Source organism: Macaca thibetana, chromosome 10, assembly GCF_024542745.1.
Source record: "Macaca thibetana thibetana isolate TM-01 chromosome 10, ASM2454274v1, whole genome shotgun sequence".
NCBI classification, from domain to species: Eukaryota; Metazoa; Chordata; class Mammalia; order Primates; family Cercopithecidae; genus Macaca; species Macaca thibetana.
Genome location: NC_065587.1, coordinates 36818611 through 36889003, shown reverse-complemented (window position 1 = coordinate 36889003; position 70393 = coordinate 36818611). Strand labels below are relative to the sequence as shown.

Below are 70393 nucleotides of genomic sequence, written 5' to 3'. Positions count from 1 at the left end.
GATCCGCCCACCTCAGCCTCCCAAAGTGCTGGGATTACAGGCGTGGGCCACTGCACTCGGCCTTTCCGTCTTTTCTTTAAATCAGGATCTTTAATGGCAGCTTAATAGCCATCATTAGTATGTTAATAACCCCTCCTCCGCTCTGGGCTGTCTGTCCTCCCATTTCCGGGCCATTGTCCTTCATTTGTGGGACAGCAATACCTGGAGGTCTCCGCTTGCCCCCTTGGGGACCCTGGACATTCATCCCCCTGGATGGGGACACCGAGCTGGGACGATGCCTGGGGACGCCCTCTTGGGAAGACCTCTCAGGAGCCCTCCAGCCGCGGTCTGCCTGTCGGCAGTGGGTACCGCCGGGCTGCCCGGCCCCTCCCCTCCACCGGGTCCTGCCAAGTCGGTCAGAAGGAAAGATGGGCAGCGGTTGGAAATACACTTTTGACGGGAATTTACTTTATTGTGTTTAATTGAAAAGCGTGGAAGTCGAGGCATGAATATTCAGTGTTGCCGGCTGCTGGCTTGGAGCTGAAGTCTGTCTTCTAACACATCCAGCACGGGGCCTGTCCGAGGGGGAGCGGCGGTGGGGAAGCTATTAATTGAAATAGCTTCATTAATTAGTAATTAACAGCAGGGTAATGACTATGTCACGCATCGTATTTCAGTGGATGCCCTTCATGTGTTATGAGGCCTTTAATTAAAGGACGTGCATTTTAATTAAAGGCGTGCTTGGCCCTTTGGCCTTTGCAATACAAAAGACGCTCCCAACTTTCAAAGAAGCTGACAGGGAGGCTGTGCTCATGCAAGAGAGTGGGGGCTGCCGGGGCCGTCCACCCTCAGGGCACCCCTCGCCTTCCAGACCAGCTCTGGCTGGTCCTCCTTGGAGTCCATTGGACAACCTGGTGGCCGTGTGGGGTACAGGAGGGGCCCTGGGCCAGAGAGCCATGGATGGGGAGGCCAAGGCCCCTGTGACCCCCCTTGGGGTCCAAACACTCTTCTCTGCCCCCGCTCCCCCGCCAACTTATCTATCTGCTGGTTGGAAGTATAATGTCTGAGGGGCACCCAGGGACACTTGTCTCCTACACTGGTTTGCAGAAATTCTAGGGTCTTCCCATCTCAGCACTGCCTGGGCACCTTTGTGCCCATCGTGGGAGGGTGCCCTGCTAAGGCTGTTTTAAAACTGGCGCCCACATTCTTTCCCTCAAGAGATGGAGCCTGTGTCCCCTCCCCTTGAATCTGGGGGTGGGGGCTTGTGACTGCTTCTGAAGTTAAATGTGACTTCTGCAGCTTCTGCCTATATCTCCTGGGCACTCACTCTCAGGACCTGGCCACCATGTTGTGAGGAAGCTGAATCACGCCACACAGGAGCCACCGGGAGAGGCCGGACATGCACCTAGGGTGGGGGTGGGGGTGTCTGAGCTGGTTGGAGGAGGGAAGGCTGTTGACTAAGAGAACAGTCCCAGGATCCCTGGTGGCAGAAGGGGGCTGGCAGGGAGTGCTGGGCAGGGAATGCCTGCGTGCTGGCCCGAGTGCCAGTGCCAGCCAGCTGCTGCCCGGAGAGCCCTAGCCCTCTGTGGCTATCTGGCCTCTGCTCATGGCTATTTGTTGCTCAGAGAGAATCTGACCAGCACTGACTTCACCTCCACCCCACCCCTGAGGTGGGCAGCTGGACCTCAGAGTTGCTTCAGGAAAAAGTCCTCAGCCAATGGTGTCTGTGCCAAGGACAAACCTGAGAGGCCACTAAAAATGCCAGAGACATGCGGGATAAAATACAGCCTGTCCCATTAAATTATTGAATGCCTTTAACATTAATTACCATCCTCCAAACCTGCAGTGGCTCACATCTTCCCTCTTTCCTCCGGCTTGGAGAACCTTCAGCTAGAACTCAGGCTGGAAATGTATTTTACTGTTTTCCCTGTGCCCCTGTGATGCGGGGGTCTTGGGGGCACGCTCCCACCCCAGCACAGGAGCCGCAGGACTGCCTCTGGTGCCCCAGACCCACCCACATCTGCCCCCAGCCTTCCCCCAGCAGGCACAGGACTGCCTCTGGTGCCCCAGACCCACCTACACCAGCCCCACACCCATACCTCCCCCCAACCTTCCCCCAGCAGGGAGGCTCTGGGTCTTTCTGCCCCCTTCACCCCTTGCCATCTATTTTTAGAGCTGCCTGTAGGAACGTTTTCCGTGAACAGAATCCGGAACTCTCACACAGACAGGCTGGTGCTGGGGTGGATCTGACGGTGTGGTGTGAGTTAACCTCCGCTGCCCTAGCAGGGCCCTGTGACAGGGCAGCCTAAACAATAAGAATGAGTTTTCTCAGCAGGGCACAGTGGCTAGAATCCCAGCACTTTGGGAGGCCAAGGCAGGAGCATTGCTTGAACCCAGGAGTTTGAGACTAGCCTGGGCAACATGGCAAGACCCCGTCTCTACAAAAAAGAAGAAATATTAGGCAGGTGTGGGTGTGCGAGCCTGTAGTCCCAGCTACTCCAGAGGCCGAGGTGGAAGGATGGCTTAAACCCAGGAGGTCAAGGCTGCCATGAGCTATGGTTGTTTCACTGCACTCCAGCCTGGGCGACACAGCAAGACCCTGTCTCAAAAAGCAAAAACAAACAAAAGAAATGAGCTCTCTCCCAGTGTGCCCGCCTTACCTCTTTAAAGACCCTAACTCCGAATGAGACTGCACCTGAGGTGGGAGTTAGGCCTTCTGCACAGGAACGGGAGGCACACGGTTCAGCCCAGCACAGCAAGGCTTCATTCCTGCCTGTCCTGGACCCAGGGCCTGCCAAGCAGTGAGGCTGCCCGAGAGCGTACAACAGCCTGGCGTTGCCCTGGCGTTGCCCCGACCTCCTTGGGGACTGAGGGGTTGTGGCAACAGACGGCTCACAGCTGAGCCCCTCTCCTGGGTCTCACGCTGGCAAGTTGACGACTGATCAGCACGGGGGATCAACCCCGAAGCCGAAGCCGCGGAGGCTCCAGAGCACCTGTGGGCCGCAGAAGCTTCTGTCGGGGCTGCATCGCACCCTAACTTCTCCCCCGCCCCGCCTTGCCCCCCCGCCCCAGAACTCTCCCTTGGCAAATCTCCATCTCCATCAAGTTTGTGGGGGCCCGGCCTAAGGCAAGACCCCAAGCCCCTTGCTGGGAGGGCTCCCAGCAGACCCTCCATATTAATAAGAAAAGAAACACTAAACCAGGTTGAGAGGACCACAGCAGATGACATGTTCAGCCACAATCCCACAGGACTCAGTCCAGCCAGGAGGAAGCTGGGGACAGATGGAGCCCTGGGGATGGGTCCAGGCAGGCGGTGCTGCCACAGGGGACGTGGCTCTGTGGTGAGCGGGGTGACACAAGCTCCAGAGCCGGGAAAGCTGGGCTTGGAGTGTCTGTCAGCCCCACAGAACCCGCCCAAGGCGTGGAGATGCCAGCTGCGCTGTTCCAATGGCTGTGCCCTGTGTGCAACGGGACGCTGTGCCTGCAACATGCACTGTTATTACGTGTCATCGTAAACAAAATAGAAACCCCCACCAGATGCCGCGCGCACTAGAATGGCTGGAACTGTGATCCACGGGAGGATCAGGAGGGGCTGAGGCCGTAGAGGGTCCCGAGAGCCCACCTGGTGTCGGGGAGCTGCTGATACCCCTGTGAAGGCGGAGCACGTGGACGTGGCCCCGAACCGTCCCCACCACCCTGCTGGGGCGGCCAGTCCCTGAGAGGGTACGAGGCCAGGGTGGGGTCTCACAGCTCCCGTGGGCTGTCTCCCCTCCTGGTGCACTTCCTTTTTCTGGTTTCAGGATGTCACCTTGATGGACGTCACAGAAACCGCATACTGTTGTCTGAGAAGGTGAAACACACGAGTGAACGGAGGGAAGAAACGCTGCCCGGTCATCCTCTGGGGTTTGGTCAGTATCCTTCGAGATGCTGGATGTCTGTGCACCGTGGTCCCCCTGTGCCCCCTGCTGGGAAGCGTTCTCCTGCCGGGTCGTAGGGTCTCTTGTCCAGGGCAGCGGCTGTCCCACCCCCCTCTCCCTCTGCTGAGACACCCCTGCTCAGCAACCCCCTCCCTGGGCCTCACCAGGGACACACACCAGGGGGCTGTGAGCCCCAGAGGCCAAGAAAACTGCTCCCTGCTTCCAACCCCGGACACCACCTCAACTGTCCCAGGTGGCTGAGAGTGGGATCTGGGATTGGCTACTTCCTTTGGGCATCTCTCTGCCATTTATACCCAGGCCGTCCTCCTTCCTTCCTCCCCCAGAGCCAGGATAGTGCCCAGGCAAGGATGAGAGGATTGCTCACCTGAGTAAGGCCCAGAGCCTTTCCTGAAGCTCATTTGGGCAACTGGGGGCTGGAGTTCCCCCTGCTCAGCCCAGGAAGACTCAGCCTCCACCCCTCCATGGTCTCTGAGTCTCGGTTCTGCTTCTGCAGCTCCTCCTGTCCCCAAGCGTCCTCTGTTCCCTCGGCCTGAGCCAGCGTGGGGAAGCTGGAGACAAGCCCTGAGCAGCCAGGCCCCTCCTCTTCAGGGCACGAGCTGGGCACGGGCAGCACTTCCTCACCCCATTGTCCTGGGGGGCGGAGCTTGGTGGATGACGGTGCCACCCAGGGACGGGGGGACCCTCGGAGGCCGGGGTGTTTCCTGTGGACACTCAGTCACCTTTGGGATTTCTCACGGGGCCCGAGGGGTTTTCTCACGGGGCCCAAGGAGCTGCCTCCGCCCTTTAGGCAGTTTATGTGCTCCCTGCGCCGCCATTTTTTCCCCCAAATAGACAACCTGGACGCAGGCTCGGGAAGGCACCACGCGACCGACCGCTGCCCCCACGCTGCCCCCAGGACAACCTGTCTCTGTGTTTCTGCCAGCATCCCATGGAGAAGATGGTTTTAGGAGGGACTTTCCAGGACATTCCCTTGCTAAGCCAAGGGAACTCAAGGATCCCCAGTCACGTACCCAGTTTTCAAACATTTTCCATTTCCATGTTTAATTGGAGGAAATGATTTTACCAACATTAATTTTTTTATGTGGAAAACTTAGAATAAGGCTTGGCCACTGTCAAAATTTGCCAATCATCATGTCCCATCTCTCTTGGGCACCTGCATTTTCCTGGCCAGGTTTGAAGCTCTAGCTGACGTCAAGTGGAGGTTGTTCTCCCATCGGCCTTTAGTGGGTAACAAACATGACCCTGAGCTCAACAGCACTGCACAGGCCCCAGGAAAAAGCAGTTGAAAACCTGGATCACAAGTGTTTGGGGCCCAAACAGCTGAGCCAGGGCCTCCCAATAAGAGCTGAGAACACATACTGGCTCCTGTGCCTGACCAGAGCTCGGTGCCCTGGCTGGTCCTCCCCTCATCCAGCGAGGGCCAAGGACGCGGCTCTGTCTGGCTGGGCCCTCTCTGCCCCCTCTGCCAGGAAGGCTGAGGTGACAGCAGCTCTGCCCATAATGGAGCTTTCTGTGCCTCCCACTGCAATACAAAGCTCGTGATGGTCTTGGATTTTCCATATAGATCAGTCCATACGGAGTAGTGACCATGGACAGCAAGCAGCTCAGGCCCGCCCTGTCCCTGGGCAAGTTGGGGCCTGGGAGAGGACAGACAGATGCTCAACACTGCAGCATGGAGAGCCCCTCAGCATGGCTCAGGCTGCTCCAGCTCCTTCATTAGCGTCCCTGCCTGCGGTGCAGACCCGCTCTGGGCCACAGGCTCCTGTCCCCAGTCATCTCCAGGATTGCCCTAATTGGCGGCTTCTCCGCAGCTCTCAGAGAGAAGAGTGAGGGGCAGCGGCCATCCCCCTGTGGGCGGAGAGCTGCCGTCTCAGCCAGTGTGCAGGGGACCCTGCAGGGGAGGCGAGGAGACAGGACTGCCTGCCAGCCCTGCCCAACCCCGCTGGCTGGATGCTGTCTAGAGCTGGCAAGGAAACTTGGTTTGTTTGCAGAAAAACGAAGAGAGGAGAATGGCCTCTGAACGAATGCAGCCCACAGTTGCCAGATCTGACTGGGTCCTTTCATTCCAGCGGCCCCAGGCAGGGACGGGGGCTTCCCTGCCAGTTCTGGTCTGAACCCCACGGGCGAGGGTCCTGCAGTCCTAACCCTGCAACTCAGGCTCAAGTGCACCCCCCATCGCTGCCCAGCCCGGCAGCGGTGCCTGCTCAGGGGGAGGCCCTCTCTGCGCTCAAACCATGGGTGTCTGTCCCGGACAAAATCAGTCCCATCTTCCTTTGCTCACCAGCACCATTCAAAGGGGGTTGAAGTATAAATGTTTTCCTAAGTTTTAGCTGACATTCAATTTTAATGACTTTTTAAACAAAGTAGCTGTTAAACGTGCAATGTTTTACGGTTTCCTGATGTCTGACAGGTGTTTTTGCCCATGTGGGAAGCAGATGCTAATCGCATTCTCCCTAATAGCTCATAAATAATAAGCACTGCGCGTTCCCTTTGTGCGTCGTGCTGCCAGTGGCCAATTTGCTCTTCAGAAGTGGCCAGGCTGCCTGTCAATCAGCTCTCGCCGGAGGCACTTTTTGGTGATTAGAAGCCCCTTGGAGAGCGAGAACTCCAAATTAGTTTTAAATAAAAAATAAGAATATTCATGCTGCTGAACATCTAAAGGTAAAGGAGACAACACAGTCCAAACCTGCGGCCTGGGTCCGGCGTCGCTGGTGGAGGGGCCGCGCGCCCAGACCCCCCGGGGCCCCCGGGGACGGGGTGCAGACGGCACCGCACAGCGCGGCACGGGGCGCACAGAGAGGCAGGGGCGGGGGTGACCGGCGCGGAGCCGCTCGGCGGGAGGGGCTCAGCAGCCTCCTGTCGCTGAAACGCGGGTCACACGAGAGCTCGGCCGCGTTCCGGGACCGGCGTAATTGGCAGGCTCCAGGCAAGAGCGCTCATGCTGACTGGCGCCTTTGCCGGGACTTGAAAGCAGGGGAGGGGACGTGCCTGTCTCCTTGAGAGGAGAACAAATGTTGCCTTTGAAGAAGTTTGCGGCGAGCGGGGCCGGTGTCAGAGGAGAGGCTTCTGGAGTGGCGGGCGGTGGCGGCGGGTGGCGGCGGGTGGCTGGCCCTGCCCCTCCCCCGCCCCCCTCCCCCCTTTCCGCCCTTTCCCCCTCCCCCCAGCAACCTCCGTGGGTCTCTCCTCTGGGGCAGGCTCAGCTGGGCGGGCGCCGCTGCCACCCCCGTCCTCAAAGTCACTTCGTGCTGTTGTCCCTTCTGTGCATCACGATGGGGCCGTGTGCACCCTTCTGGGGTTCCCACGGGGCTCCCCTCGGCCCCAGGCTCTGTCCATGGTGCTGGGAAGTCCCGCCATCTTCCCAGGTTCGGAAAACTGCATGAATCCGCTCATGCAGTGGGAAAGTGGGACTCTGGGCTAGGGGAAGCCAGGCGCGGTGTCCTCAGGGCAGAGAGGCCATGAAGAGCTGGGGAGGGCAGGCGGGGCTTCGGGACCAGTATGGGCAAAGGCTGGGTGGGTTTGCGGGCGGCGGTTTAACGTCTCTTTGTGAGAATCCAGGACAGACGAGGGCTCCAAGGGTGAGTTGGCTGCACGGAACCCTCCGGAATCTTCTGACCCTCAGTGTGCTCCTTCCGATGCTGAGGGTGACCCACTCTGAGGCCTCGGGGCTGTCTCTCTCCTCGCCAGCGTGAAGCCTGTGGACCGTGGGTGCAGGTGTGAGGCCTCAGGGTCCAGTGGGCCAGGGAGCGGCCACACCAAGACCTGCTGGGGAGCAGTAAGCAGGCCCTTGGTGGGACAGAGACTGGGGGACCAGGACTCCACTTGGGCTGGGGACAGCAGAGGGCCCTGGGCATCAGGAGAAGGGGACAAGCTGAGAGAGGGGCAGCAGGAGGCAGCAGGAGCAGGCCGGGCCTGTCTGAGGCTGGTGAGGCCTTGAGTGCAGGGACCCTGGAAGGCAACCAGCAGTGCCCAGCTCTGGCCTCCTCCAGAAGGGCCCCAACAGCAGAGATGCCCCAACCCCTCCCCACCTCTCTCCACTTCCTCCCAGAGGTTTCCTTCCAGTGACCACAGCTGCCAGGCCATAAGCTTGGGGAGGACCCTCATCTCTCCAGACCCCACCCAGTTCTCCACACTGAGGGTGCCCTGCCCTGTGTCTTCCCTGTGCTCAGAGGCTCTGGGGCTCCCTGACAGCCCTAGAGCTGGGTGTCCTTCTCTGCTGGACACCAGAGCTGTGAGCCCAAGGGGCCAGGAGTGCAGCCTGCCCTCAGGATCTGGCATGAGAAGCCTTCAGGTTCTCAGGCCTGGGGGCAAGTCCTGGGGCTGAGCACCATCTCCCCTGTCCCAATCCTGTGGGCAGTGGGGAGGGAACATGGAGGAGGTCACAGGTTTAAGCCTGAAAACAAATGATGCCCTCCCACCTCACCCTGCCTGGCCCACGGCCACTGCCCCTGGGACCATTTCACGGCTGTAACTCTTGTCCTTCCTGGCTTTCCAACTAATGCTTTGTGATTGGGCTAATGCATTGTTAATTAATAGGCAAAGACAAATCCATTTCATGGCCTGTGCATTCTGGGGCTTCCAGAGGCTCTGCAGGCGGGACTGAGACCCGGCCGGGGCGGTGCTGGTGGCTGAGCCCTCTCCAAGTGGATGGCGGAGGAGCCGGCTGCACCTCGATGGCTCACACGGGCGGGAACCCGGGTAGTTCCTGGAATGGGGAATAGGGAAGCTGTGGAACCCATGGGTGGCCTTAAAGGTGGCTGAGAAGAGGGTGGGGGATGGTGGTGCCTCCTTACCTGCCCTCACAGAGGACTGAGGGCCCTGCCCCAAAACTGCAGGCCCGTGGCCTCCCCGGCGGGCACACAGAATGGGGGTTTCCATCACAGATATTTGAACTACCCTCATCATCCCCACCCCCTTCCTACAGTGGCAACCCCTGCGCTCAGGGCAAAGAGCAGACCCCTCCCTGTCCCCAGTACAGGCCCCGACCTCCATTCCAACCAGGGCACCAGGCCCCGACCTCCATTCCAACCAGGGCACCAGGCCCCGACCTCCATTCCAACCAGGGCACCAGGCCCCGACCTCCATTCCAACCAGGCACCAGGCCCCGACCTCCATTCCAACCAGGCACCAGGCCCCGACCTCCATTCCAACCAGGGCACCAGGCCCCGACCTCCATTCCAACCAGGGCACCAGGCCCCGACCTCCATTCCAACCAGGGCACCAGGCCCCGACCTCCATTCCAACCAGGGCACCAGGCCCTGACCTCCATTCCAACCAGGGCACCAGGCCCTGACCTCCATTCCAACCAGGGCACCAGGCCCTGACCTCCATTCCAACCAGGCACCTGGCACCGCCCTCCCCAGTCTTAGTCCCCCTCCCCCACCCACACACCCTTTCCCCTTCCCTGAGCACCCTCATTGCTGCCTCAGGGCCCTGCATGTGCTGTTCCCCTGCCTGGATGCCCACCCCAAGGGTCACCTCCTCCAGGAAGTCTTCCTTCTTCTCAGGCTGAGTGGGCTAGTTACTGCTGTGCCTGCTCTTGACTGGGGATTCTACTGAGGTGAGGCCAGGCCGCTCTTGTCCATTGTCATGTCCTCAGCAGGCACGCAGAGGCCTGTGACCATCAGTCAGTGTTGACAGGGTTAAGGCCGAGACCATCGACACCGGCGCCATCTCTTCTTTGTGATTATCTTTGTAAAGAATGTGCCAGGCCGGGCGCCGCGGCTCACGCCTGTAATCCCAGCACTTTGGGAGGCCGAGGCAGGCGGATCATGGGGTCAGGAAATCGAGACCATCCTGGCCAACACGGTGAAACCCCATCTCTACTGAAAATACAAAAAATTAGCCAGGTGTGTGGCGGGCGCCTGTAATCCCAGCTGCTCGGGGGGCTGAGGCGGGAGAATGGCGTGAATCCAAGAGGCGGAGCTTGCAGTGAGCTGAGATCGCGCCACTGCACTCCAGCCTGGGCAAGAGAGCGAGACTCTGTCTCAAAAAAAAAGGTGCCAAAATACACATAACAGAAAACTTACCATTTCAGCCATTGTTTTTTTGTTTTGTTTTGTTTTGTTTGTTTGTTTGTTTTTTGAGGCAAGCCCAGGCTGGACTACAGTGGTGCAATCACAGCTCACCATAGCCTTGACCTCCCAGGCTTAAGCAATTCTCCCGCCTCAGCCTCCTGAGCAGCTGAACTACAGGCCCGCACCACCACTCCCAGCAAATTCAGCCATTGTTAAGTGTGCTTTTCAGTGGCATTAAGGACATTCACAACGTTGTGCAACCATCACCACCATCTACTTCCAGAATCTTTTCAGTTTGTCAAAACACACCTTGTACCTGTAAGCCATCACTCCCAACCCCCTGCCCCCAGCCCCTGGCAACCACCAATCTCCTTATTGTCTCCGTGCCTTTGCCATTTCTGACATTTCATGAAAGTGGAATCATAAGTACCCTTTGTGTCTGGCCTCTTCCACGGAACGTCGAGTTTTCAAGGTTCGCCCTGTTGTAGCAGGAATCCGTGCTTCACTTATACTGCAAGGGCGGACCGTGGCATGGAGGTGCCGGGGTGGACGGCGTTTCACTGATCTGTCCTTGGCCTTGGCTGAGGGCACTGGGCCGGACACCCCCGCGTGGCTCCTGTGTCCTGTTGAAGACGTGTTGAATTCTGCCGTTCTCGAGATGCACGTGTACAGCTTTGGCCGATCCCCTGTTTTCAGCTGCAACTGTCTCCTGAGGTTGCAGATTCCCCTTTGGTCTTTGGTGTGTGGGGAGGGCTACAAATCCTCCCCAAGAGTGCCCACCCTGCCCCCGACTGGGGCAGATTCTGGTTATCCATAGGAGGCCCCTCCTGCCAGGACAGAGCTCATCCTCTCCAATTCCTGACCTCCCTCCCCCATCCTGGGCTGGAGCAGCCAAGCCCCGAGCTGGCGAAGCAACTTGAGCTCTTTGCAGGAGTGTCTGGGTGTGAGCATATGCGTGGCCGCCCACGTCTCCAGCTAGCCCCCCTGCCACACTACTAAATATTTTAGTGAATAAAAATTTTTTAAACGTGCGGCCAGATGTCCAGGTTGACAAAGTGCTTAAGGCGTTTGACTGATAAAAAGCTGGAACCCTTGGTAAATGGGGATTTAAAACAAGCCCTGAGGCAAGTGTGTGATATTAAAAACATCCTGGGCTCTTTTGTGCCGGGCCCAGGCGCACAGAGGCTTGAAGGCGAGCGTCCATCTGTCGCCGCCGTGTGTCCTGACACTCAACAAAGCCGGATCGATCTTCGAGGGGTGGCTGCTCTGCATCAGGCCCGGGTGGCTGGGCACGCACTCACCACAAAGGAGGCACCATCAATATTCATAAGCTGGGCCTTCGTGGCTGGGTTTACAGAGAGCACAAGGCAGCCAAAGGCCGGACACCTCTCCGTGGCACTGACTCTGGGCCTTGGCTGGCAGGGAGGAACAAGTTCTGCCTCCAGAGTCCCTATGAGCCTCTGAGAAACGGGCCAGGACTGTACAGAGGCCACAGTTCTCGAATGGATGAGGGGTAGAGGTCAGCCCAGGCTCCATGCGAAGCCAGAGGCTCCCCAGACTGGGAAGCGAGGGAGAGAGAAGGCCCTGGAAGGATGGGAGGCCCTGGGAGGGAGGCCCAGGACCACACAGGCACCCTTTGCAAAAAAACAAAAAAACAAAAAACAAAAAACCAAAAAAACAAAAAAGCTGAGAACGACCAGGGAGAACACCTGTCTGAATCCACGGACAGCCTGACCTCGGCTGTTTTCAAATGCAGAGGTTGATTTTCACACGATGCTCGCCAAGTGGATGGAGGCCCCAGGGGACTGACGTGAGTCCAGGACAGGGGACATCACTGACACGCAGAGACGCCGGTCCTTTGTGGTCTGACCTGTCCATCCATCACACTCTGATTTGTTGATTTCAGCCAGTATCACAGGGGCTTTGCTCAGGGTCTACGGTGCTCTCCTGAGGCCCTCTCCAATCATCTTGCTCCATCCTGACACGGACCACACGGAGAACTGGTGTCTTAAGAGGCAGGGCCTGGGCAGGCTGGGGAGGACTCCAGCATCTGGAAAAGGCCTGGCCTCAAGGGAGTGCTGGCCCCAGATTCCCCGGCATCGGAGCATCTGAGAAAGGCCACTGCACGTGGTTCTCAGGCAAGGACTCCAGGGACACGTTTAGCTCCAGGGCCTGGCGCCTGAGCCAGGGTCCAGTCTGGACCTGGGAGCTGGCCGACGTGGGTGAGGCCACCCTGGTTCCTCGCCCGTCTTGGTCCCAGCGTCCTTCTGAGAGGGAAGTGCCCCCTGCCCACACTTGCCTGGGGTGTAAGGATGCAAGCGTCTCCTTCCTGATGTTAGAACACAAAACCTGATAGGCGCTTGGACCTGGGGGTGAGGTGGCCCCTGTTTAGGTGAGGTTCTCAGGAGAGGCGGGCACGGGCACCAGGCAGCCCCTGGGGGCCCCAGAACCACAATCTTTCATGCAAACATGTTGGTCTTGACACCTGCTTGGCCCAGCTCTGTCAGACAAAGTCCCTCGCCCTGGTTACTGCCCAGGCAGGCTGGGGGACACCACAGTCATCTCCTCACAGGAGCTGGCGCTGTGGGAGGAGAGACCTTCCAGCCTGTGTCCAGCCCTCCTCAGGACTTTGTCAGGCCTGAGGACACCTCTCCTAAGCCTAGAAATGACCAACAGTGAGGAAACCTGGGGAGGAGGGCCCGGAAGCAGGAGCAGGCACTTCAGGCTCTGAGGATGAGGCTGGGATGGAGGAGAGCCTGGGGCTGCTCGGTGGTGCAAGTGGCATTGTGCAGGTGGGCAGTGGGACAGGATAGGTGGACTGGGGTGCAGGTGGACTGGGGTACAGGTGGGCAGAGGGTACAGGTGGGCAGTGGGACAGGATAGGTGGACTGGGGTGCAGGTGGACTGGGGTACAGGTGAGTGGGGGTACAGATGGGCAGGGGGTACAGGTGGGCAGGGGGTACAGGTGGTTAGTGGTGCAGGCGGGCACTGTTCAGGTGGGCAGAGAGTGCTGGTGGGTAGGGGTGCAGGTGTGCAGGGGCACAGGTGGGTGGGGATGCAGATAGGTGGGAGTGTAGATGGGCAGGGGTGTAGATGGGTGGGGTACAGGTGGGAAAAGGGCGATGGGGCCAGAGGGTGTAGGTGGGCAGAGGGTGCAGGCGGGGGGGTTGCAGGCGGGTGTGGGTGTAGGCGGGCGTGGGTGCAGGTGGGTGGGGGTGCAGGTGGCTGGAGGCTGACATGGGGGTGATGTAGGCATGGGTGTACGGTTGCCTGTAGGTGTAATTCTCCGCTCTGCCCTTAATTCAAATGCAAATGTCCAGCCCTGCGACTTCAGAGCCTTGGAGTTAGGAAACTGATTTTAACAGGGGAAAATGTGTCCCTAGAACAGGATTATCCTCCTGAAAACGGTGCCAGTTGGTGTCTGCGAACTCCGTCCTGTTGTGCATTCTCACTTTTAAGAGGGTGTCCACCCCTCCTAGGTGTCTGTGGGCCTCGTCTGCTGAGCCCAAGGGTGGCAGGAGCCATGTCATTTCACAGACCAGGACACGGAGGCTCACGGTGGCCAGCGGCTTGCCCAGTCTCTCGGGCATTGGTTCAGGCTCTGGCCCCTGCCTTGTGGGGATGCCCCAGTCTCCTATCGCAGCCTGCACCCTCCTGTGGGCCAGGCCAGCATGGTGGGCGAGAGGGTTCTGCAGAGAGAGCCGGGGGGCACGTTTGGGATTTTAGCACTCCAGTGTGCTTCCATTTTCTATTGGGGCAAGCAGTGTGGCTCCAGCGTCCCCTCCAGAACGTTCCTGTGGAAGCTCCGCTTTGTTTCAGAACAATAGAAGCTTAACGTAAACATGCAGAGGAAATGTAATGATGTCACAGTTTTTACTGAGACCTGGAATTCTCCTGTGATTGAGTCATGACCTGGGTTAAGCTCGTTAAGTTAATTAACGTGAGCATTATTACTGCTGATAAAAGATAGTCTCAGGGGATTGATGGAGCCAGTGTAGCTGCAGGGGTGGGCACATGGCGGGTGGGGATGGGGGACTCAGCAGAGACAGCTGGGGGGCCCGGAGAGGCCCTGCTAAAGCTGCAAAACAATCACATTCTCACACCCAGCTGCTCCCGCCCTGAGGACGCGGTGAACACAGAGCTTGGGGGACACACCCATCCAGCCTCGGGAAAGCCAGGCGTGTGAGGCGACTACTTGTACCTGCCGGACAGGAGCAGTGAGGATGAAGTGACACGCACAGACTTCGCCCTGAGGACAGAGGTCACTGTCACCAAAGACCCCCGAGAGAGGACGGTGATTGGTCTTGAAGGGTCAATGACGGACATTCCTTCGTACGTGGCCCCTCTTTTGGGATGCTAACTCCAGAGGCTGGAGACTCATCTGAAGGTTGAATTTAGACCCCATCATTATTTTTATATGTGTGGAGGGATCTTTGGGTGGTTTTCTTTATATTTTATATTATTTTATTTTGTTCTATTTTATTTTTTTGAGACAGAGTCTCCTTTTGTTGCTCAGGCTGGAGTGCAGTGACACCATCTCATCTCACTGCAACCTCCACCTCTCAGGTTCAAGCGATTCTCCTGCCTCAGTCTCCTGAGTAGCTGGGATTACAGGCGCGCACCACCATGCCTGGCTGATTTTTGTATTTTTTAGTAGAAACGGGGTTTCACCATTGTTGGCCAGGCTGGTCTCCAACTCCTGGTCTCAAGTTATCCTCCCACCTGGGCCTCCCAAAGTGTTGGGATTACAGCAACCTCCTGTGAAAACCGCCCAGCTAAGCCACACCCCAATTCCTGTTCCTCCGATACTGTGGTCAGAGGGGTTCAAAGCAGAGCGAGTCCATCTTGAGTAGGGACTGGGTAAAATGAGGCTCAGACCTGCTGGGCTGCACTCCCAGGGGTGAGGCGTTCTGAGTCACAGGATGAGACAGGAGGTTGGCAGGACGCTGGTATCACAGGATGCAGGTCGTAAAGATCCTGCTGAAAAACAGGATGTGGTAAAGATGCCAGCCAAAATGACCAAAACCAAGATGGTGAGAAGATTGGCCTCTGCTCACCCGCCCTGCTCATTACCCACTAATTATAATACGTTGGCGGCTAAAAGACACTCCCGCCAGGGCCATGACAGTTTACAGATGCCATGGCAACATCAGGAAGTTATGCTATATGGTCCAAAAAGGAGAGGAACCCTCAGTTCCTGGAATTGCCCACCTCTTTCCCAGAGAACTCACCAATAATCCACCCCTCGCTTAGCATATAATCAAGAAGTAACCGTAAGTGCCCTTAGTCAGCAGGCCATGCGGTGGCTCTGCCTACGAAGTCCCCCTTCTTGTATTCTTTTACTTTGTTAATTTACTTTCACTTTGTGGACTCGCCCCAAATTCTTTCTTGCATGAGACCCAAAAACCCTTTCTTGGGGTCTGGATCAGGACCCCTTTCCCTGCTCGTCTCCTCTCCGTCAGCCCAGGCCCCACACCTGTTTCCTGGTGTGGACACGGAGGACTGAAGCCATCCTCCCAGCCACTGGCACATGCCCCTCTGGGTGATCCGGCTGGCATCGCCTTCTCCTAACGTTCCTGGGGTGGCCCCCAAGGTGCTCACGACTCTCAGGAGAGCCCGGCAAGCCCACCCTCTGTGCTCCTTGGTCTGAGCATCCTGAGGTGGACGGTGCATGACCTTTTGCTCAAGAACGCAAATGCCTGGACCACGAGAGCGTGTGTGTGTGCCAGAGAGCTGCCTCCCCGCACACATTCCACCCCAGGCAGGGGCTGCCTCTGTGGGGCCAGCAGGGAGACGCGCCTGCGGCTGCCTTGGACCCTGGGTTCCGGCTCCTCCGAAAGCAGCGGGAGGCCCTGGGTCTCCTTCACCTGCCACCGCCCCATCTGCAAGAGGGGAAGGGGAGCCTGGCTTCGTGGCTTGCACTGCAGAGCGCTTAGGACCTGACCCACCCAATCTCCACAGCTCTTCAGAGCCTGTGAATGTGGTAATGCGTGATTAGGTCCCAGCTGGGAGTGTGCCGGCTGGTGGGCACTTAGTACCTGAGCCCACCCCATCTCCAACAACTCCACACGGCGGCTCCTGAGCTGGGCTATAGAGCAATTAGTACCTCACCCACCTCATCTCCAACACCTCCACAGTGGGGGCTGCTGAGCCTAGTACCTGACCCACCTCATCTCCACAGTGGGGGCTCCTGCCCTGGGCTCCTGAGTGCCCAGTACCTGACCCACCCAATATCCAACACCTCCACAGTGGGAGCTCCCGGGCTGGGCTGCAGAGGCCCACAGCACCACACAAGGGTCTCTGTGCCCAATTTCTGGGCACCCTGGCTGACCTGACATATGGGGTGGGAGCAGCTTTGCTGTCATGCACACTTGGTGGACTTTCATACTGACAGTTTGCCCACCCTCTCCTCTCATTCCTCTGGGAGAAAAAACGTACAGGGAAGATGTGAACAGGCCCAAGTGGAAAGGAAAGCTGCCACCCCAGGAGGATGCCAAAGGGCGTGGGGCGCAGGTCCACACTGCGGCTCAGGTTTAGGAGATCTCACAGCAGGTGCTGCTTTTGTCTTCTGGGGCTGCCACCATGAAGCACCACAAACTGGGCAGCTTAACCAAGAGAAACGGATCCCCTCATGGTCCTGGAGGCCAAAAGTCCTAGATCAAGGTGTGGGCGGGGCGTAAGTCCTCCTAGGGGGACTCTCTTTGCCTCTGTCTACATCTGGTGGTGGCCGTCAGTCCTGGCTTGCAGCACTACAAGCCATTGGCAAAGGCCAGGAAGTCAGAGATGGAACCCTGGGCTGCTGCTCAGAGGAGCCGGGCTCCGTCACACACACGATGCACACAGTTCCCAGGTCGACTAAGGAAGCAGCCAGAAGCCCTGTTTGCAACAGGCTGTCATTCTGCTTCTAGGGAAGGGATATTTACTCAGATACACGGTGTCTCTGCAGGCAGATGAGAAACCAGCCACTGCGCACCTTCTGAGGAAGGCGCTCGTCCCGGCAGGAGGACAGGGAGGCCTGATTCCTGGAGCTGTGTCTCATTTGAAACTGTCCTCCGCCACTGGGAACATTCTTAACAGAAGAAAATATCCATAGTGGCCTAAGTGGTAGCCCTGAGAAGGCAGGTCCACACCCGAATCTTCAGAGCCTGTGAATGTGGCAAAACACGTAATTAGGTTAAGGGTTCCAAGAAGAGGGGCTTATCCTGGGTCCCCAGAGGGCCCCCTGATGCCATTACCTGTGACATGGTCTGGCTCTGTGTCCCCACTCAAATCTCATGTTGAATTGTGATCCCGAGAGTTGGAGGCGGGGCCTGGTGGGAGGTGGTTAGGCCATGGGAGTGGCTTCTAATGGTTTAGAACCATCCTTGCGTGCTGTCTCGTGATAGAATTCTCACGAGAGCTGGTGGTCTAAAAGTGCGTAGTGCCCCCACACCCCACTCTCTCTTCCTCCTGCTCAGCCATGTAGGATGCCCTGGCTTCCCCTTTGCCTTCCACCGTAGACTGTAAGTTTCCTGAGGCTTCCCCAGCCACACTTCCTGTACAGCCTAGGGAACCAGAGCCAATTAAACTTCTTTTCTTTATAAACTACCCAGCCTCAGGTAGTTCTTCATAGCAATGTGAGAATGACTAATACAACATACATGCTTTTTCCCTTTTCTTTCTTTTTTTTTTTTTGAGACAGGGTCTTGCTCTATTGCCCTGACTGGAGTGCAATGGCACCATCGCAGCTCACCGCTGCGGCCGAAACCCCCCGGGCTCAAGTGATCCTCCTACCTCAGTCTCCTGAGTAGCTGGGACCACAGGTGTGTACCACCACACCTGGCCTGCATGCATCCTTAGAAGAGAGAGGCAGGGGAGTTTGGGGACGAATGCACAAAGAGGAGAAGGTGATGTGAAGACAGATGGGGCCATGTCACCTGTGTGACCAGCAATGCTCTGATTCATGCTCTGCCCTGCCTATGCTGAGGGACAGATCCCACAGGGAAACCCGAGCCTCTCCCATGAGATAGGAACTGCCCGTCTCCTCTCCAAATGGAGATTGAACAGACGCTGTTCCACGGATGGGAGCGAGGGCAGCAGCAGCTAGACCAGGCCTGTCTCTACCTCCCACACAGGCAGCAGTGTCCAGATGGAAGTGTGGAAGTGTGTGCCCCAGGGTGTGTGTGCAGACGTGTGCACACATATATGGATGTGACCGTTGGGTACTGGGATGAAGGGGCTGAGAGGGATGGAGGAAGAGGAGGGTGGTAAGAAGTGGGTTTTTCATGGGCCCAGCTTGCTGTGCAGGCTGACTGGGGTTCGAGGTACACCCCTCTCCTCCCCAGGCATGGCTGGCTTCACCGTGCATGCCCTGAGCAGCTGCCCAGGGCCCTGTGATGAGCAGGGACCTGTGCTTGGTTTAATTCTCCGAAGTCGCCATATTGAAATCCTTGACAGCTTTGGAACAAGGTCCCCATATTTTCATTTTGTGCCGGGACTGCAAATTCTGTAGCCAGTCCTGCCCCCAGGAAACTCACTGGAAAGGTGTTTACATCATCCTTTGGAGGAAGGGGCAGCAGGGCAAGGTCACTCCTGGAATTTTGGTTGCATTTAATAACTGCAACAGCATCTAAGGTGCTGGCAGCTGCAGGAGTTTACCTGGTTAGTGTGGCAGGGGAGGCTGGGAGCAGGGGAGGCTGGGAGGCAGGCAGAGGGTGGGAGCAGGGGAGGCTGGGAGGCAGGCAGAGGGTGGGAGCAGGGGAGGCTGGGAGACAGGGGAGGCTGGGAGCAGGGGAGGCTGGGATGCAGGGAAGGCTGGGAGGCAGGCAGAGGCTGGGAGCAGGGGAGGCTAGGAGCAGAGGAGGCTGGAAGCAGAGGAGGCTGGGAGCAGGAGAAGTTGGAGGCAGGGGAGGCTGGGAGCAGGGGAGGCTGGGAGGCAGGGGAGGCTGGGAGCAGGGGAGGCTGGGAGGCAGGGGAGGCTGGGAGCAGGGGAGGCTGGGAGGCAGGGGAGGCTGGGAGCAGGGGAGCTGGGAGGCAGGGGAGGCTGGGAGCAGGGGACGGCTGGGAGGCAGGGGGAGGCTGGGAGCAGGGGACGCTGGGAGGCAGGGGAGGCTGGGAGCAGGGGACGCTGGGAGGCAGGGGAGGCTGGGAGCAGGGGAGGCTGGGAGCAGGGGAGGCTGGGAGGCAGGGGAGGCTGGGAGCAGGGGACGCTGGGAGGCAGGGGAGGCTGGGAGCAGGGGACGCTGGGAGGCAGGGGAGGCTGGGAGCAGGGGAGGCTGGGAGCAGGGGAGGCTGGGAGGCAGGGGAGGCTGGGAGCAGGGGAGGCTGGGAGGCAGGGGAGCAGGGGAGGCTGGGAGGCAGGGGAGGCTGGGAGCAGGGGAGCAGGGGAGCAGGGGAGGCTGCTGGGAGGCAGGGGGAGCAGGGGACGCTGGGAGGCAGGGGAGGCTGGGAGCAGGGGACGCTGGGAGGCAGGGGAGGCTGGGAGCAGGGGAGGCTGGGAGCAGGACAAGCTGGAGGCAGGGGAGGCTGGGAGCAGGGGAGGGAGACCAGATGTAGCAAGTAAAAACACGGGATGCCCCCAGTTAACTTCGAGTTTCAGATGACTATAAATACATTTGTAGGGTAAATATGCCCCATGCAATACTTGGGACCTAGTTACTGTTTCTGAATCTGGCACCCCAGCTGGGGGTGTTCAGCCAGGTGGGCAGGGAATCCCAGCGGTTTCCAGGCGGGCTTTATCCGTGGGTACCGAGTCGGGGGCCTTTGCCTGTAGCAGACCCTGGGGCCGGACAGCCGCTTCTGTGCAGACCTGCCTGTCCTCCTCCCATTGAGGTTCTGAGGCAGGAGTGCAGCCCCAGGCAGGCTCCTGGTCCAGAGGCATCCAGGGACCACGTCATCCCTGGAATTTTGGTTGCATTTAATAACCGTAATGTGCAGAGAAGCGGGTCAGCGTTTCAGATTAGCGCCCAGCACGTAACGAGGGCAGCTGCTTCTGTCCATCTGGAACTTGCTCTGGTCTCTCTTGGCCAAGGCTCAGCCCACAGGCCTCACCCACCGACGCCTGCTGGTCTCCATTTAATGAGCGATTTTGGATTAAAATGGGAGTCAACAACAGGGCACAATCTACATTAAATCTCGGCAAAATGAAAATTGCGAAGATTGACTTAGGGTGTTACGGGGGAAATATAATCAGAGCTTATCCATAACATCCCACAGTGCCCGACAGATAACTGAGCTGCCTAGAGGGGGATTAGGAACGTGGGCTTGTGGAGACAGCCCCGCTGTGTCTGGGCCCGGCCTGGGAGGTGGCTGGGAGCAATGCACCAGGCTCCGTTTGGGGTGCTGATGTCTTGACATCGTGACTTCCCCTGGTGGGAGCACCCTAAACCTGCTTTGTCTATTAAAGGCCTGTCCATCAAGACATACAAGAGAAAAATTTGAGACAAGATCCGAGTAGGAAAACCCACCCGCCGTGTTGCACCTTCTAGAGACAAAGAACTGTAAAACGTGTCTCTGGCTGGGCCCATTCCACATCAGGAGCTGCTAGTCTGGTCCTTTCTCATTTGCTGGTTTATTGCAAGATCGCATAGCCGTTTCGTGACTGGTTTATATTCTGCAGTGTTTGCAGTCAGGGCTGGGGACGTCTCCAGGTTAATGCCAAGTGACAGGCAGCTTAGCAGCAGCCCTGGGGGCTGAGCTCACAGGGGCCTCCCTGGCGTCCCCTCCAGACCATTGCTGCTGTTTCAATCTGTCAGTCCTGCAAGGGCCTCAGCCCCCAGCACCCCAGGCCTTTCCACGCCACGCAGCCTTCCCTTCGCCCGTGCGTGCCTGACCCACTCACTCCCCTTGCCTGTCTCCACCCGTCAACCCGGCGCTCGGTGTGCTGTGCTGCGGCTGGAATCTGGAGAAGTGTTTCTGGAAATGTGGGAGACAGCCGGGCTGCTTCCGAAGGGCTGCCAAGCACGCATCGCACTGTGGATTCTCCGTGTGCCGTGCTCAGTGGCCCAGAACTGCAGGCAGGTCCGTGGATCTTTCCAGCAAGATTAAGGCCAGGCCAATCACTTCATTCCCCAAACGTCTCTTTCACGTCACAGAGGCTCATGCAGGGCTCCTCCTGCAAAAATCAAGGCAGTATATGACTTTCAGAGCTTCAGTGAGAGCCCCAGTGGGGTAGCAGAATAAGAATGACAGCAACTCCTGGCCTGGCCGCGCCGGGGTTCACGGAAGCACCTCCTGCAGCTCCTCAACTCCCCAGAGCAGCCACGTTAACGCGGATTGTCAGTCCGGGTCACGGGGAGGGAAGGAAGACAGACGCGAAGGCCCCAGTCCCGTGACTCCGTTTATATGACATTCTGGAAAAGGCAGAACTCGGGACAGAACACAAGCCAGGGATCCCAGGGGCTGGGACTGGGGCCACAGCAGGACCTTTGGGGTGATGCAGTGTTCTTTGTCTCGACTGGTGGGGGCCACGCGGCCGTGCTGTCTCAGAAGGGTGAATGCTACTGTACATAAATTATACCTCAATATACAAATGATCAAATCATAGCAAAGTCCTGGACATGGAGCGTGACGCTGGCTGTGCCACACTGCGTGTCCTTCATGCCACCGAACCATACACTTAAAAACGGTTACCACAGTGAGCTCCAGGTGATGCATATTTCACCACAACAGGAGAAAGAAAACAATCGCCTTCGAGGGAATTCACTGCCGCCCGGAGGAGCTGCCCCACGTTTCCTCCACTGCAGACTCTTCAAGCGAGAACTTGCTGCACCTGCCCCTTCCGGCGGCTGCTCTTTAGTGAAGGGCTGTGGTGCCTGCATCACGACCATACGCGTGGAGCCGCGTGACTCTGGTCCGGTTGGAGGCTGCTGCGTCTGTGGGACTGCAGCTGACGCTGATGCAGTGCCCATGTGGGCCTGGAGTGGGGAGGTCCCCCCTTAACCCTCAGGATGCGGTTCAATGACGGTCATTCCCCAGCAGAGAAGGTGGCCAGACGGGTGAGGGGAGCCAGGGCCAGCCTGCAGGTGCAGCCCTCAGCCGCCACCTGGCATGGAGTTTGCCAAGGACAGGGGCACAATGCCAAGGCTGGAGCCCAGGTGGAGACCTTACCCTCAGCCTGCCAGGCAGTGTGTCTGGACAGCAGCAGGGCCCTGGACACGCCCCTCCCTCCCCAGCACGCCAGCCTCTGAGTGCGTCTGTTAATTTGTAATTATTTTGGAAACACCTGTTCAGCTACATGATTGGGGCAAGGTGTGGGGAGCGTCCTCTTTCCACAACACAGTTTGCTGCTGCAGGCTGTATAGAGGCTGCTTAGTGACACTGCCTCCTGGAGAGTCCATCTGTCCCCGTCCCCTCCTCTGTCCGCACAGCTGCATTCCCACACAATATCAATTAGCCACAGCATCACCACCACCTGTGCCGGAGACGCGTCCCTCACTGATAACCAGCAGGTTTGGGGGAGCCATGTCCCCTCAAAGTTACCTTTTAAGCCTCATTAAGCAGAAAATCAGAGCCGACTTGCCACACCCATGCTCACTGAAAGGTGCCGACCCCCCCCATGCCCCACCTCGGACTCCCGGCCCTTGCAGGAAGGCCCCCTTCTTCCTCTTGTCAAATCTGATGGCCCAGGAGGCCCAGCTGCTGGCTGAGCAGGGCGGGTCAGGTGGAGGCTTCCAGGGGTAAAATATTGGGACCCAGGAAGTGACTGAGGCTCAGGGGATGGAACCCCCGCCCCACCAACCTAGTTCTTAATCCCTTTCTGCAGAGCCAATATTCGCCATATTCCGCCATTCCCATCCTGTCTAGGTGGCTGCCACCTCATGCACCGGCCCTTCCTCCGCCTCCGGTCTGCACTGAACGCTCTCGCCCACCTTCCGGAACAGCCATGAGGCAGAGGTGACCCCACCCTGTGTGAGGCTCAGGCGTTTCTCCCGGGCTGACACCCCATTTCCTCCAGGCCACAGCCACGAGATGCTCTTTGGTCTCGGGCCACATCTCTACACTGTGTGTCTTGGGGCGATGCTGCAGTGGGCACAGCTGTGGCCTCGGGGACTGACAGTAAAGTTTAATTTTATTTTTAATATTTTTTGAGATGAAGTCTTGCTTTGTCGCCCAGGCTGGAGTGCAATGGCCACGATCTCGGCTCACTGCAACCTCCGCCTCCCCAGTTCAAGCGATTCTCCTGCCTCAGCCTCCAGAGTAGCTGGGACTATGGGTGCACACCATGCCCGGCTAATTTTTTTCTTGTATTTTCAGTAGAGACTGGTTTTGCCATGTTGGCCAGGCCGGTCTTGAACTCCTGACCTCAGGTGATCTGTCTGCCTTGGCCTCCCAAAGTGTTGGGATTACAGGTGTGAGCCACCGCGCCCAGCCTGACAGTCAAGTTTTAAATCTGAGCTTTGGTGCTTTGGAAAGAGTAACCTTCTCTCCCAGCCTAAGGTTTCTCCTGAAAAAATGGTCAATGGAATCCCACAGGCCTGTTGTCTCCAGTCCACAGCTTCCATTTCAAAAGGCTCTGAAAACGGAAATGTTAAAAAAAACACTCGTTTGATAGCAAAGCCTGCCCTGGAGTGACCCGAGGCCGGATGTGGTGTTCGCCCCAGTTTCCCTTCTGGGGGGGAGAAAGCCTGAAGGGAGCCATGGCCGAAGGACCCCCACACCGAGGACAGGCCGCCATCCTCCCTTTTCCTCGCCCTCCTCTGTGTCTGGGTTCAGGGAGGCTCCATGTGCCTCTGGCTGTGACATCTGCGAGTGGGGTGTGCCCTGGGTGCCACGCAGCCTTCCTGCTGGGCAATGAGGACACACTGGCCTGCTCCCATCTTCCCTTCCCTCTCTATGCTCACCCCTTCGATGGGCACACTCATCGGTGGGGACAGCCCGGGAACCTCCAAAGCTCTGACTCTCTCTTCTCCTTCCAGAAAGGGTTACAGGACCTGACCTCTGGGGCACCCAACTCATTCTATTTGCCAGGGCTTTCCAGGTTTTAAGACTGAAAGGGCTGTGTCCTGGGAATTAGAATGGTGGCTCCCATCTCACCTCGGTGAAACACACAAGGCAAACTTGACAGAAAGGGAAGGAGGGCCCCAGAGATCTCTCTGGGCTGGGGGCGGAGGGAAGTGGGGGCAGCAGGGCTGTCCTGGCAGGTCAGGGTTGTGCTGTAAGAGGATGAAGGCGAGGGGGCTGGAAACCCACACAGAAAGAGAGCTGTATGCAACACCACACCACAAACATGCTTATATATGCACGCACGTGCACACACCCCACATGCATGCACACACATGAAAGCACCCGACATGCATGCACACACCTCACACATGCATACACACCCCCACATGTATGCACACATGCCACACACATGTGCACACTCCCTCATGCATGCACACACACCACACACATACGCACACATACACACACCCCACATGCATGCACACACACCTCATGCATGCACACACACCTCACACATGCACACACACTGCATATACATGCAGACATACCACACATATGCACACACACCCCACATGCAAGTACACATCCCCACACATATGCACACCCCCCCATGCATGCACACACCACACATATGCACACCCCCACATGCATGCACACACACCACACATACGCACACACATACACCCTGCATGCATGCACACACACCTCACACATGCACACACACCTCACGCATGCACACACACTGCACATGCATGAAGACACACCACACATATGCACACCCCCCACATGCATGCACACACCGCACATATGCACACCCCACATGCATGCACACACATCACACACATGCACACACATGCACACCACCACATGCATGCACACACATCACACACGTGCACACACGTGCACACCACCACATGCACACACATCACACACGTGCACACACGTGCACACCACCACATGCATGCACACATATCACACACGTGCACACACGTGCACACCACCACACGCATGCACACACATCACACACCCGTGCACACACGTGCACACCACCACATGCATGCACACACATCACACACGTGCACACATATGCACACCACCAGATGCACGCACACACACCACCCATATGCAGACACACACACACCACATATGGACGCATGCACACACACATCATATATTCACACGTGTCCACACAGGCACACCACATGGACACACACATACAGCACACACAGACACACATACACAGACACAAACACAAGTTTGGGTAACACACTTGGGCAGAGATAATTTTTGCCCCATCTGATGTCTGCCTGTCTCGAGACTAGGCTGACGACAGGCGGTCAGTTGCCCCACCAAAGCCAGTCTTTTCTTTCCAGACCCGCCAGGCCTCCCACAAGCCAGATGAAACCAGTGACCAGGGGCTTGAGACTCACTATACATTTGGGATATTTTTAAAAGCATGGGTTGATGGTTAGGGGAGCAGAGCTACTCAGACAAGAGGGGGTGCACTGCACAAGCACCCCATCTTCTGCAGAGAACATTGAGAGAGGAGGAGGAGGCGGCGGGAGGGGAAGGGGAGGGGGAACAGGGGAGAACAAGCCCAATGCTTTTCCTTCTGTTAGCGCTCTGGAAGCTGCTAAGGTAGAGGGCAGGAGAGCAGATGGCTTTGGATGCATCTGCTCATTCTGGACACACCGCTGAGGCCACCACCCTGAGGGTGGATCCAGAGTAAAAGCAGGGGCGTGCTTTTCTCCTCCTGGCAGTAGGTGAAGATGCTTATTTTGGAAACCCAGATTCCTGAATGTGAAATGAACACCTTCCCGTTTGTCTGTAGTGCTTGAAATGAAAGCGAAGGCTTCACCAACTTCTCAGCTGAGGGCCATGGGGACACTCTCTGGCAGGTGGGATGGTTCTGCCCAGGGGCTTGGTTAGTGTGGGGTCTGGAGAACGAGTTTCTCCCCTCTGTTTCTTCCACCAGCAGCCTGGGCCTGTTGGCACTCACTGGCTCATGGTCGGTGGGTTTCGGAATCCCAGCCCCTAAAGCTGTGGGTGTGTTCATGGACGGAACACCCTTGCGACGAGTCTCCCACCAGTTTGCATTACGCGGACCCACCGGGACGCAATGCCCCAGGAGTCTGCTGGCTGTGGACGATGGTTTTGTTTCCGTGCATGAAACGCAGAGACCGTTTGACCCTGTAACTTTGGTAGCTTTGGTGTTATCTGTGGTCGGAAAGCAGGAAGTGCTGGGGGCCGGAAGCAGCTCCAGATGCCAAGAGCGCGTAGAGGCTCTGGACAACGGCGACAAAAATGCGTCCTGTCAGATGCCTTGTGGCCATCAGAGAGCACCGTGGGTCCTGTCTGTGTCTCGGGGTTTGCGGCCACAGATCCGGACTGGTGGAGGCCTCATTAGGACAGCAAGGGCCACCCACGTGCATGGGGAGATTGGCCTCACGTCAGGGCGAATCAGGGGGTCCCAGGGGAGCAACTGACTGTGGGCTCATTACTTTTGACAAAACCCAGCTTGGAGGCAAAACGAGGCTGGCTAGGAAGAGGTGTAGACATTCTCTGAGGCGCACTTTAGCCAAGATCATGGTCCCGTGTCCTGGGGTCCCAGGTGGGGCAGGCACGCGTGCTGGCCGTGTGTGTCTAGGGCAACAGAGACCATTGGCAGGCCCGTGTGCCGCTCTGCGCTGTTTCTGACCACCGTGGCCCCCAGAAACGCACGCAGAGGCAGCTTGCCTGCGAGGGCGGCTCTCAGAGGATGCCCACGGATGCCTGGGCAAAGACACACCCGGGAAAGACAGAGACAGGAGAGGGCACACTGGTGTGCTCAGAGACCCCCTTCCATCCATGCCCCTCAGAGGGGCTCCTCCTCTTAGGTTAACTTCGAGGATAATTCTGACTGTCTTCCCAATCAGCTACTACACAACAGCTTTTATACATTTATGTGAGTAAATGTGCCTCAGGCACGTCAGATTGGAAATAATACAGCATAAATCACTTTTTACAACAAGTAAAACAGTTGAATCAAAGGTGACTTTGCTAATTGTTTGAACCTTTTCTGCATTCGGGGTAGCACAGGTTTTGTCCCTTTGGGATTAAATTTGCAAACGCACATCAACTTTCTAATTTTACGAAACAGACTTTGGTTGGAGTATTGGAACACAGGATCCAGGGTTATGAGTTCAAAGAGGTAATTGTTGGAGAAATAATTTAATACATCACAAATCCCTCTATTTCCATCTCTTCAAATGGGATGCCAAAAGCGATTAAAGACTAAAAACATATCACAAGCAAATTCACATTAGAAAATTGCTGTAATCACTCTGCTGGATTAACCAGGGTTGAGGAGCCTCTGGCGGCTGGTTCCAACAGGAGGTCTTCGGAGAGCGATGGGGAAGCCAGAGTGGCTTTGGGGCTGGAGACCGTTTGTGCATTTCACCCATCCTTTCAGGAGAACGGTGTTTGTCCTTCACGAAGAGGTGCCTCTTCTCATGTTCCCCTCCTGCAAGGGAAACAGACACGTGCATTTGGTAACGTAAGCGTCTGTAAAGCAGGCGGCTGGTCATTGGCTTAACCATAAGGTAAAACAAAGTTCCCCAACGAGTCTAGTGACAGCTGCGCTCATGAAAAAAAAATCCCATCGTTGGGATGAAATGATCAGCTAAAGGAAGCTGTTGGAAGCCAGCGTGCCTGGTCGACCAGGGTCTGTGCATGAACTTCTGTGGGCTGGATGGACCCAGTGGCACCGGACAGGTCCTAGGGTGGAGCTGGAGCTGGGGCAGTTCTGCCCTGAGATACGAGGCCAATTGCCTGTTACTGAAAACCAGGGATGCAGTTTCAGGTGAGTGAATTTCTTAACTGGGGGAAGCAAAGCTCTTTGTAACACACTGGGCACCATCGGAACCAAAAGTGCTAGGGCCACGGTGCCTCACCCAGGAGGTGGCAAAGTCCAGGGCACCTTGGTTTCAGGCAGGAAACTGCATTTAAAGGGCTGCCTTGTCTGAGGTATACTGACCACGGGGCATCCAAACGTGCGGAAATGCAGGAGAAGCGTCTGTCTCTTTAAGAAATGAAAAAAGGAGAGGCCCTGTGAACCCCTTGTTTGTTTTTTAACCTGCTGGGCCCTCTATTTTTACCCAGCAAGCTAGAGAGTCCTTGGGGAGCAAGGGAGCAGGCATGGCCATCAGTGCATGAAGACACAAGTGGGACCTAGTCAGGCAATCTGCGTCTCCTGACCCCAGCGAGGGACTCTTACAGAGCCACTGGGCTCGGAGAAGCCTGTCCCAAGCTTCCACAAACTAGGCTTCACAAAAGGACCCCTTTCCAAAGAGAGGCCAAGCCATCAAGAGAATGGGTCTTGGCCAGGTGCGGTGGCTCATGCCTGTAATCCCAGCACTTTGGGAGGCTGAGGCAGGTGGATCACTTGAGGTCAGGACTTTAAGACCAGCCTGGGCAACATGGCAAAATGACGCCTCTACTAAAAACACACAAATTAGCCAAGTGTGGTGGCACTCGTCTATAATCTCAGTTACTCAGGAGGTGAAGCAGAAGAATAGCTTGAACCCAGGAGGCAGAGGTTGCAGTGAGCAGAGATCACATCACTGCAGTTCAGCCTGGGCAACAGAGTGAGACTCCGTCTCAAAAAAAAAAAAAAAAAAAAAAAAAAATTCTGTGAGTCGCTCAAGCAGCAGCCAGCAGGGCCCATACCTTTACTCTGTGGCTACAGGAGGACGAAGGCAGCATGGCTCCCAGACAAACCCCTTGGCAGGGCTGGAGGACCCGAGGCAGTCACCACAGTGGACTGACTTTGGGGAGTTCGCCTTGTAATCTGCTGTCTCCTGTTTCCTAGGCTTGGGTGTGGTTGGCATGTGTGAGGCTGGAGGGGCGTGTGGACCCAGTGACTCAGTGGGTACAGCCTCTGCCTTTCCTGCCGCCGGCCCGTGCCCCAGCCCCAGCCCCAGCCCCAGCCTGTACTTTGGAGAAAGGCTCGGTGAATTAGGATTGGAAGAAAAATAAGGATGGGGCATTTCCTATTTGCCCAGTTCTAGAATGGACTCCCTGAGTCCATGGCATTTCCTGGTTATTATTAAACAGAGAAAGAAGCAAGGAGCACTTTGTATGCTTGGCATTTTCACAGCCGAGAGCTGCAAAACCCGAGGCTGCCAAACCACACGTGATCACTGAACACTGAAACGCATTGAAACATGGCTGGTATGAACAGAGCTGGGCTTTAAGGGCAAAACGCATGCTGGAACTTGAAGACTTAGTGCCAAGAAAGTAAAACATTGAATAATTTTAAATACTGATGACACACTGACATTGTATTTTGGATGTGTTGGGATAAGTATTAAGTTATCAATAAAAATAATTTCACCTGCTTCTATTTTCTTTTTTAATATGGCCACTTGAAAATGTAAAATTCTACACACGACCACATTCTCTATGTGCAGCAACACTGGTCACGGGGGTGGTGTGAACATCTCGGTTCTGGGGACGTGGCCTTCCACCTCCCACGGTCTGCACATCTCCAACTAGGAGGAATCTAAAGGTAAGCATCTTAGCCAGACCTGATGGCTCAGCCTATAATCCCAGCACTTACTTGGGAGGCCGAGGCAGGCAGACCACTTGAGGTCAGGAGTTCAAGACCAGCCTGGCCAACATGGTGAAGCCCCATCTCTACGAAAAAATACAAAAATTAGCCAGGCGTGGTGGCACACATCTGTAGTCCCACCTACTAGGGAGGCTGAGGCAGGAGAATCACGTGAACCTGGGAGGCAGAGGCTGCAGTGAGCCAAGCCAAGATTGTGCCACTGCACTCCGGTCTCCGTGATGGAGCGAAACTCTGTCTTAAAAACAAAACAAAACAAAACAAAAACAGGGTGAGTGTCTTGAAAAGCTCCTTCGTGTTCGATTCTTCCCTGAGTGTTGGGGGAAGGGTGGCTCCTGGTGGGTGGTGATGGTGAAGTTCTTTCTGGGTGATCCCTAGCCATTCTCAACACAACTGCAGGAGCACAGCCGTCAGAGAAAAGACGAGCAGACCCCCACGTTTCTCGGGAGCCACGGGCTTGCACAGGCACCCGCGTGGGTTCTATTTTGCTGTGTGCCAGATGTGGGCACACGGGCTGTGGAGGGCTGTCTTGGAATGAGAAGATCCTTGGGCAAACCTGAGAAAGGCCAAATGGCACCGAGATAGCCCAGGTGGCTTCACGAGCAGCCACTGCAGAGAAGGCGAGCTAATTCTTCTCTGAAACACTATTCTCTGCTCAGGCCAAGTGAGACGCATGCAGACTTTTGTAGAACAGTAGAAAAACAGCTTTGTCATGTACATAAAAGTTTAAATGTAACTTGAATTTTTATTTAAATTAAGTTATCGGAATAATTTTTGATTAGTGAAGTGGTTCTTTCATAAACTTATTCTCCACCCAAAGAGGGAAAGAGAGATTTTTTTTCCTCTGCCCTTTTCCTTATGATTTCACATATTTGCTATAATAAGTGGTTGCTTTTGGATCAGTTTTAGCATCTCAGAGACTCTTCAGGCTCTGGTTTAGAGTGGACACAATTCTCTGAAAAATGAAATTATGGTGAATTCAGCTACAAATGAACACTATTTCACTTGATATTAAAATTTAACCATATTATTTTTATAAAATAAATGGAAATAAAATGCTTTACTCTGAATATAAATGACGTACCAATGTCTCTGATTTTAACCAGAATAAATACCCCTGTTTCGAATTCTGATAAGCAGGTAATTTATTTAAGATCACGTTGAAATGTCCTAGAAGTGAATGACATTTGAGTTTCCAGCTTTCCCACTTTATCTAAAAGGGGAAAAACGTTGTCTGGCACTCAGCTTTTCGAATGTGCAAAACTGATATTAGTCCGTTAGAGGGGGGAAAAAAGACAATGAAATAAAAGTGGAAATTAGCAGAAACCAGTATTAGGCATATGTCTTTATGAATAAGACTTAACCATACACTTCATTTTACAAGTACAGAAGGCCTTCTGGAATGCATTAATTAAAGTTAAACGCTGTAGACAGGCGCGTTGCAGGGCGCCGGCCCTCTCCCCTTGGCATTACCGACAGCCTAGGAAATTGGGTTAATAAAGCCGGATACTGCGGCGCGCGCGGCCGCAAACAAGCGCGGACAGCTGGGTCCCCGGGGGCGCCCTGCCCGGCTCCCTGGACCCCGGATGGTGGCAGAGCCGGGAGTTGCGCAGCGCATCTCCGTTCGCATCCGGGGGGCGCGGGGCCCGCAGCAGCGTACTCACCCGTAGCCCGGCCTCCTCCCTCCGAAGCGCGAGGGGATCGATGGGGAGGGGGCTTTGCTGGACACCAGGGCTAGACGACGGGGCCCTCCCCTGACCGTCCAGGGTTAAGTAGGGCGCGGGCTGTTAGGACCCTCCTCCACGCAGCCCTCCGAGGCAGAGGGCCCGCAAGGCGGTCTCCATCCGACTCCACCGCGCGGACGTCCCGGGCAGGGGACGGCGGCGGTGCGGGAGGCCAGGGGACGTTTAGGGGACAAATCCCGCAGACTTCGAGGCAGCCAGCGCCGATGTCCACTTCCCAAATAAATAGAACAAACTCCTACTTGGAAAAGGCCGAAAGCTCTTCGCCCGGGGTCTTCCTGCGCCCGCGGTCCAGCTCCTCTGCAAACGGCCATCGTGGGCTCTCCTCAGGGCTGCGGAGTCGCGGAGTCACCGAGGTGGGAGGTGCCGGCCACGCGCGTCCTCGGGAACAGAGCACTGCCCTGCAGTTTAGCACGAAGGGCCGACTGGAGCGGGAGCGCGAGGCCCACGGCGAGAGGATCACGAGCCACTAAGTCCGACTTTGCTTAGTCTCCACCCTCCGTGCGCCTCAGGTCAGGACCTCCTGTCCGGAATCTGACAAGTGCCGGTCCTCGCCGCGGCCCTGGGACGCTGCGGTGGTCTTCTTTTAGGGGCGAACGGCAGTGCCCGAAGAATGCTGTACCCACCCCGTTCCTAGACTTGCTGGGTCCCGACAATGCCCAGTGGGTGCCACGAGTTCCGGGGCGCAGAGCACAGCGTCCGGCTCCGGAGTTCAATCACGCGTCCCGATGGCTTTGGCGCTTCCCGCTGCGCCAAACTGTTCGCCGCGCACAGGCTGGAAGCGAGGTCGGGCCGCCTCCTCCCTGTCTGCAGGGTCCCTCCAGGCCTTTCCTGTCCGGGCAGAGCGACAGTCACAGGGGAGATCGGAGGACGCGTGCGGGAGGGGCGCGGGCCCGCGCGGTCACGGCTTCTCGTGACAGTGTTTGCAAAGGGCGGAGGGCGTCCCGGAGAAGGCGGCGCACTTGTCAGGGCAGGGCCCCAGCGCAGCGCCCGCCGAGAAGGGACACACGGTGGCCTGGCCGAAGGGCGTCAAGGGCGCGGCGGCCACGGGCGCAGCCAGGCCCTGGCCCTGGTTGAGGAAGGCCACCAGGCGCCGCATCTCGTCCAGAGCCTGCGCCTGCATGAGGATGTAGTTCTTGGCGAGCAGCAGCGTGGCGATCTTGGAGAGCTTGCGCACCGACGGGCTGTGCGCATAGGGGATGACTGCCCGCAGCCCGTCCAGCGCGTCGTTTAGGTCGTGCATGCGCCGCCGCTCGCGAGCGTTGATGCTGAGCCGCAGGGACCGCTGCTCTCGCGGCCGCCGCCGCCCGTCCCCAGCGCCCCCCGGCCCGCGCCGCCGCCGCCGCTGCTCGAAGGCGTCGTCCTCGTCGCCGCTCTGTTCGCCGCTGCTCTCCGCCGCCGGAGCTGGGGCGCCAGGTGCGGGCGCCGCTGGTAGATCGCCGCCCGGGCCCGGAGCGCCGTAGCCGCGGGCCGCTTCGGGACCTCGCGCCGCCCCGTAGGCGAGACCCGCAGCTGCCGCCGCGTAGCCGTGGCTCAGTGCCAGGTACGCGTCCCCCGACAGCGACTTGAGCTCGGCCATGGCCGCGCCGCCTGGGCTCGGAGGCTCGCCGGGTGGGCGGATGCTCATGCGGGTGAACCACCCCCGAGGCTCGCCCGAGCCCGCCGCTGCAGCTGCGATGCGGCTCCCGGCTCTGCGCGTCGGTCCGGCCTGCCTGCGAGTCCCAGAGCCTCGGAGCCCGCTGCCTCCTCCGCCTCTTCCTTCTCTCCCACCTCCTCTGCCTCCCAGCCGCGGTGCGCAGGGGGCGGGCTCTACCGCCCACTCCCCCCGTTTCGCTTTTAAGCCGCGGAGGCGCCCGGTGGGACTTCGCTGCTGTCCAATCAGGGGGGACCGGGTGAGCGCCTCTTCCCGGAGCTGGGCTCCACCAGCGCTGCAGGCTGATAGGCCGGGGGTAGAGGCTCTGGAGAGGGGCGGCGCGGGGCGGCGGGGTCCTGGAGCGTTCCTACTTGCTTCTCCACGCCCCGGCTGCCACCTCCGGCCGCCCTGGGGATTCCGCACCAAACGCACGCGTCCCACGTGGGCACCTGCCTTGGTCAGTCTTTGAGTCCGACCCTAGCGCAAGAGTTCCCGGCGACACGCAGGGGCCAGAGCAGGGGGCGGGCAGCAATAGCACCAGCACCAGCGCCAACACCCTGTCCCGCTGAGGGGCCGCTTCGGGTCGGGGTCGGGGTCGTGGGCGCTGTAGTCCAGCCGCGGCGCAGCGTGTACCCGGAGCCTGCGCACTCCCCACTCGGGGCGCCCTGTGGCCAGGCTTGAGGGGCGGAGTAAGAGGGAGTTTCTAGAACCTGTTGAAAAACGCCACGAGCGTTGCAGGCAGGGGAGGGCAGGAAGGTGGAGGGCAGCGCGGCCTAGAGCTTCCCGGGCGGCGGGGTGGGGTGGGGGGGCTCTGTGAGCTGCAGGACGGCCTCCTCCCTGCCAGTCGCTTCCTGGGCATCTATCAGTGAAACGCGTGGGGCTTGGTGGGCTTTCCCGGAGCTTCCAATCCCCTGGGGTCCAACCACAATGCATGGGAATGTGGCCAGCCTCGGAGTCGCCTTTTCAGTCCTCTTCCAACCCCACATGAAGACGAGGACCCCAGCGCTCCTCCCAGGTGGGAACCTGCCTGCAGGCCCGGCCAAGTGCTGAGGCTAGAGTGTGCTGAGGGATAATGGTTTCTCCGCTCTTCGCTTGGGTGGGAGACTGGGCCACCCTGGCCTCTGGCACGAGGTGGAGCGGCCCGTCGGGCCCTTCTGTGTGACCTGGGCAGAGCCGCATACCCTCTCTGTTCTCCAGGTTCCGCCCCAGGAGGAGCCACAGAGATGGGGCTGTGTGTGCAGCCCCGGGAGGGGAGTGGGCGCTGCACGTGTGTGGGGTGGATGTGCTGTCTGGAAGGCTCTGGGAACGCAGCAGTGACCGGCCTGCCCCGTGGTTCCCTGCCGGGTTCGGGGTGTGAGGAGACAGATGCATGGATAAGTCGCTGTGGGAAACTCAGGCCTTTGTCCTGGCGGAGGGGATTGGGCCTGAGGCAGCCTCTGCGGGGCTGGCGGCCTGTCTGGCTGCGCGTCCTGTGGCACCGGCCTCACCCCCGGCACACGCCGGCCAGGAGCGCAGGGGCCCCGAGGACGGAAGCGTCTGTCTGAGGCCCTCTCCTGGGCCCCACACCGCCTTCGGGGCTGATGCATAGACCAGGAATTGGGGAGACCTGGTGTGGAGGAGGCCGCTGTGTTTGGGCCTGGGTCTGAAGGGTGAGTGGGTGTCATTGTGGCCACGGGCTGGGGTCCAGGGAGCATTCAGGTGGCCAGAGGCGGCCTGGCACAGGGGAGGGCAGTGAGGGGCCCAGGTGGGGCCGGGACCAGGCCTGTGGGAGCGTTTGAATCACTGGGGAGTTTGGTCTTTATGGGAAGAAAGGCGCCCTGGCCATTCGGAGAGCCACTCTGGCGCTGCTGCCGGTGCCCGTCCGGGGCTGCGGGGCCTCCTCCTGGGCCTGAACTGCAGGGCTGGTGGGGGCCGTGGGGGAAGGTGGCTGCACAGGTCCCCGGAGCTGGAGGAGCGGGAGGATGGGGTTGACCAGGAGGGGAAGCTATGGACCCGGGGAATGTCGGAGGCCCCCGAGGGGAGGTGCAGGCAGCGCTGGTGGGAGGCCTCGGAGGGGTATGCGGTAATTGGCATCACGAGTGTGGTGAGAGTAGCTTTTAAAGCATCGGCTGGAGCAGGGTCCTCATTAAAGCCAGAGACGCTGACGCCGTGGGGCTGGGGCTGGGGCTGGGCCGGGGCTTTGGGAGGTCCGAGCTCCCCAGCAGGGAGCAGGGCTCTGGGCCAGTTCCCAGGCCCAGTTAATCAGGAACCTTCAATAGGATCGGCCTTGGCTCAGAAGGTTGGAGGCAGGGATGGGCACCGGGTAAGGGATGGGGCGCACGAAACGGCACCCGGGGGAGGCCCCTGCTGCGGCCCCTGCAGGACCCGCCGCAAATTCCGGGCTTCAGCCCAGCGAGCGTCAGAGGCGGCGTTTTCGGTGCGACGCTGCCACCTGCTGGCTGCCTGGGAGATTGCACCCCAGCGGCTCAGATCCCGTGTTTCTCAGAGGGGCCGGGAGGGGTGAAAATGCGCGTTCCCAGGCCCTCCCGGATTCTGCTCAGGTGGGCGCTGGGGGCTCGTTCACAGGCGCCCGCCCACATGTTAGGGGAGCTGGAGGAACCTGACGTCTCCGCCCTCGAGTGCCCCTCCGAGCTGAGGTTGGACGTTTGCACAGGAGCAGGTGAGCCTGGGGGGTTGAGGGCTGAGCGGGGGTCCCAGCTGATGAAGCAGCCCCGCACCTTGGCCAGGTTCTCGAATCTCCTGTGGTCAGAGACTGTGGAAAGCGGGAAGCGGCTCGTAGGCGTTTACCAGGCCAGCTGCTCATACTTTTTGGCCTCAGTTTCCACATCTGTAAAGTGGGGTCTGTCCTCAACCCGTGTGCTCTAGCAACGGCCCACCAACGGCCCTGTGGAGTGGGTCTGCAACTGCGGACTCACTTGTCCTGGGCTGTTCTGAACCAGTGGTTCCCCCGCCCTCCCAGGAGACAGCACCTGTGGCGGGGCAGCCGTCCCTGCAGCCGACCCTGGCTCCCACCGCGCCCTGGCCCTGGGGGTGCCCAATGACCAGGGTGTGCTGTGGCCCGAGTGAGCACCCTGTGGGCGTCACTGCTGTCCGTGCTGCTGGGATTGGGTTGTCACCACTTGTCACCACTTGGTCAGGCTGGGTGGGAAGGGGGTCTGGTGGGGGACAGGAAGGAGCCCCCACTGGGCGGGGGGGGGGGAGCACCAGGTGGGGGGAGGCTGGGTGGGATTTGAGCCCCCGCTGGGCGGGGGGAGAGGGAGGGAGCCCCCGCTGGGTGGGGGGAGAGGGAGGGAGCCTCTGCTGGGTGGGGGAGAGCCTCCCTGGGTGGAGGGAGAGGGAGGGAGCCCCCGCTGGGTGGGGGGAGAGGGAGGGAGCCCCGCTGGGTGGGGGGAGTGGGGTGGGGGGAGAGGGAGGGAGCCTCCGCTGGGTGGGGGGAGAGGGAGGGAGCCCCCGCTGGGTGGGGGGAGTGGGGGAGGGAGAGAGCCTCCCTGGGTGGTCTTGGACCAGTCAGCTTCTTGCCTGCAGGGCATGGCGCCAGTAACTGGAACAACCCACCCTGCCCCTCCCAGAGACGGGGCCTCCTCAATGCTCCCCTTTCACAGGAGGTGGGGTCTTCTAGAGATCAAAACAGGGAGGAGGAAAGAAATCCTACCTGAGGCCCTGCCCCAACCCTTGGACCCACACTCTTTGGTTTTTAGGGACAAGGCCCAGGCCCTGGGATTTGAAGACTCCACCTTTTCTTTCGTGTTTATATGTGCTGTGTCATATGTTATCACATGAAGTTGATCACTGTGACCATTTTCAGGTGCACAGCCCGGGGGCATTATACACATTCGCCGGGTTGTGCAGCCGACGCCCCCATCCATCCCCAGAATGTTTGCATCTTCCCCAACTGAAACTGTCCCCAGTGACCCCTGCTCCCCTCCTCCCCCACCCGCTGGAAGCCACCACTCCGCCTCCCACCTCTGCATTTGACTGCTCCAAGTACCTCAGAAAATGGCCTCATGCGGTCTCTGCACCTTCACGTCCGGCTTATTCCCAGCGTTTGGCCCGTGGGGGTGATGAGCGCACCTGTCCAGCTCCTGCTTTCATTTCTTTCAGGGAGTTCTCACGTGGTCTTCAGAGGTTGCCACACGCTGCTTCCCACAGCAGCTGCACCACCTTACCTTCCAACAGCAATGGACAAGGGCTCTAATCTAATCTCTTCGTATTCTTGCAAACGCTTGTTATTTTATATGTGTGTGTGTGTTTTTTTTTTTTTTTTTTTTTTGAGACGGAGTCTCGCTCTGTCGCCCAGGCTGGAGTGAGTGGCGCGATCTCAGCTCACTGCAAGCTCCGCCTCCCGGGTTCACGCCATTCTCCTGCCTCAGCCTCCCGAGTATCTGGGACTACAGGCGCCCGCGACCGCGCCCGGCTAGTTTTTTTGTGATTTTAGTAGAAACGGAGTTTCGCCGTGTCAGCCAGGATGGTCTCAACCTCCTGACCTCGTAATCTGCCCGCCTCGGCCTCCCAAAGTCCTGGGATTACAGGCGAGAGCCACTGCGCTCGGCCTTTTCTTTTCTTTTCTTTTTTTAATAACAGTCATCCTGCTGGATGTGAAGGGGCATCTCACTGTGGTTTTGATGTTGCGTTTCCTTAATAATTAATGGTGTTGAGCATCTTGCCTTCAGTGTATAACTCCTCCTTTTCATGGTGATGATAAGTTTGTATTAGAGTTCCTGTGAGTGACACGGTGGGTATCATTCCTTCTGTCACTTATCATGTCTTAACAGTTTTCTTGTCAAACATCACTAACAAATAGCATATTTTACATAAAATGCATCGATGGGCCAGGCGTGGTGGCTCACACATGTTATCCCAGCACTTTGGGAAACTGAGGAGGGAGGATCGCTTGAGCCCAGGAGTTGGAGACCAGCCTGAGCAACATAGTGAAACCCTGTCTCTACAAAAACTAAAACAAAAAAATCAGCCGGGCGTGGTGTCGTGTGCTTGTGGTCCCATCTACTCAGGAGGCTGAGGTGGGAGGATCACTTGAGCCCAGTAGGTCGAGGCTGCAGTGAGCCGTGATAGTGCCACTGCACTCCAGCCTGGGTGACAGGGCAAGACCCTGTCTCAAAAATAAATAAATGAAATGAAATATAAAATCATAAATAAAAATAAAAAGCTGTAATGGCCGGTGTTGGACATGGGACGGCTTGAGCGCAGATAGTGTCTGAAAGATGCCTGAAGAATATTTCCTTTCAACCTCCTCATGTTTCTACTGATTTGGTTTTACAACCCCAAACTTGGGTTTGGGTTGTGATTTTTTTCTGTGAAATGTGCTAAGGTGCTAAGTCCCTCAAAAAATGGAATCGTGCAATCTTTGTCCTTTCGTGCCTGGCTTATTTCACTGAGACTGCGGGTGATTCTGCCCCCTACCCCCACTGTTGCTGTGAGTGTCAGGTGGGGAGGGGGTGCCTGAGCAGGGACGGAGGCCCAGCCCTGGGGGGCTGCTCAGCCTTCCCACACCTGACTCCTGGTATCTCCTGCTGAGCGTCTCTCAGTGGCACTGGAGCGCCCTCTGTGCCCCCCGCATTCTTACCGAGGAGATGATGTGGCTGCGCCCACCCAGTGCCACTCCGTGGATGTTCACTTTGCCTGGGGAAGACGAAGAAGGGGCTGCTCTCACCCCTTTGTTCTCGTTCAAGTTGTTAGTGGAAGCTCCACCAAACAGGTCACGCCATCACAGCACCTGACAGTTTACAGACGGCTTCATCCCCCACTCCCCTCGCCCCCACCACCAGCACCGTGACGAGCCATTCCAGGGTGGTGAGAGGAAGATGTTTTGTTTCGTTCCTTTTCTTTTTTCTTTTCTTTTCTTTTCTTTTCTTTGAGACTGCATCTTGCCCTGTTGCACAGGCTGGAGTGCAGTGGCTCAGTCTTGGCTCACTGCAACCTCCGCCACCTGGGCTCAAGGGATCCTCCTACCTCAGTCCCCTGAGAACCAGGGCTACAGGCGCCCGCCACTATGCCTAGCTAATTTTTGTATTTTTTGTAGAGACAGGGTTTCAGCATGACCACCATGGCCAGGCTGGTCCCGAACTCCTGACCTCAGGTGATCCACCTGCCTTGGTCTCCCAAAGTGCTGAGATTATAGGCATGAGCGACCGCGCCCGGCCAAGAACAGCTTTATTTAGACATAATTCATGTACTGCACGCTTCACCTGTTTAAAGCATGCAGTTCAAAGATTATTAGTATATTCACAGCATTAGGCCACCATCACACAATCGGTTTCAGGACATTTTCATCCCCCAGAAAAAGCATCCTGCATCCCTTAACCCTCATTCCCATCTCCCCTCCCCCAGCCCCTGGTACCACAGACCCACTTCCTGGCTCTGTGGACTGGCCATTCTGCGCATTGCATGTAAATGGAATCGTGCATAGGTGGCCCTTGGTGGCTGGCTCCTTTCACTCAGTATCATGCCTTTTAGGGCCATCCACGCTGTAGGAGAGGATGTTTTAATGTCATGTGGGGCAAATATCAGACAGCCTCTTGGGATCCACCACCTGCCAATTCATGTCCCCCCACGGGACCTTTAGTGTCCCCAGGGAGTGCTGCTTGGCGGGTCCCCAGGGAGGGTTCTGGCGGGCAGCACAGTGGGCGTCAACACGGAGTGGTTTCTCCCCCCACACTGCATCTGTGTTCTGTGGCACCACTGTTACTTGCAGTAATAAATGTCACCTAGAGAGACGACAGGACAGGGTGCTGACAGGTGTGAAAACTCAGGGGAGAAACCCAGGTTCTGGTGTGGGCAGCTGGGGCCCTGGCGACGCTCCCTAATCTCCATCATTGACAGGCTCCTGGCCGACTGGGTTTCTTCCCAGTGGAAATGCCGGGCAGCTCCTCGTCACCACAGGGCACGGGTCCCACTTCTTGCCTATCTCCCGCCGTGAGGCAAATCCCCTGTGACCTCCACTCCTGGCAGTGAGGTGAGTCGCATTGATGCAGTGACGACCTCTGTGCCTGGCCCTCGCCATCCCCACGCTGAGATAGCCCCAGGGCTGAGCACATCTCTGCCTCCAGGAAGACTTGTCAACATCCTCCCCCGACAAAGGACAAGACCTTGCTGAGCCTTGCTCTTCTCTACAGCAGTGACCGGAGCAGCCACAGGTTGGCAATTCTGTCTAGTCACATCGCTGTTGCCCAGCTGCTTCTAGGTGTGGAGCCTTCAAATTTGTTTAAAATGAAATGCTCTTAGCAGATTTTATTTTTATTTTTATTTTTATTTTTTTGAGATAGAGTCCCTCTCTGTCACCCGGCTGGAATGCAGTGGCGCAATCTCGGCTCACTGCACCTTCCGCCTCCTAGGTTCAAGTGATTCTCGTGCCTCAGCCTCCTGAGTAGCTGGAATTATAGGCCCCCATCACCACGCCCGGCTAATTTTTGTATTTTTCGTAGACATGGGGTTTCGCCATGTGGGCCAGGCTGGTCTCGAACTCCTGACCTCAAGAGATCCAACTGTGTCGGCCTCCCAAAGTGCTGGGATTACAGGTGTAAGCCACCACGCGGGGCCTAGTAGATTTTGTTGTAAGAAAGCAGTGCTACATTTTGTTATTGTTTTTGTTTTAACTTTTATTTTAGGTTCAAGGGTACACGGCAGGTTTGTTACGTAGGTAAACTTGTGTCCTGGGGGTTTGTTGTACAGACTATTTCATCACTCAGGTACTAAGCCTAGTACCCATAATTATTTTTCGTGATTGTCTTCCTCCTCTTATCCTCCACCTTCCAGTAGGCCCCAGAGTGTGTTGTTCCCCTCTATTGTCCATGTGTTCTCATCATTTAGCTCCCACTTATAAGTGAGAACATGCAGTATTTGATTTTCTGTTCCTGGGTTAGTTTGCTAAGGATAATGGCTTCCAGCCCCATCCATGTTCCTGCAAGGGACAGGATCTCATTCTTTTTTATGGCTGTATAGTATTCCATGATATATATGTATGATTTTCTTTATCCATTCTATCATTGATGGGCATTTAGGTTGATTCCATGTCTTTGCTATTGTGACTAGTGCTGTGATGAACATATGTGTGTGTGAATCTTTATGGTAGAACGATTGCTATTCCTTTGGGTACATACTCAGTAATGGGATTGCTGGGTCGAATGGTCATTCTGTTCTTAGCTCTTTGAGGAATCACCACACGACTTTCCACACTGGTTGAACCCTCACGGGCAGTGTTTAAACCTTCCCTTTTCTCTGCAACCTTGCCAGCATCTGTTATTTATTTATTTTTTTCACTTTTAAGTAACAGCCATTCTGACAGTGCTAAATTTTGTAAATAAATGTTGGATAAATATGCGGGTATATGAATGCCTTTTGGGCTTTCCTTTCTTACTGTCTTCTTTTCTTTTCTTTTCTTTTCTTTTTTTTTTTTTTGAGACAGAGGCTCACTCTGTCACCCAGGCTGGAGTGCAGTGGCACGATCTTGGCTCACTGCAAACTCCACTTCCCAGGTTCAAGCAATTCTCCTGCTTCAGCCTCCCGAGTAGCTGGGATTACAGGTGCCCACCATGCCCAGCTAACTTTTGTATTTTTAGTAGAGACGGGGTTTCACCATGTTGGCCAGGCTGGTCTGGAACTCCTGACCTCAGGTGATCCACTCACCTCGGCCTCCCAAAGTGCTGGGATTACAGGTGTGAGCCACTGTGCCTGGCCTTTCTTGCTATTTTCTAATTTTTCGTATTGTGGTCAGTGAGCATGGCTCTCATGATGGTCATTTTATTAGATGTAGTTGAAGTTTCCTTTCTGTTCTAATGTGGTCAATCTTTGAAAATGTTCCGTGTGTGTGTGTGTGTGTGTGTGTGTGTGTGTGTCTTAGACAATAACCACCCTAACCCAATGAAGGGTAGGGTTCAAATCCTTAAGGCTCTTATTTTTCTGTGTATTTGTCTATCAGATGCTGAGAGATGTGACAAAGTTCCTTACATATAACTGAACTGTAACTAAAGCTGAGGGACTGCAAGGAAAAACGGCCAGTCCCTGCAAAGCTATTCTGCTGAGTATATCGAGATTAATCTGGAAATTTTATTCCCTAAGGACATTAATATGATGGCTTCCTTTCTTTGTTAAGACCTACACTAGGCCCAGCATGTGGTCAATTAAAAACTATTAGTACACTTAATTTTTTTTTTTTTTTTTTTTTTTTTTTTTTTTGAGACAGTCTCAGCTGTTGCCCAGGCTTGCAGTGGCGCGATCTCGGCTTTGCACATTCTCCAGAAAACTACAGGCGCCCGCCACCGCGCCCGGCTAATTTTTTGATCAGTGGTCTCGAAATGTACAGGATCAGAAAGTACAGGGAGTTCCCAGGCGGGACTCCTCACTGCCTCCCACTTTCCCCTATTATTAACATTCTGTGTTAGTTTGTTACATTTGTTACAATGTGTGAACCAGCATCGATACATGATATTTATTTATTTATTTATTTATTTATTTATTTATTTTGAGACAGAGTTTTGCTCTTGTCGCCCAGGCTGGCGTGCAACGGCACCATCTCGGCTTACCGCAACCTCTGTCTCCCGGGTTCAAGCAATTTTCCTGCTTCAGGCTCCCGAGTAGTTGAGATTACAGGTGCCCACCACCATGCCCGGCTAATTTTGTGTTTTTAGTAGAGATGGGGTTTCGCCGTGTTAGCCAGGATGGTCTCAATCTCCTGACCTTGTGATCCGCCTGCCTCAGGCTCCCAAAGTGCTGGGATTACAGGCGTGAGCCGCCGCGCCCGGCCCGACCAGAGAAAGTTCTTAGTAAAATGGAAGATTTAAACCCAAAGACATCAAGAACTAAACAAAACATAAATGGAAAAATGTCCCAATGGAAAAAATGGAAAAATGTCACCCAAGTTCACGGAGCTTGCAGTGAGCCGAGATGGCACCACCGCACTCCAGCCTGGGCGAGAGTGTGAGACTCCGTCTCAAAAAAAAAAAAAAAAGGAACTTTCTCTGGTTCTATGGTCATTTTTTCTTTCTTTTATGCCTTCATTTAAATTGCTTGGATATTGAATAGTTTTAATTATTCCGTTTCCCCCTCTGCTGGCTTGCAAGAAGGACATTGTTGTACAGTGTTTTAGTTGCTACCAGACATCCCAACACACAGACTTGGTGTCTTAAGTTCTTCTATTAATCAACACTTTTGTTCTTTTTGTTACTAATGCGAGAGACTTAGAACTCTTCATATAGGGTTGGAGGGCAAATGAGATTGTAAAAGTCAGGTGGGCACGGTGGCTCACGCCTGTAATCCCAGGACTTTGGGAGGCCGAATTTGGATGAATCATTTGAGGTCAGGAGTTCGAGACCAGCCTGGCCAACATGGTGAAACCCCGTCTCTACTAAAAATACAAAATTAGCTGGGCATGGTGGCGGGCACCTGTAACCAGCTACTTGGGAGGCTGAGGCACCAGAATCACTTGAACCTGAGAGCAGAGGTTGCAGTGAGCTGAGATCTCGCCACTGCACTCCAGCCTGGGCAACAGAGAGAAACTCCACCTCAAAAAAAAAAAAAAAAAAAGAAAAGAAAAAAAAAAGAAAAGATAAAAAAAAAAAGGAAGTCAAATACTTGACAACAATGACATATATTTTATTTATTTATGTATTTATTTATGTAGTTATTTATTTATTATTTCTTTGAGATAGAGTCTCACTGTGTTGCCCAGACTGGAGTGCAGTGGTGCGATCTTGGCTCACTGCAACCTCTGCCTCCTAGGCTCAAGCAATTGTCTTGTCTCAGTATCCTGAGTAGCTGGGATTACAGGTGCATGACACTACTGCCTGGCTAATTTTTGTATTTTTAGTAGAGACAGCGTTTTGCCATGTTGGCTAGGCTGGTCTTGAACTCCTGACCTCAAATGATCTGTCTGCCTTGGCCTCCCAAAATGCTGGGATCACAGATGTGAGCCTTGGTGCCTGGCCAATGACATATGTTTTAAATCCACCAAGATGTTACTGTTGTTTTGTCCAGATAATATGAATTTGTGTGTACTCACATCTTTACCATTTTTCTTGTTCTTTGCTCCTTTTTGTTTTGTTTTTTTGAGACGGAGTCTCGCTCTGTCGCCCAGGCTGGAATGCAGTGGCGCGATCTCGGCTCACTGCAACCTCCACCCCTCCAGGTTTAAGCAATTCTCTGCCTAAGCTGGGATTACAGGTGCGTGCCACCATGCCGGCTAATTTTTTTGTATTTTTAGTAGAGACGGGGTTTCACCATTTTGGCCAGGCTGGTCTTGAACTCCTGACCTCGTGATCCACCTGCCTCGGCCTCCTAAAGTGCTGGGATTACAGGCAGGAGCCACTGCACCCGGCCATTAGTTCTCTGCTTCTTAAATCTCGATGCTTTGATCTTGCACAATCTCCCTTCTGCCTTGAGAGCACCTTTCATATTTCCTTTGCTGAGAAAATGATGGTGACAAATTCTCTCAGATTTTCTTGGTCTGAAAATGTTTTTTATTTTTCCTTCATTCTTGAAGGATATTTTTGGTGGACATTAAATTGAGTCTTACTTTCATTTAGATTTTAAAGATATTCTATTGTCTTCTGGCTTTGTTGTTTTCCACTGAGAAGTCAGAATACCTTCAAAATATTATCAATTGGACTGAGCTGACTTTTTCTTAAATAAACTTTTTTATTATAGAAAATTTTTGTCTACATAGAATTAGATAGAATAGTAAAAGGAGCTCTCAAACCCATCAGCCCACAGCCCATTGGTCCTCTAGCCCCCTATTCATTTTTTTTTCTTTTTGAGACAGGGTCTCGCTCTGTCTCCCAGGCTGAAATGCAGTGGCACAATCATGGCTCACTGCAGCCCCGACCTCCTGGGCTCAGGTGATCCTCCCACCTCTACCTCCCTAGTATCTGGGACAACAGGTGTCACCACATCAGGCTAATTATTTTTTCATATTTTTTGTAGAGATGGGTTCATTCTATGTTGCCCAGGCTGGTCTTGAACTCCTGGGCTCAGGGGATCTGCCCACCTCAGCTTCCCAAAGTGCTGGGAATATAGGTGTGAACCACGGTGCCTGGCCTGTCATGTTCTTTCATCTGTAAATATTTCAGAATGGATCACAGAGTATAAGGACTTTTTTAAAAGCCTGCAGCCACAATACCATTAACATACCTAAAAATGAGCAATGAGTATGGATTTAATCATATTAAGGAATTACAATTCCTATTTCTATTGTCTCATGATGCAAATTATTTCCAGTTTTTAAAAAAGATCAGGATCCAAATGAAGTACACACATTGTGATTGATTGACATTGTGATTGACTGACATTGTGATTGACATTGTGATTGATTGACATTGTGATTGACTGACATTGTGATTGACATTGTGATTGATTGACATTGTGATTGATTGACATGATTGTTTGACATTGTGATTGATTGACATTGTGATTGACGTGATTGACGTGATTGATGTGATTGATTGACATTGCGATTGACGTTGCGATTGACTGATGTGATTGATTGACATTGTGATTGATTGACATTGTGATCAACTGCTGTGTCTTTATGTTTTCCTTTCACTCTGTGGGTTCCCTGTCCACCTCGTTTTTCTGGGGATTTGTCAAGAGCTGGGTGGTTGTCTGGGGTTCCCTCTCCACCTCATTGGTTTTGTTTTTTTTTTTTTTTGGTTGGGGGTGGGATTTGTTGTTGAGAACCAGCTGGTTGTCCTGAACAGCTCTACCTCTTCTAGTTTTCCAGATTGAATCTCTGTGGTACACGGTAACTGGGGTTCTCTGGTTGCTTTTCATATTTTCTCTTTGGCTTTCAGCAGTTTTACTAAGATGTGCCAAGGTATGTGTGTATTTACAAAATTGATAGATGATTTTTGAGCAGTTTTAGGTTAACAGAAGAGTTGAGCAGGAAGTTAGAGAGTTCTCACACACCCTATCACCTCCGCAGCTTTCCCCATTACTAACATCTTGCATTAGTGTGGCACTTTTGTTGTGATTGATGAGTCAGTATTGATACATTGCTACTAAGTACAGTCCGGAGTTTACACTGGGGTGCACTCTCTGTTGAACTCTAATGTGTATTTTTTTTTGACAATCGTATAATGTCCTGTATCCACCATTATAGTATCATACAAATAGTTTCACTGTCCTGAAAATCCTCTGCTCCTGGCCTGGATGAGGGAAGCTGAAATGGGGGAAGCCCAAAGCTGGGCGTCAGAGTCACTGTGCCTTGGTGAGTCAGCATGTTCACTGTAAGAAAACTGGCCATTGAAAGAGGGATTGCCCAGCGTTCTGAAGGGAACCATTGGCACCCGAACCAGTGATGGCCGAAATAGCCAGACAAGCCCAGGAGTGACAGGTCTGAGACCTGCCACGGTTCCCAGAATTGGACAACTAGCCGTATCTTTGGAGGAGCCTCGGGTAACCCTGGACATGGCCAGTAAGAATATTAACTTCCTTCTAGAATGCTTACTCTGTTTTGACCCATTATAATGGGCCTCTGTCACCCCAAAACTGTATGGTCAGGGAGACAGACGGGCAAGCCCACGGATGCCATTTTCCCTGTCCCCTAAGTTGCTCTTCAGAGACTGGTTTTCCCACATACCTTTCTTATCATGCCTGGATGCCTCAGGGCTGTTGCAGCAACTGCTCTTTTAGGAGATGAGCCAATAAACTGGCTTTAGGACGACATCTGGGGATTTTAACCCCACATCAAGTACGAGGAGTCCTAGAAGCTGAAGGACACCGGTGGATGGCAGGGGACGCACATTGACATATCAGGCTTTGTTGCTAGACGCTCTGGATATAACACTTAAAGTGTGCCAGACGCTGAACCCAGCTACCTATTTGCCTGGACCCACAGGGCACCCTAGATCATTCCTGCGTACAAGATATGAAGCAAGCTTACTCCAGCTCTCTGGATTTAAAGGACGAGCCTCTAGATAATCCCGAGGCAGAATGGTTTACAGGTGGAGGTAGCTTTGTGCACCAAAAAACAGGAAGGCTATGTATGCTGTTGTCAGTCAACACGAGGTGATTGACTCTTAGGCCTTGCCAGCTTCTACCTCAGCTCAAAAGGCAGAATTATTAGCTCTTATCAGAGCCCTGCCATTGGGAAAGGACTTAAGAGTCAACATTTACACCGATTCGAAGTACATGCCTTTCTGGTGCTTCGTGCTCGTGCTGCTATGTGGAAGGGACAAGGAGTCCTAACTGCTAAGGGTTCCCCTATAAAACATCATTCAGAAATTCTGAACCTATTAGATGCCATTTTGCTGCCCAAGGAAGTAGCTGTAATGCAGTGCAGAGGACACCAAAGAGGAGACGCTAGTGTGGCTGAGGGAAGCTCCTTTGCAGATGTAGCCACTAAGGCCATAGCGTCACTAAGGCCACAGCGTGGTTAAGGCCACAGCATCACTAAGGCCACAGCGTCACTAAGGCCACAGTCGCTGAGGCCACAGCGTGGTTAAGGCCACAGCGTCACTAAGGCCACAGCGTTGTTAAGGCCACAGTCGCTGAGGCCACAGCGTGGTTAAGGCCACAGTGTCGCTAAGGCCACAGCGTTAAAGGAGCCACTTGGACCTGTCGGCATGTCAGTGCCCTCAGCCACGGCAATGACAGAACCTAGGTATACTAAAGAGGAACAAGAATGGGCTGAAGGCCACGGTTTAATTCAGGATCCTTCTGGCTGGCTTATCAATGACAACAAACTGTTAATACCAGGTGCTAATCCGTGGAAAATTGTTAAGCATTTGCATGACTCTACTCATTTGGGAAGAGATTCCCCGTTTCAATTAATGTCCCAGCTTTTTATAGGAAAAGGCTTACTTAAAACAGTGAGACAGGTAACTCGGGCCTGTGAATTATGTACCTGGATTTACAGGAAAAGGCTTACTTAAAACAGTGAGACAGGTAACTCGGGCCTGTGAATTATGTACCTGGATTTACAGGAAAAGGCTTACATAAGACAGTAAGACAGGTAACTCGGGCCTGTGAATTATGTACCTGGAAAAACCCAAATGACCAACCTTTACCTCCTCCTCTAGTAAGGCCTGTTCAGCACAGGGGAACATCCCCTGGTGAAGACTGGCAAACAGACGATACTCAGATGCCCCCATGTAAAGTGTTTAAATAGGTATTAGTATTCGTTGACACTTTTACCAGTTGGATCGAGGCTTTTCCTGCCCCGTTTGAAAAGGCAACTGAGGTTTCTAAACTCCTCCTAAAGGAAATAATTCCTAGATCTGGGCTGCCTAAGCGCTTACGGAGTGATGATGGCCTACCTTTCACAGCGACAGTTACCCAAAATGTGTCTTCAGCCCTAGGAATTCAGTACCGCCTTGACTCGTGTGGAGGCCAGTCTTCGGGGAAAGTAGAAAGAGCTAATCAAACTCTAAAAAGGACTCTTGCTAAACTATGCCAGGAGACATCAGAAACCTGGCCATCTTTGTTACCTGTAGCCTTATTACAGGTTCGAATGGCCCCTCAGGGAAATCCACAGCTCAGCCCTTTCGAAATAATGTATGGAAGGCCTTTCTTAACTACAGACCACCTAAAAGCCATAGATACTTTCAAGCTACAGAATTATGTGATCCACTTAGGACAAGAGCAAAACACACTCCTTGAATATGGAAATCAGAGACTCCCTTCCCGTACTGAGGAAGAGAATCTGGTTCCAACCCAGCCGGGAGACCGGATCCTATTAAAAACCTGGTCTGATCTTAGTTATTTCTTGCCTTCTGCTAGCTTTCGAATGTGTTTGCTCTTGCTTCTCTAGCTCTTTTAATTGCGATGTTAGAGTGTCAATTTTAGATCTTTCCTGCTTTCTCTTGTGGGCATTTAGTGCTATAAATTTCCCTCTACACACTGCTTTAAATGTGTCCCAGAGATTCTGGTATGTTGTATCTTTGTTCTCATTGGTTTCAAAGAACATCTTTATTTCTGCCTTCATTTCGTTATGTACCCAGTAGTCATTCAGGAGCAGGTTGTTCAGTTTCCATGTAGTTGAGCGGTTTTGATTGAGTTTCTTAGTCCTGAGTTCTAGTTTGATTGCACTGTGGTCTGAGAGACAGTTTGTTATAATTTCTGTTCTTGTACATTTGCTGAGGAGTGCTTTACTTCCAATTACGTGGTCAATTTTGGAGTAAGTATGATGTGGTGCTGAGAAGAATGTATATTCTGTTGATTTGGGGTGGAGAGTTCTATAGATGTCTATTAGGTCTGCTTGCTGCTGCAGAGATGAGTTCAATTCCTGGATATCCTTGTTAACTTTCTGTCTCGTTGATCTGTCTAATGTTGACAGTGGAGTGTTGAAGTCTCCCATTATTATTGTATGGGAGTCTAAGTCTCTTTGTAAGTCTCTAAGGACTTGCTTTATGAATCTGGGTGCTCCTGTATTGGGTGCATATATATTTAGGATAGTTAGCTCTTCCTGTTGAATTGATCCCTTTACCATTATGTAATGGCCTTCTTTGTCTCTTTTGATCTTTGATGGTTTAAAGTCTGTTTTATCAGAGACTAGTATTGCAACCCCCGCTTTTTTTTGTTCTCCATTTGCTTGGTAAATCTTCCTCCATCCCTTTATTTTGAGCCTATGTATGTCTCTGCGTGTGAGATGGGTCTCCTGAATACAGCAGACTGATGGGTCTTGACTCTTTATCCAGTTTGCCAGTCTGTGTCTTTTAATTGGAGCATTTAGTCCATTTAAAAGAAACTACCATCAGAGTGAACAGGCAACCTACAGAATGGGAGAAAATTTTTGCAATCTACTCATCTGACAAAGGGCTAATATCCAGAACCTACAAAGAACTCAAACAAATTTACAAGAAAAAAACAAACAACCCCATCAAAAAGTGGGCAAAGGATATGAACAGACATTTCTCAAAAGAAGACATTCATACAGCCAACAGACACATGAAAAAATGCTCATCATCACTGGCCATCAGAGAAATGCAAATCAAAACCACAATGAGATACCATCTCACACCAGTTAGAATGGCAATCATTAAAAAGTCAGGAAACAACAGGTGCTGGAGAGGATGTGGAGAAATAGGAACACTTTTACACTGTTGGTGGGATTGTAAACTAGTTCAACCATTATGGAAAACAGTATGGCGATTCCTCAAGGATCTAGAACTAGATGTACCATACGACCCAGCCATCCCATTACTGGGTATATACCCAAAGGATTATAAATTATGTTGCTATAAAGACACATGCACACGTATGTTTATTGCGGCACTATTCACAATAGCAAAGACTTGGAATCAACCCAAATGTCCATCAGTGACAGATTGGATTAAGAAAATGTGGCACATATACACCATGGAATACTATGCAGCCATCAAAAAGGATGAGTTTGTGTCCTTTGTAGGGACATGGATGCAGCTGGAAACCATCATTCTTAGCAAACTATCACAAGAACAGAAAACCAAACACCGCATGTTCTCACTCATAAGTGGGAACTGAACAATGAGATCACTTGGACTCAGGAAGGGGAACATCACACACCGGGGCCTATCATGGGGAGGGGGGAGGGGGGAGGGGGGAGGGATTGCATTGGGAGTTATACCTGATGTAAATGACGAGTTGATGGGTGCAGCACACCAACAAGGCACAAGTATACATATGTAACAAACCTGCACGTTATGCACATGTACCCTACAACTTAAAGTATAATAAGAATAAATAAATTTAAAAAAAAAAAAAAAAAAAAAAAAAAAAAAAAAAAAAAAACCTGGAAGGATGGATCCTCAGCAGATACCAGAGTGGAAGGGACTCTATCAAGTTCTCCTTAGTACCCCAACTGCAGTTAAACTTCTGGGAATAAACAGCTGGGTCCACTTATCTCAAATTCAACCTGTCTCTCCTAAACTCCCACAGGCCAACGGAACCCAAGAGACTGATCCTGTTTATTCCCGTGAGCCAGTCATTGACCTCTGGTTCCTGTTCCACAGAAATGAGAGGGATGGGTAGCATAAAGACCTGGATTGGCATTCTACTTTTAGGCACAAGTTGGAATCATGCAGAGTGACTTATTTACTGAGTGGGCACAGACTTTAGCTTCCCTACGTAATCACATAAATGGTTGGGTATGTGGAGAATGGCCATTTTCCTCCACCTCTGGGTTGCCCTGGCATAGTCAACCAGCCAACCTAAGTCTGTGGGGATTTTATGATGTCCCAGACCATTACCCAGGCTATGAAAGCTTTAGACGCTCACATCTCTGCCGTTGATGAGCTGTCAGTCAATCCTTTATTGGCTTGTTCCCAACAGCTGCCCAGTTCTTGGAAAACCTTTCTGTTTAGTTTACTTGGAATGATTTTACTTATTTTGCTTTGCTATTGTAGAATATATTGCGGTTGTACTCTTTGTGTAGGAATGCATGACAAGTTCACTCAACATTTTCTTAAATTGGACACTTTTTTTTTTTTTTTTTTGAGACGGAGTCTTGCTCTGTAGCCCAGGCTGGAGTGCAGTGGCATGATCTCGGCTCACTGCAACCTCCACCTTCTGGGTTCAAGTGATTCTCCTGCCTCAGCCTCATGAGTAGCTGGGATTACAGGTGCACAACACCACTTCTAGCTAATTTTGTATTTTTAGTAGAGACGGGGTTTCTTCATGTTGGTCAGGCTGGTCTCGAACTCCTGACCTCAGGTGATCCACCCGCCTCAGCCTCCCAAAGTGCTAGGATTACAGGTGTGAGCCATCATGCCCGGCCTGTTTTTCCTTCTTAAATGAGATGAGAGGGATAGAGAATGGGGTTGTGTGTTTCCCTTCCCAACATAGAAGACTGGGGGGACCTGGAGTTGATACTTCCCTTCCTCCAGGTTGGTTAGACTCTGATTAAACTCTGGTAGGTTAAGCTGTGGTAAAATAGTTTCTGTTGAGGGCAGAGGAAGAACAGAATGCTCTGGCATATTTCCAACGTGCTACTTCTCCTCTCCCCTTGTCCAAAGCACAAGTGCATTTTTCTCTGGTGTTTACTTTGGGGATCTGGTGGAGTTTGTGCAGGTAAAACTCATAGAAATGTGGCCCCTACCCTAAGACTGGGCCCTGGAGTTTGCAACTGTCAAGCTTGGCCGCATAGCCTCCAGCAATCTGCCAGTGACAGTTTAGGTTTTCCCAACCTGGCAGGTAGTGGTTCCCAGGGAAGTGTCTGCTCTGTGGAGTTGGGATTCTCTGCATCTGTCTGTCATCTCTACAACTTTTTTGGGCAGTGGTTTGCCCTGAGACCTCGTCATTTGTTGAATATAAGAAACATTATTGACTTTTGGTTTGCTCACGTTTTATTATTGTGAAAAAACTGATTGTTTCCAAGCTTCTCACACACTAGACTAGAAATTGATTAATTTTATTTATCCTTTTTGGGTTTGTGGGGTTCTTTAATTTGTGACTTGATGATTTTGATTACTTTTAGAAATTTCCTGGCTATTAACTCTGAAATATTGCTTCAATATCATGTTCTCTCATCTCCCCTCTGAGATCCAGTTATGAATATATTGGTCCTTCTTCCTCAATCCTTTGTGTATCTTAACCTGTCATCTGTATTTGCCATTTGTATTATCCATACTTCATTTCAGATATTTTCTACTGACCTATTTTCCACGTCACTAATTCTCTCTTCAGCTGAATTTGCTATTAAAGCCACTAAGTTTATAATTTAGTGCTAGAATTTTCATTTGTTTTTTGTACTTTTTTTTCTTTTTTCTTTTTGCTGAAATTCTAAATCCTGCTTGTATTTCTGCAAATGCTGTAAGCACAGTTATGTTCCAGTCCTTGTCTCGTGACTCCAGTGTCTCGACTGGTAGATCTGCTGCCTATGGTCTCTACTGCTTTCATTCTCGCTGATTTGTTTTTTCAATTGTCTAGAATTTTTATTGTGGACTGAACATTGTATTTGTAAAATTATTTTGTAGAAATCATTTGAGGTCTATTTTATTTTCCTCCAGAGAGGGTTTATGTTTGCATCTGCGAGACATGGGGGCACTAGGGGTCCTGGATCATCTTACCATGGTTTCAGGGATTGAAATCATTTCAAGATGATGACAGTCTAGGTTTTCCTATCCTGGCAGTGGTGCAAGAGGCCCTGCAGTTGCTACAGGAGCTGGTCTCCTTCTATCCACCCTCATGTCTAGGTTATTTGTTGTCCCAACTCAAAGTGGTGGGGGTGGGAAGGATGTTCACCAACTTCTCACTCTCAGGTGGGTCGAATCTCTCCCTGTCTGGCTCCAGCAGGCTCTCAGAGCTCCTCACTGGGCTCTGAGCTATCTGAAGCAGCAAATGCTTTGGGGGAAAAGTGAGTGTCCGGAAGGCTCTTTTCTCTCTGGGTCTTTGTCTTTCCCAGGATTTTGTTATCCTTCCAAGTAAATATTTTTAACATTTTGCTCAGCTTTTGTAGTCACCCTCAGAAAAAGGATGGATCCAGATTAACTAGTCTCTCATGACCAGAAACTGGAAGTCTGATGGTTGTTTTCAGTCTTGAACAACATTGGTTCTGCGGTGACCAGTTTAGAGTTCATGCAATGGACCTTCCTCCCCCTTGTAAAATCATCACTATTTCAGCTAATACTTAGAGTGACCTCCTGGTGACTCATCCTCAGCCCCTTTTGCCAATTCTTCTTTTCCCTGATGTTTTCATTCTGGAGGGCTTGGGATTCGGTCCTTTGACATTTTTTCTTTTCTCTCTTTTTTTTTGAGATGGAGTCTCGCTCTGTCGCCCAGGCTGGAGTGCAGTGGCCGGATCTCAGCTCACTGCAAGCTCTGCCTCCCAGGTTCACGCCATTCTCCTGCCTCAGCCTCCCGAGTAGCTGGGACTACAGGTGCCCGCCACCTCGCCTGGCTAGTTTTTTGTATTTTTAGTAGAGACGGGGTTTCACTGTGTTAGCCACGATGGTCTCGATCTCCTGACCTCGTGATCCACCTGCCTCGGCCTCCCAAAGTGCTGGAGTTACAGACTTGAGCCACCGCGCCCGGCCTTTGACCTTTTTTCCAGCTGTGTCTGCCCTCTCAGGGATCTCAACCAATACCCTTCCCATGGCCTACCCAGACCCCAGACCTGAACTCCAGACTCACGGATCCAGCGGGGCACAGGATGTCAGATGTGTGAGGGCCGCCTCCAATGCAGCGTGCTCCAGATGGAGCTGCGGTCTCCCCCAGACCCGTCCACCCGCACCCCCAGATTCTGTTGATGGCAAATCATGCTTCCTCGCAACTCACATCCTGTTGGTTCTCCCTCCCACGTTCATCTGGAATGCAGCCACTCCCCACCTCTCCCCGCGAGCCCTCAGTTAGCACAGCAGCTTCCTAATGGCTTCCACCCTCTTGTCATCCCCAGACCCTCCTTTTCACACAGCAGCTGCGTGGTCCTCCTTAGGCCAGGTCAGGTCACACCTCTCCCGCTCAGAGTCCTGCCTCGGCCCCTCCCCTGTCATCAACAAAGACTAGACTGTGAGTGGCCCCATCTGCCTCCCGCCTCCCGAGCTCACAGCCTCTGAGGTCCTGGGTGGGAAATCCCAGCACACAGTCTGTGGACGCTGCACTGCAGGCGAGTGGGGTCTCTTTTCAAAGCTGATGCCCATGCCCAGAAAGGGTGTCTCCCGTGAGAGACGTGGCCTGGCAGTTGCTGCTCGGGGCCCTGGGTGCGGGTACACACCCGGCCCTCATTGAAGACAGGAGGCATCCCGCTGGGGGAGCCAGATGAGGCGTCCAGACCCACGTCACCTCCCTGTGCTCAGCCATGCTCAGTGAACGGCCTGGTGGGTTTCTGTGTGTGGAGAGCTGGGTGGGCTTCTAGGGTCTTGACTACGGGGCTGGATGTAGAGTATTCTAGAGAGGCTGGGGATGCGATGAGGCAGCTGCAGGTGGCCCCTCTTTGCCGCCTGAGGACGCGGGACCACACCAGGCTTTTCTGGGCAGGGTGCCCCTGGCTGTGTGGCAACAGACATACACAGAAATGCCACATGGGCTCCTGAGGCACCCTCATGTCTCCACCGGTGGGCGGTGTGGGAGAGGGGACCTGAGATTTTGCCTGGCTCCTTGCTCTTTGGGGGACGGGTGTGCCTCTGGGGTCCCAGCTGTGAACCGAGTTGTTTCACCTGGGGTGGGGTCGGGCCTGGCTCTGTCCTCGGGTCCTGGGCTTTCCTGGGCTCCCACTCACTGTCCTCGGGGCAGCTGGGCCTCCCCACATCCCTGGCGTGCTGGGGCAGCCCTGCCACCTTCCTTTCTGCTACTCAAGCGAGAGCCTCGCCGCCACTCTGAGTGCCTCCGCTCACTCCCATCCGGTGCATTTGAAATCCCCGTGCTCCACCTTCCCCAGGCCCAGAGTCAGCCCCATCACAGGTCCCATCTGCACAGGGCTCCCTGCTCTCCCTGCTCTCCCTGCTCTCCCTGCCTCCACCTTCCCCCGCCCTGCCCAGGCCTGCAGCTCCTCTCACCGGTGCTGGGCTGCTCCACCCCTGCGTCTGGGCTGCCGGGAACCCCGTGGCCATGACAGATGCAGCAGAGAGGTCCCATCCTTTCTGGGTGTGGCGACCTCGGCTTCTGCTCGCTCACCGCCTGGCACTTCCTGTCCAGCTTCTCCTGCAGCATGGAGAGAGGCCACGTGGAGGGTGTGCCCAGCCCACGGCCCACCCCAGGTCCCCTGTGTATTAGTGACCCTGCTCGGACCTTCACCCAGCCCAGCCCCATGGGATGCAGCCACAAGGTCAACCCAGCCACACCTCAGGGAGCAGACACAGCCTCCCCAACCCTCTCCAATTCTGCACCCAAAGTTGTGGCTGTAAAGTGGGGATTGTTTTAAGCCACCAAGCTCTGGGGTGGTTTGCTCCAGGCAGCAGGTGACTGAGACACTGCCCCGTGGGTCTCCCCATTTCTGCACTCACTCCCCTATACAGGGGCTCCTGGATCATGTCCAATAAACCCAACGTTAGTTGAAAGCCTCGAGATGAAATGCACTCAGTGCACTCGGCCTCCTGAACATCATTACTTGGCCTCCCTGCCTTCACCACGTGCAGACACTGAGGTCCGCACACTCGACAAAGTTCCCAAATCCCTTGCTCTGTTTCTAAGTCCTGGCCACCCCCACCCTGTGGCTGTGCTTCCTTGTCCTCCTCCTTGTCCACCTGTGTTCTCTCCAGGTGCCCTGAGTGGACCGGAGGGGCACAGGGCGGCCTGGCACCTACTGAGCCCTTGCTGGGGCCATGCTGTCCTGGGCCCCTGCTGGGCACGTTATGGGGACATGAGTGGGGGCTCAGTCTGGGCAGGAGGAGGGGAGGCCTGGGGAAATGGTCTGACTAGCTCTGCCCAGCCCCTCGGTGCTGTCTGGGGACAGGCTGGGGTCCAGGGCCTCCCTGGAGAATGGGACCAGTGTCTCCAGGGCGCCACGGGCTGGTCAGGGCGGCTGACCTGGGCATTTCTTCTTCTGGCCGCCGGGAGGCAGCAAGGCCCCAGGTTTTCATCTCAGTGGCCAAGTCTGGGTGAGGCTTTTGGGGGAGCACGGGTGCAGCGGCCAAGTATGTCTTTGGCCACTCTGGGGCCACACCATGGGTCCTGGGGTCCCTGAAGCAGCTGGAAGGCAGCCAGGAGGGCGCCAGAGCTGGGCTGTGCAGGGTGGGCTGGAAGAAAGAGGTGGTGCCTGGCGGTGATGGAGTGGGCCTTTCCTGTCCCCCAGGCTGGCAGCCCTGCCTCAGGAGAGCCTTCAGGGGACTGCAGAGGGGCCTCCCACTGTGAGAGAGGACGGCGAGGGACCAGAGTGTGGTTCATGTGGTGCCTGCTGGTGCAGGGCTGGGCTCCGCGCTGGCGGGGCTAGTGCAGGGCTGGGCTCCACAGTGACAGGGCTGGGTGGGGGGCTGGGCTCCTCGCTGGCGGGGCTGGTGCAGGGCTTGGCTCCATGTTGGCAGGGCTGGTGCAGGGCTGAGCTCCACAGTGACAGGGCTGGGTGGGGGGCTGGGCTCCTCGCTGGCGGGGCTGGTGCAGGGCTTGGCTCCATGTTGGCAGGGCTGGTGCAGGGCTGAGCTCCACAGTGACAGGGCTGGGTGGGGGGCCTGGGCTCCATGTTGGCAGGGCTGGTGCAGGGCTGGGCTACATGTTGGCAGGGCTTGTGCAGGGCTGGGCTACATGTTGGCAGGGCTGGTGCAGGACTGGGCTATATGTTGGCAGGGCTGGTGCAGGGCTGGGCTCCCAGTGGCAGGGCTGGGTCAGGGGGCTGGGCTCCATGGTGGCAGGGCTGGGGGGGTCTGTGCCCACAAGGCCACATCAGGCACAGGGGACCAGCCCCCAGGACAGAGGTCAAGGCCCAGATTTTGTGGCCCACACTGGACCCCTAACTCTCTCCTCACCCCAAAGTGAGTAAACCATGGCACAGTCATGGCGCCTGCCTCCTGCTGTGTGTTTAGGTGAATGAGATCAGGCCAGGTGCTCACCTGTGCATCCCCCTGCTGGGACCACAGCAGGTGCACCCATGGACCCCGGCCCCACTCCAGCCGCCTGTGTCCTCACGCTCTGCAGGCTGACCCTTTCCCCCTCCGGCCAGTGGAGGTGGGAAGGCTCTGAGGGCCCCTGAGCCCAGATTCCCTCTCTGTGGTCCTGAGCCCTGGCCACAGCACTACTTGGAACTTCTGACCAAGCCCTGCCGCCATAGCGCACGGTCTGTGGTGCAGGCACCTGACACTGCACCAGGGCGTGACATCCAGAGGCAGGCCATGCCCGGCCCCACACAGTGGCCCCACACTGGGTGCCCCCCGCAGAGACAGCAGGCAGGACAGGCAGGCCATGCCCTGGCTTCACATGGCGGTCCCGGACTGGAGCGCCCCCTGCAAAAACAGCAGGCAGGAGGCCGTCCTTCAGGGCCACCACCGTGACCATGAGACACACAGCCCTAGAGGGTCAGCGGGTCCATCTGAGCTGCCGGAGAGGTCCTCTGGGCTGAGCAGGGAGTGCGCAGGTGGTGGCCGACACCTGCTGCTGGTGTTGATGTGTAAGCAGCTGAGCCCCCAGGCGTGGACTCCACCAGGGCCCTCACGGCCTGCGAGACTCAGAGTCGGGGACTGGGCGCTGCCATTGTGGTGGTTCTGCTGTCAGACGCCGTCCCCGGCTCTGACCTGCAGAGCCTCACTGTCTCCTTTCGGCGTTTGCAGAGTTGGCGGGTGTGCCCTGGCCATGCTCGGCAAGGGTTCCTCCTGGATAAGGTGGAGCCTGATTTGGGGCGCACTGGCACCGCTGTGGCAATGATGCTGCGTCTTCCCATCTGGGAACAAGGCACCTTGCCATTGATTTAGGTCTTGAATTCTTCTCTTCAGTGGCTTGTGGTTTCAGAATACGGCTCTTCCACAAGGTTTGAGATTTTTCTGTTTGTCCCGCTTGTCCTTGCTGCCTCTTCTCTTGTGTCGTTTGGGATTAACAGGCCTTTCACATGACTCTGCTTACCGTCACTACCCGCTTGTTAGACATTCCCCTTTGCTTTACTTCTTTCTTTCTTTTTTAATTTTTATTATTTTTGAGACAGAGTTTGGTCTGTCACTCAGGCTGGATTGCAGTGGTGCAGTCTCAGCTCACTGCAACCTCTGCCTCCTGGGTTAAAGCAATTCTCCTGCCTCAGGCTCCCGAGTAGCTGGGATTACAGGCGTGAGCCATCATGCCCGGCTAATTTTTGTATTTTTAGTAGAGACGGGGTTTCGCCATGTTAGCCAGGCTGGTCTCGAACTCCCCATCTCAGGTGATCTGACCGCCTCGGCCTCCCAAAGTGCCGGGATTACAGGCGTGAGTCACTGCGCCCAGCCTCTGGCTTACATCTTAGTGGCCGCCCCGTCAGGAGGTAACTTCTGGTACGAGCTTCCAGAGCATCGAGGTGGAGCTCTAAAGAGCACCGTGCGTTCGTAACAGTGTGTAAGATTCGCTCACCGCCCACCCGCTCGCCGCCCACCCACTCACCCGCTCACCCACTCCCGCGCCACCCGCTCGCCGCCCACCCACTCACCCGCTCACCCACTCCCGCGCCACCCGCTCGCCACTCACCCGCCTGCCCACCTGCCTGCTTGCCCTTCGTGCTATCGTTGCTAGACGTTTTACTAAATCCACATGTTATAAACCCCACAGTGTATTATGAATACGTTTGCGTTAACAGGTGATTATCTTTCAAAATTTCAAAAGTAATAAAAACAGCATTTTTTCTTAAAGAGACAGCTCTCACCATGTTACCTAAACTGAACTCCTGGGCTCGAGTGATCCTCCCACCTTGGCCTCCCAAAGTGCTGGGATTACAGGTGTGGGCCACCGTGCCCAGCCAGTGAAACAGCATTTTTGTCTCCACATATTTTCCCTATCTAGCCACTTTCTTCGTCTGTGTAGACCCATCTGGTGTCATTTTCCTTCTGCCTGAATAACTTTGATGTTTCTTATACTGCATGTCTGCTGGTGATAAATTATCTCAGCCTTTTGTTGAAACAAATCTTTATTTGCCTACATTTGTAAGGATATTTTTCCTGACGTAGTTTTAGCTTGACAGGTATTCTCTTCTTTCAGTCTTTTAAACGTGCCAATACGCCGTCCGTCTCCCAGCTCATGACGTTTCACACGATGTCGGCTGTAATTCCTGTCTCTCTGTGTTACATGCCTGTTTTCTTAAATGCTTTTAAGATTTTTCTCTGTCACTGGTTTTCTACAATTTTATTACAGTGGCCTTGCCGTGGTTTCTTTCTGTTTATTCTGCTTGGAGTTCATTGAGCTTGTCTGGATTTTTGTCCAGTTAAAAAACGTTATTAAAAATTTTTTCTTGAACCTTCCACCACATTAGCTTTCTGCAGCATATTGTTGATTTTTTTTTTTTGAGACGGAGTTCTGCTCTGTCTCCCGAGCTGGGATGCAGTGGTGTGATCTCAGCTCACTGCAGCCCTCACCTCCTGGGTTCAAGTGATTCTCCTGCCTCAGCCTCTTGAGTAGCTGGGGCTACAGGGACTGCCACTACGCCCGGCTAATTTTTTTGTATTTTTAGTAGAGATGGGGTTTTGCCATGTTGGCCAGCCTGATCTCGAACTCCTGACCTCAACCGATCTGCCCACCTTGGCCTCCCGAAATGCTGGGATTACAGGCGTGAGGCAGCACGCCCAGCCATTGGTCTTCTAGTCTTTTTCCTCACTGGGCTTCATTTTGAATATTTGCTATGTCTTCAAATTCCTTAAACAATGTAATTTGATGTTATTCCTGTCTATCGTGTTTTCATTTCTGACGTATTTTTCACTTCTGGAATTGCATTTAGGTCCTTAAAGATCTTTCATTGCACTCTTCAACACGTTTACGTTTTCTTCTATGTCCTTGAAAATGTGGGGGCCTAGTTGTAACTGCGGCTTTAATGTCCTCGTCTGCTGATGCCATCGCCGCTATCGTCTCTGGGTCTGTTTCTGTTGATTCTTCTTTCTCCTGATCCTGGGTCCCCCCTTCATTGCATCCTTGGTAATTTTTGACTGCACGCGGCCTCCTGAATGTTACATTGTTGGGTGCTAGGTTTTGTTGTAAACCTTTAGAGAGTGTTGGGCTTAGTCCTGGTATGCAGTGAAGCTGCTGGGAACCCAATGACCCTTTCCAGGCTGGCCTTGGGTGCTGGCAGGCCGGATGCAGGTTATCTCAGTGCCATAGCAGCTCCCTTTGGAGGGCTCTCCCCGGTGACGCTCCCTCCTGGTGGGGATGCAGCTTATTCCTGGCCTGCGTGAGTTCCAGGTGCTGTCCCTGTTCTGTTCTCCAGGGCTGGGCTTTCTCCCATCTTGCAGTCTCACCCCAGGCACGTGCAAGTTGGCACCTGTCTAAGGCTTTCAGGGAGCCCTCTGTGGACCTCGGGGCTACCTCTCTGTGCAGCCCTCTGTCTCTGGTCCTCTGTGCCATGGCTGTGCCTTCTGTCTCCTCAGCTCAGAGATGTCTGGGTTCTGTTCACAGCTCCCTCTGAGTTACAGCACGAGAGGTGTCTTCAGGTGGTGAGCTGGACAAGTGTGGGTGCCCCTCACTTGCTCTCTTAGGGGTCATGGTCCTGCACCCCAGACCCCAAGTCTGAAGGCTGCTGTCCACGTGTGTGGACACAGTTTCTAGCTGTTTATGGGGGAGGAGTCCCTTTCCAAGACAGGTGCTGGACTCTGGCTGCGTCTGTCCCTGTTCTCTCCACTGGCCAGGGACCATGAGAGGCTCTGCTGGGGCCGGTGACGTTTATTGAGCAGTGGAGAGGACCGGCTCTGTCATGCCTCAGCTCTGTGCACGCACTCAGTGGCCTCCTTCCCTCCTGTCCTATAGACGGGGACCTGGGCCTGGAGAGCACTGCAGGCTGCCGGGTCACTCGGTCCTCTGAGGCAGAACCTGAGTTCGTGCTGCCATCTGTCTGTCTGCAGAGCTTGGGAACTGGTGTGTGAGGTGGGGTGTCCAGGGTCCTGGGCGGTGGGTGCTGCACTCTCCTACGTGTGGGAAGACCTCGGGGCACCAAGCGTGGGGCTCCCTGATGTCCACCTGGGCCCTGCCCATCCCCCACCCCATCACTGAGTGCAGAGTCTCCCTCTGGGTTCCCGGATGGTCCAGACGACATGGGTGCAGGCGATGGGTCCCTCTGCAGTGTGGATGGCTCCAGACGACGTGGGTGCAGTGGGGAGGAGTGAGGGGAGCACGGAGCAGGGCCATGCTTTCTGAGCCCTGACTGGACACAGCACTGGATGGGGCGGAGACCCGGATGTTGAGCTGGGTCTCACCTACTTCTCCTTCCACACGTCCTAAGCTGCACAGGAGGCTGGCCCGGTCCTGAGGGCCCCCAGAAGCTGCCCCGGCCGTGTTGCTGTCTGACGGCGTCCCGGCTGCAGCGGGGGCCTGTGCGGCCTGCGGTGTCTGAGAAGGTGTGGATGCCTGGAGAAGCCCAAGGACACAGAGACCGCGCTGGGAGCAGAGTGAATGTGTCTGTTATTGATTTTCTCCACATGGCTCCCAGTTATTGCACACATGATTTTGTACTTGGCTGAGAGTAAATATTAATACATTGAAAATTTAAAAAGAGTTTTCAGCCCTTTAAACAATTGCTTATGGCACAATTAAAAGGCAAATGAATGATGTTTTTTAGGAGCAAGTTTGTTGACCTGAGTCTTATTTGTGAGGGCTGGAGCTGAGGGAACGCCCCTCGAGGGGGCGCAGGGAGGGAAGCCATGTGGCACGGCCACTGTGCAGTGGGCATCTGCTATTTATTGAGGCAAGATAAGGGGGCGGGCTGCCCTGGTGCCCCTGCTCTAGACCCGCAAATACCAGGCACAGCCCCTGACGAGAGACCCCAGCCCATCCACCGTTTCGATGTAAACCAGGTCTCCATGCATCTCCCTTGTGGCTGCAGGGGATGGGAGAGGTCGATCAGCAGAGAGCGAGCCGGGTGGGTGGATGGGGTGTGGGCCGTGGTCACGTGCAGGACGCTCCCCTCTCCCTGGTGAATGGACCGTCACCTCTGCTTCCTGGAGCTGGCTCCTCGTGTCTCACTTCTCTCCTGCTGTGACCTGCAGGGTCAGGACTGCACTGCCTTTCCTCTGAGCTGGGCTTCAGTCACTTGCAACTGAAGGATCCTGACTGAGCCCAACTAGTTAAAGTAGGAAAAGGGCCTCTGGAGTTTTCAGTTAGGGGAACCGAGGACAGCTTCAGGCACAGTGGGGTCCAGGTGCCACTGCTGGCACAAAGCCTGAATCTCCTTCTGTCCCTCAGCTGTGATGTGTCCCGGGCTGACTTGACTCTGAGGCAGTGGAACCCTCAGAGTGGCAGGAGCTGCTGACAGCCCCAGAGGAAAACAAGCACCTCTTCCCTCCAGCATCTGATCTCTCCTGGCCTGGAAATTCCGTCCCAAGGCTCCTTCCCTGGTCTCAGTCCTGGTAGTTTGAGTGGCTGATCAGAATCTCCTGCGCCACCCACAGGAGACCCAGCTGGGTCCGGCTGGTCAATGCCAAGCCCTGGACCTGTGTGGTGGTGCCCCCAAAGGCTGCTCAGAGCCGGACCCTGCAGATGGAACCTCTGTCTGTTGGTTCCCCTCTTCCCCCTTCACACCCTTTAGATGCTTCCTGCAAGTCTGAAGGGAGGCACAGCCTGGCCCCAGGTAGGTTTGCAGGGTGAAGAGTCACTTAATCCGGGGTAGTTCCAGGAGGGCTTCCTGGAGGAGGCTGTGTTTGGGTGGTGTCCCAAGGGAGCAGAAGTTGTCTTTCCAGGGGACCAGGTCCCAGGTAGAGGCTGTGAGCCGCCCACACACTCCTCACCCTATGCCTCTTCTTTCTGTCCCCTGCCGCTCCCCGGACCAGAGCTGGGCAGATTCTTCCTGAGCACCTGGTCCAACCCGGCTGAGGCCGGACAGTGGTGTGGTTAACTTGGGGCTGCACGGGGGGCTCCTGCCATCTTAGGATCCCCAGCGTGGACCCCTCCCCTGTCTGCCTCCTTCACTCCTTGTTGCCTGCTCTGAAGGGAGGGATTTGGGCTTAGCATGTCCACTGATGCCGCTTCTTTTAATCATCAATACGGTCGGCATCTGCCAACCTTTCCCACGGTGACCGGCCTCTCCTTGGGCCGCTGTAGGCAGAGTGATGGGGTCCACTCGACAGTTGCTTTCCCTGTCAATCCAAGTTCTGCTTAATTAGTAGGAACGGCAGCGCGGCTGGGAAAACGAGGGTGTGTGTGTTTGAGCATCCATGAGGCCTTCCAACCTGAAACAGACGCGCCTGCAGCCTCAGAGCCTGGGGGGTTACGCAGCCTCAGGCCCCAACCCGGCCCCACCCCCACAGCCCCGGGGTCTTGCGGTCGCCCACCACGGTGGTACCACCTTGCGGTGACAGCACAGTACACGGGCTTCTCAGAGCCAGAGTTTTGAAATTAGGCAGATTTGAGTGATTTTTAAGAACGGGGTGGGAGATTAGAACTATTTCACATTTTCCAAATATGGTGAGGCTCTCGAGTGACGTGAAAATTAGATGGTACAGCACAGCAATGTCAGTTATGTGAACAGCCGCCACCCTCATGCGGGCCAAAGCGGCTGATGGGAAGGACTGGATCTGTAGCTGCCACTTCGCTGCTCCCTGGCGGAGGTGGGGGTGGCCGCCCAGTCCACTCTGCAGGGCGGGAGCTGGGTTCCGCGAGCTCCTGGACACTGACCAGCCCATGTCGAGGTGGATCTGGGGTGTGGTGGACAGAGGGCTGGAGCCTCTGGGCCTCCTGTGGCAGGCAAACCCTCACTTCTCTGTAGCTGGAAGATCAGCAAGCGAGAGGTTTTACGAGGCTGTCAACAAGATTTCATCTTTGTCTGATGCCGTGGTGCCTGCGTGATAATTTAAAACCACTGAGCCCGACATGCTCACGGGCCAGGCCTTGTTGTGAAGGCACAAGGCTCTGTCACTTAATCATACGCGGTGACTGGGAAGCTCTGATGGGATGAAGCTTCCCTTCTCCCTTATTCCTCTCAGAGGGGGCCTGCGAGGCCAAGAGCTTCACAATCCGGCTGCCTTTGGGGACATCGTTATGGCTCCTGGTCTCTGCACCTCTGCTGTGAAGGGCTCCCTGGGAGAGCCATCCACCCCTGACTGGGCACTGGGAGTCTTGGGACCATCCTACTCCAGCTGTGTCTGCTCAGGGTGAACCCTGAGTGTTTTGTGCTGTGACTGGGAACCCGGGCGTTGGCAAGTGACGTGGTTCCGGCCACAGCTTCCCAGGTCCTTAGGAAGGTGGCTTCGGGGACGGTGTGTTGTAAATTGTCAGCGTCACCCCTGGGAAGGGCTCCGAAGCAGAAGGATGGGGGTGTCTGTCTCCAGGACCCAGATTGTCCTATCGGGAAGGGTTGAGCGAGGGTGGGGAGGGTCTCCTAGGGGGACACCAGAGCCCAGCGGAAGGTGAGCAGAGCCTTTGCCGTGGGCGAGTTTTGTTCTGGCTGAGCAGTTTCTCTGCGGCCCAAGGGAACTGCACTGGTTTTTTGGGTTGGGTTAGGGGCAGAGAGGGGGAGTGATGGGGCTGTGGGGGGTGGAGATGGGACTTCGTTTCACTTAGTTTTACACCCTCCACGATGTTCTTTCCCATCAAGGACGGGAACACACCACCCACAAAATGACCTTGGAGAGATTTTTGTTATTTTTTAAATAGGAAAAACAAAAAAAACCCCAAGTAACCATTTGAGCTATTTTGACGGTGGAGGCAGCGAATCCTGGGGAAAGCCAGACTCTCAAGCCCCAGACGCCCCTGCCTGCTGAATTAGGTCCCCGCCCAGCGCTGGGACAGTCACAGGCTCTGGGATCCTGCGGGATTTGGAGGAAGCAGCTGTGCTGTGTCCAGGCTGACTCTGCCCACGCCCGGGCGGGAGGTGCTGACTTCACACTCACCTCTGTGAAGATCACAGGATTTAAGCCGTCAGCGTGGGACAGGCATCTGCTTGAAGGATGATTGCGCCAACAAAGCCGCCTCCCTGAGCCATGCTTGACGCGAGGCTCCTCCTGCCTCTGAGCAAATGCTGGCTGCCCAGCCCGGGAGCTTCTGGAAGCTGTTTGCTTCCTGTGTGCAGGAGGAAATGTGTGTCTGCAGCCATGTGTGGGCCGCTGTCTCCTGCTGTACCCGGCCTTCCTCACGACGAGAGCTCTGTGCTCTGTGGGCTCTGGAAGGACGTTCTGGGCCTGGTGGATCTTGAGAGTGTTGGGCAGTGGCCGCCCTGGGGGAAGGACCCTCACCAGGCTGGCCCGGGGCAGAAGCGGGAAGGATACAGCTCAGCTGCCGCCCAGCTCTGTGTGCCAAGTCCCTGCAGGGACTCTGGAAGCTGAGAGGGGCGGCTGGGTGGCCATGCAGCAGGGTGGGAGGTGAGGGGCCTGAGGAATGCGTGAGGTGCCGCGTTCCCCGGGCAGCAACGCTCACATGCAGGGAGGCTCATTCATGCTCACTCAACACGGCTGTGTCAAGGCACCGGAGGACTCGTAGCACTGACACGCGGCCTGTGGCGAGAAGGACGGTGGGATCCTCAGACCACCCAACACAGGGCCGCAGACTGGGGGCTTCGACAACGGAAATTCAGTCTCACTATGCTGGAGCCGGAAGTGGGAGACCTGGGTGCTCGAGGTTTGCTGCAACCCTGGTGTTCCTTGGCTCAAGAAAGCATCACGTGGCCTCTATTCATCTTTCCCTCACCTTCACATGCCTCTCTCGTGTGTGTCTGTGTCCACGTTTCCCCTAAGGGCACAGTCACATTGAATTAGGGCCCACCCTGCTCTAGCCTGACCTTGTCTTAACTAATGACCTCTGTAGTGACCTTCTTCCCAAATAAGGTCACATCTCAGGCACTGGGATGAGGCCTTCGATGCTGGAATTCTTAAGAGACTCAGTTCAACCCCCAGTAGGGAAGCCTGAGCTGAGATGTGTCGTGGACGGGCTGGAGCTCTGTCCCCGGGGCCTCTCTCCTGCCTGGTGCCTCCATTTAAGGAGCAGCTTGAAGGAGCTGAGACCTCCAGGCCGAAACCCACCTTGGGCATTGAGCAGTCCTGTCTTGGACACAGGCTTCCCCTCTGCTGCCGCCTCCCTCCCGGACCTCAGCCTGCTTCCCTGCGCTGAGCCTCACCTTTGAGCGTCCTTCCTTCCCCAGTGCCGTGGAACCCTGCGCGGCTGGGGCAGCTCAGACAACCGAGTGCAGGCGGTGGCAGGTCCCGGGGGCTGGTGTCTTGGGTGGGGGCTGGTGTCTTGGGTGGGGCCTGGCGTCTGAGGCCTACAGATCAGCCCTGCTAACCCTGCCCGGTGCCCAGGCTGCCGCCTTGCCTGGTTGGGGGCTGGTAGAGCAGGGAGCCTGGCGGGCTTCACTCTGGGCCTACCAGGAAGGTGGCACTAGGTTAACCTTTATGCCCCCGACCCCTTCCGTGTGGAGGGGCAGGACCAGCTCAGAATTTTTTTTTTTTGAGACGGAATCTCGCTCTGTTGCCCAGGCTGGAGTCAGTGGCGCGATCTCGGCTCATTGCAAGCTCTGCCTCCCAGGTTTATGCCATTCTCCTGCCTCAGCCTCCCGAGTAGCTGGGACTACAGGTGCCCGCCACCTCACCCGGCTAGTTTTTTGTATTTTTTAGTAGAGACAGGGTTTCACAGTGTTAGCCAGGATGCCAGCTCAGAATTTTTACAGTACCATGAAAAATAAGAACATTGGGCTTCTTGCTTGAAAATGAAGAATTCTGGGACAGCAATGGTGGAGCATGAAGCCTTCTGAGCGCAGGCGTGGGGACACCAGGGACGCTGGCCGGGGGCGAGGATGGGGCGTTACCGAGGAACGGGTTTCCTCCTCCAGCCTTGTTCTGGTGATCACGCCTGTGGAATCTTTTAAAATACAGAACAGAAAAAAATGCCAGCCCCCCGCAGCCTGATCACGAGAAAGCCAGGATCTCTGGGCACCTGCTGGCTGACCTTCGCTGAGCTAGAATTCACACACTGCTCACGCTCCCATCTCGAAGGGGGGTTCCGCAGCCTTCAGCACATTCACAACGTCGCACAACCATTGCCACTCATTCCAGAACATTCCACCACCCCAAAAGGAGCCCATCAGAGTCTCCCCGCTGTCCCTGCCAGCCTCTTGCTGTCCCTGTGGACTTGCTGGTTCTGGACACTTCATGGAAACAGAATTGTTGCAATACTGGGCCTTGTGGTATAGACTACGGCCCTCTGAGCAGTTTTGACCTGTTCACCTAAAACCGGATGCTGAAATTAACCAGGCCCACCTCTCCAGGCCAGGGCAGGTGAATTCCAGGGGACCCAGCCCTTGCCTGTACCAGGAGAGTAAGTGGTTTATTAATAGGGTAACTTACGCGGGTGACTGTGCGCTGGGACGGACCAGCATCTATCGTGGCTTCCCTGTAAGGCAGAAGGGCCGAGGCGGTGGAGAGCTGGGCTGGCTCTTTTGTGTTTCCTGATTTCACGATGTCTGTTGTGTGCTTAGGCCTGTCCTTTCCAGGGTCCCAGTCGTCCTCGCCCCGTTCCCTGTGAAGAGTGAAGAACAAAGGTGGGGCGGGGAGGGGGCTGGTGGGGGGGCGCCAGACTGGGGAGAGAGCCTGTGGGGAGGGGGCCGGTGGTGGGGGGCCGGGTTGGGGAGGGAGCCTGTGGGGAGGAGGCCGGTGGGGTTGGGGCTGGTGGGGACGGAGCTGGTGTGGGGGGGGGGCCGGGTTGCGGAGGGAGCCTGTGGGGAGGGGGTCGGTGGGGAGGGGGCCGGTGGGGTTGGGGCCGGTGGGGAGGGGGCTGGTGAAGCAGCATCAGGTGCTGGCCTGGCCGCGGTGAGTCAAGTCGAACTGATCCAGGGCCTGCCTTCTGTGGCTTCATCAGGTTCACAATTAGCAGAGGGCACTGACGGTGGAGGAGGGCATTAGCCATGCCTGCTCTCGGGCTCTGCCTGCCAGAGTGCCCTCATGTGGCATGAAATTAAGGCTCAGCCTTTCCTGACAGCAGATTTTCCATTTTTCTTCTTCCTCCTCTCTTGGCAACAAAGTCCTTCATTGGGCAGGGGCTGGGCAGCGGGGTCTCCACTCTGATCCGCTTCCTGCCTCCCTCTCATGCCCTGGAAACCCCGGCCCATGACTCTTTTCCTGAGGGGGCCTCCTGCAGCCTCTCCCCAATGGGGGCTTTGCTCTGGGCACTGCCTTTCCCCCGGGGCGGGTGGGGTGGCGGCTGGGACTCAGGAAGATGGCGGTCCAGTGGGGCTCTCTCTTTGGGTGTGTGGGAGCCGAGTCCCCTCCCTCTTCTGGGACGGAACACTCTGCTGAGCTCCCCAAACTGTTCCCATGTCGAGTTCTGGGGGAGGGAGTCTGTTCAGAGAGGGTGCAGTCCTTCCTTTTAGAAGGAACGCCTGCCTTTTAAAGCAGCTCAGCTCTTACAAAGCACAGGTGGCTTGAGCAGAAGAGCTGCTCCAGCTGGGAGGCGCAGGAGGCTGAGCGGGGCCCGCCCTGCAGGCTCGAGGCCACAGCTGGTGCCATTTCCCATGATGGCTCCAAATGCACCCGAGTCCCCCGGGCCTCCGCGTCTCTGCGTGTGGGTCCCCCCGGCCTCCGCGTCTCTGCGTGTGGGTCCCCCGGGGCCTCCGCGTCTCTGCGTGTGGGTCCCCCCGGGCCTCCGCGTCTCTGCGTGTGGGTCCCCCCGGCCTCCGCGTCTCTGCGTGTGGGTCCCCCCGGCCTCCGCGTCTCTGCGTGTGGGTCCCCCCGGCCTCCGCGTCTCTGCGTGTGGGTCCCCCGGGCCTCCGCGTCTCTGCGTGTGGGTCCCCCCGGCCTCCGCGTCTCTGCGTGTGGGTCCCCCGGGCCTCCGCGTCTCTGCGTGTGGGTCCCCCGGGCCTCCGCGTCTCTGCGTGTGGGTCCCCCCGGGCCTCCGCGTCTCTGCGTGTGGGTCCCCCGGGCCTCCGCGTCTCTGCGTGTGGGTCCCCCCGGCCTCCGCGTCTCTGCGTGTGGGTCCCCCCGGCCTCCGCGTCTCTGCGTGTGGGGCCCCCCGGGGCCTCCGCGTCTCTGCGTGTGGGTCCCCCGGGCCTCTGCGTCTCTGCGTGCAGGCTCAAGTTTGCCAATGTCCATGCACGTCTCAGCCTCTCAGCCTGGACTGGACAACTGGGCTTTGGGAATTCATTTAAATTCCACCCCCTACACGCCTTCCCTGGATTCAGGGCGGTGTCCCGGGCATTCGTCACGCGTGTGCTGCCATGAAGGTGTGGGGATCCCCCAAAGTCTTCCTTCCCTGTCCTGTGTTCTGCCCGCTTCCCAATTTTCCTTCAGTGCTGCTGGTGGCGTGCCCTTTCTCTCACGGCACAGTCACCAGCAGGACGTGTGTGCCACTCACGCTTTGGGAAACACGGCCTGGAGCAGGAGCCACTCGTGGGGTTCAGCATTGGGGGTGGCAGAGCCCAGTGCCTGCTGGGGCATCACCGGGCATCGTGGAGCTGGACCCGGAGCCAGGGGTCCCAGCTGCTGCCACTCAAGGACCCTGTGGCTCAGGAAAGCCCTCCTGTTGCCAACGTGTCACCCAAAGGGCTTGGAGACCTCCACACAGATGGGCTTCTAAAGTCAGCTCAGGCAGTGCCCTGGCCTCGGGTGTGCAGGGAGACCACTGGCCTCCCTCGTGCCAGCTCTGTGCTGTCTCGTGGGCCCCTGGCAGCCCTTCTAGAATGTTCTGGTGTGGCTCCCTGCTCATGTTTCTAAAGCTTAACCATCAGCCCATCCTCAGTAACACCATCTCCAGGACCATAACCAACTTGCAGCAGTAAGAGTAAGTGCTGGGACTAGAGGCACCGGCAGCGTGGCCAGTGCTGCAGCCGGAGGCGGGCAGGGCTGACCTGTCCAGGGGCCAGCAGGGCTCGGGCAGAAGGTGACCCTGAGTGGAGGGGAGAGGGGGTGTGGGAGCCTGGGGCTGGGAGGGAAGGGAGGATGCCACTGTGGATGAGGTTGGTTCCCAGCCCCAGAAGCCAGGCCTGGGTCCCTCCAGCTCCACCTGGGCAGGTGGTGCCCCACCCTGAGCCTCTGCTCTCTGGTCCTTAGGGTGGGGGTGCAGTTCATGCCCCATGGGCTGGGGGGAAGAATAAACCCCCCACCTAGTGGGCACGTGCAGCGGGAGCCCAGAGTGCTCGA

General features: G+C 55.3%; 1 protein-coding gene across 1 annotated transcript; it reads right to left on the bottom strand.

The window, feature by feature from the left end:
* Positions 1-31637: 31637 nt before the first annotated feature.
* BHLHE23 (basic helix-loop-helix family member e23) lies at positions 31638-33079 on the bottom strand. Its single transcript, XM_050746485.1, has one exon. The coding sequence runs from the start codon at positions 32829-32831 to the stop codon at positions 32106-32108; it is 726 nt and encodes a 241-aa protein (XP_050602442.1). The 5' UTR covers positions 32832-33079; the 3' UTR covers positions 31638-32105.
* Between the last annotated feature and the right edge of the window lie 37314 nt (positions 33080-70393).

Bases quoted from the DNA above. Each gene is read 5' to 3' on its own strand.
- BHLHE23 (XM_050746485.1), bottom strand. From the start codon at position 32,831: ATGAGCATCCGCCCACCCGGCGAGCCTCCGAGCCCAGGCGGCGCGGCC.